Source organism: Dipteris shenzhenensis, chromosome 9, assembly GCF_047967505.1.
Source record: "Dipteris shenzhenensis isolate YYH24624 ecotype China chromosome 9, Dip_SZ_1.0, whole genome shotgun sequence".
NCBI lineage: Eukaryota > Viridiplantae > Streptophyta > Polypodiopsida > Gleicheniales > Dipteridaceae > Dipteris > Dipteris shenzhenensis.
The window spans coordinates 24,943,999-25,016,087 of NC_141604.1; the positions used below are offsets into that span (position 1 = coordinate 24,943,999).

The window sequence follows — 72,089 nt, forward strand, 5'->3', positions numbered from 1 at the left end:
CAATTTAGGCATGTCTGCATCCAACGTAAACATCCTGCCCTTCTTCTTTCCTTTTGCTATCAAGTGACCGTTATTTTTCATATCCTCAACAAAGCATCCATGAGGATTAAATCTCACCTGCAAGCCCTGCTCAACCATTTGACCAACAGAAACCAGGTTCTTGGTAATGTTCGGACATGAAATACATCAGACAGGTATTTCTTTTTCCCATCCTGCATAGACAAAGGAATTTTACCAATCTGCACAATAGGATGTGTAGTATCATCACCAATCTCCACAAATCTTGGTCTTTCCATTTTCCTTGCATCTTGCATCCATTCTGCATGACCTGTCATGTGGTTTGAGTCAACATACCACACATCATTTCTTTCTTTTGCACTTGTCATAGAATTGGTCATGTGCTGCACCATAAACAGATGCTCATTTCTGTCATCATCCTGTCTACTAGAAGATGCATAATTGCCTTGCCGCAATTTTCCATTCATAATGTCATTCTGCTTTTTGTAGGAGACTTTAGCCATATGACCCATTTTACCACAATAGTAGCATTCAACATTGCTGTTTGCATTTTGGCCTCTCTGCCATCCACCATGACCTCTTTGCCTCCCCCTGCCCCTAGAGTTACCACGTCCTCCTCCAAAGGAATGGTTTTCTTGAGTATGCTGCATATTCTGATTTCTACCACGGCCTCCGAATTGGCCTCCTCTACCTCTGCCTCTACCTCTTCCGATTTGAGTAGAAGATAATTTCTTTTGAAGTTCCTCCTGAAGAAGATGCACCACCATTTCTCTGCTCTTCAGAAATTAGAAGAAAACAACTCCTCAAAATCAGGAAATTTTTCACGGACGGCAATGGATGTCCAGAACTGTGCATAATCCTTTCCTAGACCATTCAAGGTCACAGAAACTAGATCATCATCTTCCACTGGAGAAGCAAGTGCATCTGCAATTTTCTTCACCTTCATGTGGTAGTCATTGATGCTCATATTTTCTCTCTGCACATTGTGCAACTCCTGCTTGAGTTGCATTTTCCTCGCTTGCGTATTTGTGATGCCTTTTGGGTTGACCAATGCACTAGCTACATTTCAAAGGTTCATGAGTCAAGTCCTAGAGCCTTACTTGGGAAAGTTCATAAGGGTGTTTTTGGATGATTTTTGCATTTATTCTCGGCGCATAGATCACATGGAGAAGTTAAAGATGGCCTTAGCTAGGATTGATCAAGCAAAAGGGTGTCTAAATCCTAGCAAGTGTTATTTGGCTCAAAAAAAAGTAGTCTGGTTGGGGCATATTGTGTCTGAAGAAGGCCTGCAAATGGATCCTAACAAGGTTCAAGCAATCATGGCATTGCCAAGTCCTAAGAGTGTCACTGGTGTTCCCATAATTCTAGGAAAGAGCAAGTATTATCAACGCTTTTGTGATGATTTCATAGAGATAGTGCATCCCATGAACTTGTTGACAAGAAAAGGAGTTTCTTTCTGATGGGGTGTGGAGCAACAAGAGTCTTTTCAGCAACTTAAGGAGACCATAAGGGCCCAAGATTGAAGCCCCCTGATTGGTCTCAAGACTTTTATGTAAATCCAAGTGTATCTTTGCATTTAGTTGGTGCTGTATTGCTACAAAAAGGAGAGGTAGGTAGAATGCAACCCATCTATTATGCCAGCCGATAGCTTATAGAGGTGGAAACAAGGTATGAAGAAATGGAGTAGCAAGCTCTCTCTTTGGTGTTTTTAGTTAGATAGTTTCACTCCTATTTATTAGCTCGACCATTTTTCTTCCTTACCTCTCGATCTATATTAGCATATCTAGTTTGCAAGCCTAATCCTGGGGGGAGATTTGCAAAATGGTTGTCAAAGTTTTAAGAGTTCTCTTTCTCTTTTATCACTGAAAATACCACTAGGTCCACTATGGTAGATTTGCTCACAGGATGGGAGGATCTAGGAGAAGAAAAGAAATGTAAGGAGAACATGAAAGATGAAAGAGATACACCACCAACAACTTTTGTTTTGTATTTTGATGGGGCTTTTAGTCCTTCACGCCAACAAGGAGCTGGGGGGATGGTCTTGATGAATTCTAAAGGTCAAGAAGTATGGGCAAGAGGACAAGAGCTTCCAGGTATCACAACTAACAATGCAGCTGAGTATAATTCTTTGATTCTTGGTCTGGAGGGTTGTCTTAAAAGTCAATTTAAAGAATTGGAAGTAAGAGGAGATTCTCAGCCTATTACATTAGGAAAAAAGGGAGCTCATTTTGGGGCCTTTTATGGTTTGGAAAAATAAGCTCTCAACCAATCAATAGAGGGCCAACATAACGTTGGAAATTCATGAAAATAAGAGAAAATAGAAAAAAGAAACAATACTTTATGTAGGTACAAGCGTACTACATTAATGTGGAGATTGGTTTTTTATTCTCACAAGATCTTTGGACATGGAGATAGAATCTAGTCTGACATTTTATCTGACAAGGGCCTTCCCACTTGCACCTTCCTTTGAACTTTGAAATGTTGTGCCACCTTTCCTTCGAAAGGTCTACCATTCTACACCACTGCCTCATTGTGCAGCAGCCTCTTCTTTTCCAAAACTGCTCCCTTGATCTTGTTTGGCATAGAGTAAGATGTTTCTCGTCAACTGTCTGTCTGCCCACTTTCTCTTTCTTGAAACTTCAATTTGTTATCTTGTTTACAGTATTTTGCTACAACAATACCAAGGTCGATGTGCAACAGAGCTAGCTCAATCAGGTATATTTTTTACTGATCATTTTTATCAGTTGCTGGACAATGCTAACACACATGGTGTGTTAAGGAAACAAGACCTTCTGGCATGGAATTTAGTGGATTGGCCTCACCCACATTCTAGTGTTATAGAGGCATATAGGGCCAAGCTTTTCAAAGAAGTACAGAAAGCTCTGAGGCCCAATATTGCCACAAGGATAATAAAAATTTCTTTATGCATGCCTCTCACAGTTTTTGGGGACTTGTTTAATACCTTTCCAGTGAAGGTTTCAAAAACAATGTTCACAGTTAAAGCAACAAGTTCGGCATGCATGCCACAATTTTTGGATAAAGGTTGGGATAAGAAGACATGTAGTTCAGTGTTTTGTGAGGTTGTCCAATCTTCTATGCAACTGAAGTACATGGTTGCATCAGAAATTTTATTTTTTCTTTTTATTATAAGTGTAGTCGAATGCTAGGCACAAAACTAGTCCCAATGGATCAAGATGAAGATTCTTTTGGTGCAGAAAATAAACTTCTTGATATTGATGTTATTGAGAATGGTGATGTGCTAGTCAATATCTCATTAAGAGAATGTTGCTCCCTAGCTCAATTGCGCAATGACATTCTATTTGAGACAGAAGGTTCTATTTCAAACGACTTTTTATTTATCTACAACAATAAAAAGGTACACCATCTGATTTATCCTAGTCTCATTAAGCATTGCTATTAGTTTACTTTACCCTATTGATTCATATTGCTTTTTTGTAGGTGCTCAAAAGAAGAGAGAGCACAATAAAATGCAAAGACATTGAAAAATTGAAAATTGAGATAACACAGACTCCATAAACAAAGGTTTTGTATTCAATCAAGTAAAATTTTATACAGAAGTGTTTAGTTGTACATGTAGAACATATTCTTGACAACCATCTTCTATTTATCTACAGCTTGATCCAGAGGCTACTCTACATGGTCCAAGCTCTCCCTATCATCATTTTTTGGAGAATCTATTTTCTGCTGCTCCATCCTATCCTGTACAGTATGTTGGTGATGCTCCATTGTCTCCTCTACTGCCCCAGGAGCATATGTTTACTGCTACTCCATCTTCTCCTCAACAACATCAGTAGCAGGTCCTTGTTCCTATGGCTTCTCCTCATCAGCACTAGGTTCTTGTTCCTGTGGCACCACATCAGCTTCATCTATGGCATCAAGGTGTATGACACCTTCTTGTACTTTAGAGCTCTCACCCAACTCAACAGTAGCTGGTACAATAAGTTTGGGGGAGGCATAGCTCAAAAACTTCCAAATTGTATGAGCTCTGAAATTATATACATAGTTTGAGTTGAAGCTATCTTCTTTCATCTGCAATGGCATATGATGATTTAGAACACTTTATATCACTATCAATTATCTTCAAGCTAAATGAAAATTATTTTTTCTTACAAGGTCTGGCTGTTCTTTCTCAAAATAGCTTGAAAGTAGATATTTGGCACTGATTAGCACTCTCCATCCGCAGCTACTTGAATCATCTTGTTGTGGTGTCTGTACAGTTGGAAAGATATGTTAGAAACTATTAACATCTAAACAAAACAAAATTATTCAATAAGTTCAAAGGCATAGCATGAAATAGACATCAGTAGAGGGAACGACTTTTTACCTCTAGATTTATTGGCTCTATTGAATCCAAAAGTGAGACATTAGGAGGACAGTGATCCAATGCATCTAGAAGCCTTCTAATACAACAACAATACATATAATTTAGTTAGTATGATATCAAAATAATGAAGTTTTAAGTTCAAAAAGCACACACACCACTTATAATTTCAGCTCTCTGTGTGTGTTTTTAAGAGAGTTGAATATAAAGCATTGCTTCTGCTGGATGTCAATAGAAACAAAACTCCAGTGGTCACTGCGTAAGGAAAAAAGCATTAAGAAATCAAAGGCTACAAGAGTTCTCAATCTTAAAGAAGAATCTCAAAAGAAGCAGTCACCCACATACCTGTTATGGTATGGAAGTAGCAAAACATTGATAACTTCAAAATTACAGTGTCTGAACCAGTTGAAAATACCGATGGGAGTTTCCTTTGCATCTCTTAACTTAGAAGAAATGGCAGGATCAATAATATGGACTATATGCTATACAGAGGGGTGAAGCCAGCTTCTCATCATGCTACATGGGACCAAAAAATAATTAGGGTAGGGTATAAAGGAGGTACAAGGAGGATTGTTTTGCAAAAAATGTAAAATAATGGGCACTTACTAGAGCATTGCAAGAATGATAGTATCTGAGCAATACTCATTCTTATGAGCCAATGCTGCCAAGCATGGTTTTGTCAAGTCAAAATCATTCACTGAAAATTCATCCTCAATATGGACAACTATATTAGGGCCCAGCTCCTGCAACCTTCTTTGTATCTGCAGCTCCCTCTTTCTAGTCTCCACATCTATAACAGATTTTGTTTCTTTTATTTGCTACTTTAGTGACTCCTTATAAGCAGCCTTCCCTCTTATATTCTTTGAGTGGGTTACTTCAATAACCTTAACCTCATCTACCTTCAACTTCCTTGTAGGTGGAATTAATAATATGTCTCTCATCTTTATGTCCTGCCATTCCACAGGATGAACAAGCTTGTCATACCTCCATCTCACTCTGGACAAAGTGTTGAAGTATTTGGCCATCACAGTCACCCTGTGAGCATGGACTGCTACCAGCATTGCATCTTCAAAATATTTTTCCAAGTAATCCTCTACCATTTCCTGTAAGGAAAGAATGGCAGTCCTGTTCCACCTGAACCCAAGGTGCCAACTATCACATATTTCTTTCACCAGTCTTTGAAAAGGTGCCTTGGGGATTGCAAAGCCTATAGCTTTCTATTGCTTCCTGATCTCCCTTAGCACACTTGCACCATGATTCAATCTCTTGGCCTTTTGCTGGAGCAGGCTCATTGGCTTACCCTTCCTGCCATGTGCAGCTCTTCCCTTTGGAGGCACACTAAATTTCTTGGTACCCGCCCCAGCTGCTATTGCTGCAAGCCCTGGCCCTTTGCCAGCTTTCCTTGCAATTGACTTGGTTCTTGCCATCACTCTGACAAACTGTATACAAAGCAATGGAAAGAGATTACAGCCATGGAGAACATGGTATGACACAAAAACACAATCACAGGGGTGGATGAAGCAACATTGAAAATTTTGCAATAAAATGCGATATAGAGAGTTTGAAATTCCTAACAGGTCGAAATCGCGTTTTCTTACAAATACCTGAAGTGACATGCTGGTGCATTCCTACAGTGATTGCTCTGTCTTTACAACTAAATACAATATGAATGGAGTTTATGCAAGAAGAGTACAGCCATGGACAACTATGGAAGTCACAAAACTAGAATGACAGGGGTGGATGAAGCAACATTTCAATATTCGCAACAAAACGCGATTTCGGCTGTTTGAAATTCCTAAGGCCTTCTCCTCATGTTTTCTTGCAAATCCATGAGGCAGCATGCTGGAATATGCCTTCAGTCATTTGAAGGTGTTTGCATGTCCATGCAGGATGTGCAATGCCTATTAACACATGCCTATTTGCACTTGGAATGCATGTTAGCACCTTCACTTCCTGTTAATGCACCTACTAACTATGTTGATTAGCACCTACAATGCATGTTAGCACTTGGAGTGCCCATTTGTACCTACAATATCTGTTAGTGCACAGAATACCTGTTTCACCTATGCTACCTGTTGGTACACCTACTAACTATGTTAATTATCACCTGCAATGCTATTTGGTCCATGCAATGCCTGTTAGTGAGCTTTTAGAATCAACATTCAACACCTACAACTGATTACAAGTAATTGCACATTCCTTTTGATGGCAGGTTGAGCTCTTTCACCAATTTAAATGGGCAAATCAAGAGTGCAAGATTTTGTTGCGGTCATTTGAATCATTGAAGCCCTTTCTTGTGCACAAGTTAAAGGACCACTACATATGTTGTTGTGAATGCCATGTGCAGATATCGTTGTTGAAAGATGCCTTCAACTTCATGCTCAGTCAAAATTTTGGACTCCATGTAAGTTGTCAATGTAAATACACAGTCTATAGCAGTGGTGACACAAGCAACATATTTTTGTCTACTCTACACACTTAGAAATGTGTCCCTCATTTGTGGGATTCATTGATCTACCCAAAACCTAAAGATGTAACCTTCCATCATGGAAGTGTTTACTTAATGAATGCAAGCATTGTGGCATAATTTACCCCTCAAAGACAACGAAGAAAGGGAAGACCATTACAATGAAAGTATTTGAATATGTGGAAGTTGTAGCCAAGCAAGGAAGTAAGAAGAAGAGGAACGATCTCTTGCACAAAGAGATGCAGTGTTGTGACTTTCTAGTGGTTTTGAAGAGTAAAATGAAGCACTTCATCAAACACAACTATTTATCCTGATGGCAGGGGTTTCAATTCAAGGAGTGTATTTTGAAATTCCTAGATGATGTGGTTGTCTCAGTTGTAGAATTCCCAAAAATATATTCTTTCCAAGAACAAAATAAGATCTAGACCATGCATTGGCATTTAGTGCAGGTTTCAATTTTTGTGCATATATCTTACTATTGCAAGGCAAGAAAACTTATTAATATACTTCATTTCTTCATTTCAAATTGGATAGGTAGTATGACTCATTATTTGTGTAGCATTATTTCTCATGTTACAGAGAAGTGGTTGAAGTGAAATTACATTGGGTTTTGTCTGATGGGATCTTGTAGGCCCTTCTATTTTGTTGTTGTTGCTAGGTGCAATGGAATGATAGGCATGGAGATGACATGGAACTTCTTTGAACATGGGCATGTGTTAGCACTCGAGTTAGGCTAATAGAGTGCCAACCTCAAGTGGAAGCAGTGGTCTCTCGGTGGTCTTAGCCAAGCACCAATTTTGTAGTGAAGGTGCAAAAGATTGCGACGTCACCACCTATTAGCAGAAGCGATATGGTGCATCAAGCACATATCTATTTAAAAGGAGGCTAGGTAGACTAATATGCTTTGTGATAGGCAAAGAAGAGAATGAGAGAGTAATGTGCTGAGTTATCTTCATCTGACCTGAGCTTGCCACTAGGATAGGGAGTGTTCACTGCAAGCCGAGGCAGCTTGGTTGTAATCAAGATAGCTTGATTCAATACAAGTTGTTGTGTTTTTCTATTTGACTATGCTATTGTTATGCACTCCATATTCTTCTAAGTATTTTCAAGTGCTTACGTGACTTAGTATTCTTCTATCATCATACAGTTCTCCTATGATAGCTAACCCTGACCTACGAGCATATATACAATGGCATCAATTTTGCACCCAAGCGCACCTACATATTCATCAAGCACTATACTAGGTTAGGTTAACACCGATCTTCTTTTTGAGTTAGACTAGGGTGAGGGAACTGAAGTGCCAACATTTTGGCGATCGCAATGGGATAGGGCCAATTAAATGGAGTTGACGAACTGATAATAGGCGATTCAAAGAACTGAGTTGGTAAGCTCAAAGTCAAGGTTAAGAGGATTCATGTTAACTAGTGATGAGGTTAAAATAGTTGTTGCTGGGAATCATGGGCTACTATAGGAAGTTCATCCAAGTGACTCCAGATGAGTGGCATTGACTGGTGGTGTGCATAAAGACTAGTGTGTGGAATATATAAAGCACTTGGAATGCTACTCGGATACTTTCTACCTTAATTAATGGCTGACACACGCTCGAGAAGAAGACCTAAACCAAAGGAATTGGTTACATGTGACGATAAGAAGTGGAACGATCTTGGAATTGGAGTTCAACACTCAAAGGAGGCTGGCAGAGGAAATTGTCCAGTAATAGGAGCTACGAGGATGAGGAGAGAGACTTGACTATGCTACCCCAACGGTGGTGGAAGTTGACTATTATGCAGAGTCAAAAGGACAAAACTATGGTGTTGGGCCAAGGCACCCTAGAAGAATGGCAGATAAAGGTCTATCATGGCAAGTGGAGTCCAATCACTCATCAACTAAGAGTTTGGATTTCAAGCGGATGGCCCTCTTGGTGACATAATGCTGAGTTTTCTTGGGCATTTCTATTGCTGGAGCTTTTCCAAAAGAGGTGCAATCCTTAGCCACTATACCTGTGATTGATACTCGGGCAGTTGATGAAGGATTGCTAGTGATCACCATCAAGGTTAAGAAACAAACCATACTAGGAGGAGATTGGGAGTATAGTGTATGGGGGTTTAGAAGTGAACATCATCTCTAAAGGGATTGCTCTCAGAGACTGAAGTTCAAGCCATATAAGCCATCACCTTTCTGAGTGTGCATAGCAGATCAACCACTAGTTGACCCTAAAGGGATGTTGCAAGATGTGGTCATTTCTATAGGTCGCATCTATTATACAGTTTGTTTCATTGTGATTGCTATGGAACAACATGCCTATCCAATCCTATTGGGAAGACCTTGGTTCAAGAGTGCAAAGGTCATCCATGACTAGGGATTAGAAGAGATGATCATGAAGACAGATAGTCAAGGTGTGTGTATATCGACCAACCCTCGAAAGGTCCTAAGTTGTTGTCGACCAAAGTATCTAGAGCTCACAGATCCATTTCGTCAAGATGTCGAGTCACAATCGATGGAGTTACAGATCCTACCTGTAGGTGAGATGGAAATTTTCCAAGTGGCCGTAGACATCAATAGTTGGAGGATGAGCAAATTGCCAAGCACAAAGATCTTTTCTCAAGTAACTTTATTGAGGATATTGAAGGAGAAAGAGAGATTGCTGAGGTAGCCATGACTTATGACTCGCCTTGGTATTGAACAATTGGTTCGAGAGCCAACACAAGAACTGAAGCTTGGTACACAAGATCACCTTACTATGGTAGTGGTGGTAAGTGCCAATCATCTTTGAGCAACTCAAAATGATAAGAGATTGATTTGTCGATACAAGGATGTCTGTGCATGGAGTTATACAAACTTACAGGGAATTCCTCCTGAGTTATGTCAACACAATGACAACTTTGGTGCCAGATGCTAAGCTGATTCAACAATAAAGGTATATAATAAATCCTAATTATGCCAAATAGGTAAAAGTTGAGTTGGACCAAGTCCTATGTGCTAGGTTCATTTATGCCATTGATCGTAGTGATTGGATGTTTCCTATTGTAATGAAAAACTCCAGGTCTGTGTGGACTATAGGAAGTTGAATTCCCAAACAGTTCCTGATCCATTTCCTATACCCTTTACTTATGGAATTTTGGATCAAGTTGCAGGACATGAGATGTACTCATTCATGGATGGTTATAGTTTACTATAACCAAATCACAGTGGCTCCAGAACATTAGTACAATACTACCCTTATCATAGAATGGGGTGCTTATGCAACTAAAGAGTTATGCCTTTTGGATTGAGGAATGCTCCGTCAACCTTCTAGAAGTTTATGATTGAAGCTTTCTAAGATTACCTCACCAAATTCATTGCCATTTAAATTAAAGCTATACAATAGATGCTTGAGCATCAAAATCTTACTCGATTGCATTCTTTTGTGGGGTTTATCAGCTTCTATCAAAATTTCATCAAAGACTTTGCCAGAATTGCAGTGCCTTTGTATGGGTTGACAAAGAAAGATGCTAAGTTTGAGTGGAATGCCGAGTTGATTGTGGTTTTCCATGAATTGAAGAACCAAGCAATGGCCACTCCTATTCTAAGGAAACCAACATGGGATGTGATATTTCATGTGCATGTTGATGCTTCCAAGTATGCCTACATTATAAGGCATATCTGGAAGCATCTACATGCACATGAAAGATCACATCCACATGTGCACGTAAAATTTTATAACACCTACTAGTATGCCTATCAAAACAAATTTTACATTGTGTTGCAATGGACCCTAATGGGGCTAGTGAAAGTCTTTGACAATGGGACATTTCAGCTAAAAGATTTACAGGGAAACATGTTCTCCAAGTTGTACAATGGAAGCAAAGTAATGCCATACCACATAGTGAGTTCTTCGAACAATCAAAACTCAAAAACAGACTACTCGATGGACAATGCCTTAGTGAATTTCACTGAGGATAACATGCCAGTTATTAATTGTTTGGTCATGGTGGAGGAAATGCATCATATGCCACCATGTGGCAATATTAATGTTGAAGGCAAACTACTACAAAATCATCATGTTAAATAAAGGGAGGCTCATGCAACCATTGATCTGATGGGATGCCTAGTTGCGCATTTGGTTCCACTACATTTGGTCAAGAACTCTAGTTATCATCCTCACTTGCATAATCAGTATACTACGGTCCTTACCTCTTCATCATCATCTTCATCATCCACAACAACTTTCTTTATTCTTGCTTACATTAGCCTACAGCTTTCTGTTGCCCTTTCGACTCCATCTGTTTCTATTCCGTCAATCTATCCCTCTCACTACCCAGACTTTTCATCAGATATACTCTCCTTCACCCTGTACTTATACTGTCATCATCATCATGGAAAGAGCAGAGTGCCCCCATCGCCAAAAGAGGAAGAGAAGCTCTCACATTTCACCTCCACACCTGATTGAAGACTTATCCAGTGATGTTCTTACATGGATCCTATAGGCAAATTGACTAATGAAGTTTGCCAACTTGTCGTGGAAGGAAGTATGGGACAATGAACTGGCAGAGGAGATCTTGGACTACTATGATGAGGAATATCACATCCTCATCATCAATGATATGCATGTTAGGATCATGCTCAAGAAAGATTTTAGGCTGAGGAAGTGCACCAACCCTGCCAAGTTCGTGGATGCAAAGAGGTGTGATGCCTAGTTCGAGGACAACAATTACTCCTCCTTGCAAGGTTACTTAATCAGCAAGGAAGGTGATGAAAATTTAAAGACAACTAGTAGGTCCCTATCCAAGTTTATCGGATTGAAAGAGACCGTATACATTCCTAGGCAATATGTGGCTTGAGTGGTCTCTGCGGTCGAGGATCCACTGTCGCCGATAGATTGGTTCAGCATTTTTGAGAAGGCATTTGAGACCCAGCCACTGGAAGTGAGCTGAGACTAGTCACACTATAAGCTCGATAGATGCACAAACCTAACAGATAGATAAATCATGATCAGTATCTCCAGTCTCCAAGCATGCCAACATCTTCGAGATACGTGAAATTGTCATTTTTAGCTCAATAGATTCTAGCTACAATGATCCCACTTCCCTCTTCACTTCATCCTTCTCAGTTATAAGCTATGTTGATAACTACAATTCTAGCTCCTCTTCATAACAAATTCATCTATAAGAGATGCATGTGCCTTCTTTAATTCCTTTGTTGCACTATTCATCTTAGAAGCCAAGTGATCAACTAGGCAAATTATTTTTTCGTCTGCATCTAGGCTACGAACATGGATGAAACCCCTCATTTCCTTGTTCCTTTTGCCTTGCCTTGCAGAAAATCTAATGGAAATTGGGGTTTCTTCAAGAGGGCCCTTCTCACCTGTTTTTGTAATATCATCTCTCAAAGATTCACTCTCATCCCTTACTACAGACATTATTGCATTGTTTTTATTCCAATTTGTGACGTGGCTATCAAAATAGCCACTCTTTTGCAACTCCTCAATGTGCTACTCAGCAAAAACCACCCAAGCAAACATGAGTGAACTGCCTTGCTCACTATGCTAAAGTCCTTTGCATATGCCTTGGCAAAGGCCACCATCATCTCCATGTTGGTAGGGTGCTATTTCTAGTATATCTAGTACACTTTGTGAAAGAGAATAAAACGTCTCTACATGTCAGTATGAACATTGCTACATTTTATTCATGGATGTGATTGAGCTAATTTTTTTAGTTTCACAATATTTGTAGAACATATTACAAATTTATATATTTTCTCTTGAATTTTAAAGAAAAAGTAAATCCTGATGAAACTTTAAATTTTTTCTCATAAAAGTTTCAAATCTTGGCAAATTTTTCAAACCTTTATTTTTATCAAGGCACACAAACTTTCGACACCAATATAAAAGTTTTGCTTCTTAATAGATTTAATAGGAAAAAATCATCCATGATTTTATTCTATATAGGGACGGATATTTGGATGTTTTAAAAAAACTCAGTGACTCCCTCTCTGATAGCTTTGTCTCCTTGAAGCTTTTGGGATCAGCTCCCACATAATTAAGACCATATTCCTCATGAAACTCCTCCCTCATGAGGCACAACTTTGATTGGTTTGGATACACAACCCTTAGAGCTTTCCATTGCCTAGAACGTAGATAGAAGGTAAGTGTATGTTAATACGCTACATTGTAAAAGAGAATAGCCACAAACTGGGCAACACCACAGAGAAGGAGACAACAGCCGAGCTACTCACAACAACCAACCAAATGAGAGAAAGTGAAAAAAAGTAAACATTTACAAATCGGAATGAATTGGCATTCGAAGAGGAAAAAATCGAGGACCTCCTATCCTTTTGCATGTCGACTCTCTTTTGGTTGTATGAACCAGCTATGTCGACTCTCCTCTTCTTTAGATGCCAGCTAAAGGCAAAACTACCTGCAGCTTTTCCCTTTGTTTCAGCTTTCTCTTTTTTGGTAGTGGCACTATTCTTTAACACCTAACTTGGAGCTGGAACATGTTTCCGTCCAAGGTGATCCCCCCCTCATTCAAGCCACTCCCCCTTGTGGAGATGTGGATCCCATTATTGCCACCCCTCCCCTTCCTCGCCATCATCAAGCTTGAAGCATATGCATTATAGTTTGCAACAAGTTGGCGAGATGGTCTATTATCTAAGCTTTTGAAGCAATAACTAGCATGCTTGCCTCTTAACTGTCAGTGCCCAACTGTTGCTCAACCTCATCCCATGAAATGCTATGCATTGTAACTATTATTCATGTACTTCCAACAAACATTATTCTATGAAATAAATAATTCCAATGAACATAATTTAATCTCACTTGTTTGTGCTTTCAACTCATGCCATCTTGTGAGTGCTAATAGGCACAAAAATCGTAGTGGGTTAATATGCTTCCACCCAGAAGAGATGAAGCTCTTCCAATGTGACGAAGTAGTGGATATATATTTTGACAATGAGAGATGCATTGTGATTTCATAGAACCAGAGTTAGGTTGTGATTGCGAAGAGCCTTGAATCCATGCTAGAATGAAGGATATGAAGGCTGATTATCACATAGAGTACCTAAAGAAGAAATAGAAAGTCAATTTATATAGGGTCGTAAACATAAGTGATAGGAGCATTCTTTAAAGAATGATCACCCCAAGTTTTCAATTCCTTAAAAAAAAGTTCCATGCCATATTTGTTCAATATGAGTTGCATACCTTTATTTGGAATCTTCTCAATTGTATTATGGTCACATACCTTTGTTTGGAATCTTCTCAATTCTATTACGGTCTATCACTTTTAGTGGCATCCTTTGCAGATGATTATATATTCAATAAAAAATTATCTAACCCTAGTTTTGTCCTATCAAATTGAGCAAATTGATAGAACTTACTCACACTTTTGGACCATGAGCATTACATACTACATAAAACTCATTAAAATCTCTCAAACACAACTGACTCCTCCATGATGCCTAATTTACTGCCACATTCAACGTCAAATTTGAAGGCATCTAGATTTAGCATAAGGAGTTTTTTAATTAAATGTTTTCCTAAGAAAATCCCCATTGTGGCCATATCAGACTTCATCGTCACAATAGAGTTTTCACATCTTCAATCTTCCCCTCATGATCCCAAATTATAATTAAATCATCAACATATAGAATCACAATAAATTTTTTGTCCCCCTCTAAATTGAGGTATAGGGCAACATCTAATGGACTCGAAATCAAACGAATTCTAACAAAGTAATTGTCGATCCTCTAGTACCATACTCATGGGGCCTATTTCAACCTATATAATGCCTTCTTGACTTTGCATACACATACCCCATAGATTTCAAAACCAAGACTTAGTGGTTGTTCTTGTAACCTCCTCCTTGAGGTCTTCATTCAAGAATGTGACTTGACATCCATCTAGGAGATGGACCACTGTGAATGGGCTGCCAATGTGATCACTATCCAAATCATCTCCATTTATGCTTTTCAAGAGAACATCACATTATAATTGACACCCTTTATCTATGCAAACCCTTTGTCCACTAGCTTGGACTTACATTTGTAAAGCATCCCATCAGACTTATACTCGACCTTGTATAGCCATTTGGTCCCCATGACCCTGTTGCTTAGCTGACTTGGAAACCACATCCCATGTCCAATTCTTCTCAATGGAATCCTTTTTTTTTTCCATTGTGGATTGCCAATCCAATTTATCCTTGTTTCCATTGTGGACAATTTATTCTTTCCTCTTCAAAGAATCTTGTCTTCTTGATCATCTTTGACCTCAGCCACCATGAGATTGTAGTTCACTATAGGTATGGTTCATTTTCTCGCCCCTTCAAACTAGTCTTTTGGCATTTCTAGAATCTTCTAGTGTCCACACAAACCTCATTGGTCTTCTCTTCTGTATTGCTAGATTTTCTCTCTTCCTTCGATCCAAATCCGGCTCTATATCCCCTAATCTTCGATCTAGGTCTAGTTTTGGAACCGGTTTCAAGTCTACAATGGGTGTGATCCCAAGGCTGTTCACTTTTTTGGGAGTTGGTATCTTGAAAGGCCACATTTCGACTGACTCACCACCTTCCTTCTCATGGAATAAAAAATCAATAGGGCTCACTATAGCCAATGAAGATGAACTTCCAACTCCTTAGATCTAGTTGGGTCCACATGCCACTATGTACGTGGACCCAAACGTCATACCCAAATGCCAAAAGATGCTTGATGCCAAGATTCTTTTTGGAATATGCCACTAGAGGTGTCTTCACTTTGAATATCTTTGTTGCAGTATGATTATTAGGATAAGTACAATTGGATTATCTATTTTTGCTCCGAACTACCATTGAAGATTCTTCTCTTTACACATGCTCATTCCCATACCCATGGTTTTCCCTTTTTGCCACCCCATTTTGACTTTGCCATAGTTAGTTTTCACTTCATCTCAATTTCCATCAATGTGAACTCCCCTCCTTTGTCAATTCAAAGTATATTCACCTTCTTCTTGGTCTCATGTTCCACATTCAACCTCCATTTCATAAACGTATCAACATCATGACTCATGAGGCTTCTTTGACGAAGTGTATATCCACATCATTTGGCTAAAGTTGTCGATGAATGTGAGGAAGTAAAATAGGTCTAGCCAGAGATCTCATGAACATTGGTAGATAGATGTCTGAGTGAGACACCTCAAGTGGTACTACGGTCTAGTTTGTGACCACTATTGGCAATGGATCCTGATGTTTCCACCTTGCATGCAAGCACGGTAGACTTCATGGCTAATGAAGGATGGGAGCCCACCATTGCATCTATGACTAAATATCCAACATAGTTGAATGTCTCATGCCTTAAGGCAACTTTGTCATCACAGAGAAGATCACACTCATTCCATTCCTTACAAGCCGAATGACGATAAATAGGTTCTTCGCTTAGATTTTAAAAAAAGTTTTTCTTCTAGTTTTTTCCCTCTCCGACGGTGGTTATGAAAAGCACATTTTTGCTTGAATAGCTCCGATTGTCATCCATATTGAATCTACATCCGAAACCCAATCCAACAAAGATTTGGAACCACTCTTTATCATGTGCATGGATGAACCACTATCCACGTACCACCACCAACTAGATGTATCACCAGCACAAAGCACCAATTATGTTTGTTGCTTCTACATTAGGTGGATAAAGTTTAACTTTTTTGCACTTACTCTATCATGAATACGCTCTCTTCCTGTGGTAGAAAGTGTCCAGTTCTATCATAGTTAAGCACTTGTTGAGCTCCTTGTCAGATATAGTATTTTCCATCCCTGAACCCTCATCTCACTTGCTCTTGTTTGGTTTTACTTTGTTGTTTCCTTTTACAAGGATAAACCGTTTGTATAGACTATTTCTCCCCAATAGGATAATGATACTTCTCTTCAAATATGATTGGTACTGATCTTTCTCTACCAACCATGGTCATACAGATCCGAGGAAGTACAACTAGCATAATCTGCAATTTAGGATGATTCCATTCTTTGACCCACCACTTGATCTTTATGGCAGACAGCCTAAGGGCAAGTTTTGGTTTTCTAAGCTCTCCTTGAGCCGCGTGTACCATCATTAACCCTTGATCTTAGATTGATCATAAGGGCTATATAGTTTCCTAAAAAAGGTCCTTCCAAAGCTCTGAAATTGCCATAATTCATGCTTTCGCTCCGTGTGTTTTGCTCACCACAAAAGTGATTGCTCCTCGAGGGCCTTCGTATTTTTCAGCTTTATGCACTTGACTTACAGTAGTTTATCGATTCTAGAGATGCAGCTATTCATGCGATCTTGGAAACAAGAAGCAAAGGACCAAGAGACCCAGAAATTCAATGAATTGGAAGGTAGCACAGAAGAATACGATGAAGATGACAAGGAATTGGATGCAACTTTGGAGAGCATTGATCAACGCCTCATCGAAAAGTACAGAGCAACGAACTCTAAGCATGAAGAGATGGTTTCCAGAGTAATAGAAAAAGCAGTCAGGTCCTTGCATTGGGACGACGTAGTTATAAACACGGAAGCATGCGTCAGAGAGCAGAAGAGCTAGCTGTGTGGCAACCTACCAGGCCATTATCCGAAGTCTGAACGACAATTGGGATCGGTACTATGGAGAAGGATTGAAAGAGAATGCGGGTCACAAGATGCAACGAATGCAAGAAGTGGCACTCCATTGAGGCGATTTATGCTCATGCCCTTTCAATTTTCATGGGCGAAAAGAGTGTCTGGCTAAAAGTTGCACAGCTTGACAAGAGTCATGGAACTAGAGAGACTCTTTATGCTCTGTTGGGAAGAGCTATTAAGTATTGTCCGCATGAAGAGGTGTTTTGGCTGATGCCAGCCAAAGAGACATGGTTGGCTGGAGATGTTCATGAGGCCGACGCTATCCTTGGCGTCACTTATTCTTACATTCCAAAATTTGGTTGGCTGCAGTTAACCTGGAACTTTGATAACCATAAGCCAGAGAACACAAGGCATCTTTTAGCCAAAGCAAGGAAAAAAGTAGGCACACAACATGTTTGGATCAAATCCGCTATTGTGGAACGAGGATTGAGAACGAAATATACTTGTGCAAGAAGGCCTGGAATGATTCCCACAATTTTGCAACTTATGGTTGATGATTGGCCAGAAGAGGATTATTTAGGCCGCCCGTGAAGTATATGAAAAAGGACTGAAGAATTGCCCTCACAGCATTCCTCTCTGGCTTTGTTCAGCTCGTCTTGAGGAAGAGAGGAGTGGATTGAGTAAGGCAAGATAAGTGTTGACAAAAGCAACGTTGAAGAATCCTCAAAGCCTAGATTCGTAGATGTTTCGAGGCTAGGTGTGGAAACAAGAAAAAATCAGGGGTCCTAATGGCAAAGGCATTGCAAGCATGCCCGACAAGTGGAAAGCTCTCAACTGCATCGATTGAAAAGAGCATGTTTATAGTAGCGTTGGGCAGATTAAATCGCGAGTGCAATTATCATGGTTTTTGTGTATATTTATCACATACCATTATCAATGTCTTCTGACCCTCCCCTCAATGGTTCATATAGTGCCTGTGAATCTACCGGCACCTCCACCATGCAATTCCTCATTCCAGCCACGACGACTTGCAAAATCCGAGTGAAAGGGTTCTCTTTTAGCTTATACCACACTCTCGACATCCCAAGAGGCATACGACCTTGATACCCACTGCTCCCATGCACATCCAATAACCTACTGCCCATCGTCCCATGTTCTCGAGGCAAGTCACCACCACTGTAAGAGCAAAGATTTCTCCGATAATCTCGACCACAAAGAGATGATTGTAGAAGGAATTTCTTTTGTGGGGGATATCGAATTTGAACTCTAGTACCCTTATGTGCTTTGCTCGTTTTCTATTTGTGGGCATAGGGTAACATGGGAGCTGCTAGAGAGATGCGGGCTTTACGGTGGCCAATATGCAAAAATACGATTACGACTATTGACATCTAGGTAATATGCGAGTATCTTATCCATTCGCGGGACTTATTATTGACGTTATATTCTCAGTGCTTATATTCGACGTTATATTCTCGACACCCAAGCAAGGACCCGTTTCCTTGGATTATAACTCTTTGGGGAAGGAAGCATGTCGCCTCCCTACCCACACAATGTGGTTATAATAATTATATATTATATATTATCATTCAAATATTTTCAATTGCTCGCCCATTCAAAATTGCTTGTTTTCAATCTAAATTCTTACAATATTCCTCTTTTAATGCATGTTCTTGATGCAAGGGAGCAAGAAAGTCAAGCTGGATGCCATATCAAAAGGAATCGACACCTTTATTCATATGATTGTAGTCCATGTAACAATATTGTATAGACTGCAATGTAGATCGGTTGTGAGATCTTGTGAGCATAATCTTATTCATCTATTTGTTGGGCTTCAGCTCCTAGAACTCACAAATAATATGGACATCACCAAGTCCATTATAAATCACCACCCCTGACATTTGCAAGGAGGATCGGGTCCTAATGGACATTGTGTCGTGTCTCATGTCCACATTTTTCCTCATTTACTTTTTTCCTTTAAAATTTTCATAAGATGCTAGGATTCAGGTTCAATTTCGAGTTTGTAGTTACATGCTCTACGACGGAAAGGCTAGTTGACTACTTTTACCTTCACGATGTAGTCCTACACCAAATCTCTCTCCATCTTCATGTTGTATATATCGAATGCGGGTTTCATTGTTTACTTGAATATTTCCTTAATCACCCTCCACGTCTCCACTAATGTCCCAAATAGCTGGACGTGTGGAAGAATAGTGTCTGCAAACCGCAATAGTCTCGATGATGATGGTCAAGGCCTCTACATCCCATAGTACCCAATGCCAAACTGCATCCTAATATGCTACAATGGTCATCCCTAGACAATGTTTTCAATTTCTACAAGTCACAATGTTGTTCCCGTAGTGATTTTCCACTCTTCTAACAACACATTTGACAATAAGGCGACTCCGTCCCTTCATAATGAATAGTTGGGATCATCGAGCTTTTTGGTCCCCCCAAAGTTGGGGATGGACAACCATCTAGCCATCTTGAGGTAAATGGCGTAGTTAATTTAGTATGAACTTTCCTTAGTCCATAAGTAACTCCATCCATTCAACATCAATGTAGGCTACAAAAGATTTCAAAACCATGCATTAGTACCATACTAGAAAATTGATCCTAGGACATGTAGCAAGAACCTTGTCATTTGACATACATATTTTTTAATGATTTCTCTAATATATTTGTAAGTGGTTATTTTATTCCTCTCTATGATTATCTATGTCAATCATAAACTTGCCTTTAATATTATGACATATATAGCTATATGTTAGTATGTCCCCCCTCCTCAACAGAAATTGGTGGTCAATCATTCACCATTCATTAAAGGGGGAGAGGGTGAGGGCGAGGGGTGGAAATCTCGGGGCGGGGGGGGTAGGGGGGAGGCAGCAACGGATAGGTACCCCCAGATTGATTTTGGGGCCTATTAATTAAAATTGTTTCGGGACACAGGGGAGGGGGGTGGGGGTAATCAAGCTGCGATGGATTAATCGAGCTGCGAGGCGTGTCGATTAATGAAGCTGCAAGAAGCATCGGTGGGCCCCCTTGATTCGAGAAGCTTCGTAAACACCCTCAGCCCGGGTATATGAGGGGGAAGGGGGAGGGGAGTGAGACAGAGAGAGGGAGAGAGGGGGAGGGAGAGGGAGAGGGGAAGGCTTAGCAGAGAGGGGGATGGAGAGGGGAGGGCTGAGGGGGAAGGACAGGAGAAGGGAGGGTGGAGAGGAAGGAAGAGAGCAGGGACAGGGGAGAGGAAGCCGGAGAGGAGGGACAGGAGAAGAGGGAGCGGAGGACAGGGTTGAAGGGGGGAAAAGGGGGGGGGGGGAGCAAGATAGATTAATTAATTGAAATGGGAAAGGAGGTGAATAGAGCCATGAGTATACAGATTAACCTACACTAAAAAAAGATTAAGCTATGCAAAAAAGAAGTGGCCATCATGATACAAAACAAATCATTGGATTAAATATGAGCCATTGTTGAGTACATGGCATCAACTATGTCCGCCTATTTGACAAAACAAGGTTATGATATGTGCAACTATGTTATCAGATTTAATATGACCTATGTTTAAACGATACAGTTGTGTTATTAGTCTCTACAAAACGTCCTTCTATATCCATCCTCGATAGATAATCTAAGATTTCTAAACTATAATTCCATCATACCCTAGACCCTCAATAAGAATTGTACATCATACCTTCATTGCAAGTATTATGTATATGTATGCTACTGTAGTCCATATACCATACTTTTTGTAAAGAGAATTACAAAGCACATTAATAAGACATTAGTTAAAGACATGACCAGAAAACATACACACAAGAAATGCTTTCATTCAATTTCTCACAGGCCTAAACTCGCCTTTGTTTTAGATATGCCTAACCTCACTCAAAGATGGATATTTTACCACTCAAAGATGGATATTTTACAATTGGTCACAAAATTCTCACGCATATGCCTAGCACTAGGCAGAACTTCTATTGTGGCCTAACAATTGCGCGTGATTGAATTCCAAGCCAAAAACCCATGGTCCACTTTAGAATAACGCATAGACCTAGATTCATCTTGGCATCTGCACTGTGCAAACCAACATACTAGACAAGGCCTTCAATCTGCAGTTGGCATGAGTAAATTTACCTCCACAATTTACATGCAAGCATTGGTGGAGTGAAAGACGATCACTTGAGGTTCACATTACTTGAGTGTCCTAGTCGAGGAGCTGAAAAATTCATGACAAGATGCCAATTTTGTACATTAGGTACTCAAAGAACGCCCCAGAATAAACCAAGTTGTCGTCAACAAGGCTCCAACACTTGTATGCACAAAAAATCTGTCTAGAACAAAGCCATATACAGAAATGCCAACAGAACTGCTTGAGAGGAAGTTCACTGCAAGTATAAGCATAAAACCTATGGTCAGAACCTAGAGATTCTTAAAAATAAAAGCTGAAGAAAAATCTCGAAGACTCAGATTAAAAATCACTTGAAATATGAGAGCACGGAGGAAAAAGGAAACTTTTCAATGTCATGATGCTACTTACCCAAAGCTGCACGCCGGGACCAAGCATCCTGAATCTGATAAAATTTATCAAACCGTTCAAGGAGTGTATCTTTTCCATCTGTGCCAATGATAGCGGAATCAGCTGCTTCAAATGTTCCTGTTGCATGCATCGCAGCTGCAGCCTTTACAATCCGTCGATGGAAGTGTGAAAGCTTGGAAGCTGACCTTAGGCAAAGCCCTACTCCAGTCAAGTTGACTAGATTCAAAACCTGACACAGTGCAGATGACATGCAGGTTAATCTTATTGTCTACTCGCAGGAATCACATCTCCACAGAGCGCACCATATTCAACACACGTTTTATAAACAAAATGGTAAACATCCAACAGATTGCACACTTCCTTTTCTGCCAGTCCCCCTGGCCCTCTCCACCTTCCCTCTCTTCCACAGAGCACAAAACATTCAACACACATTTTATAAACACAATTATAAACATCTAACACATATTCTTTTCTGCCACTCCCCCTGGCCCTCTCCACCCTCCTTCCCTTCTCGCACGATGATTCAATTTGAAAAATTTGTTTGCTGTCTTCCTGGTGCACTGATTTACAGGTTCCATGCTGTGTCAACTAATTGGTTGGTCACTAGTTCGCTGATTGGTTGCTTGCTATTTTGAGAGTGGTTTTATCTCACAGGTGGGCGCTTTGTTTGCTGCTGGCTTCAAAGAGAATTGCAGTTAGTCACGGCCATGAACGAAGTCACGAAACCCAGTGGCCATGTGGGTCATGCCGCACACAACCTAGTTGTGATCTTGAGGTCAAGACACTCACATTTTTAGCTAGTCACAACGTCTAGGTTACCAGGTACCAATGAGATGTGAAACACAGTTACATCACACAACAGCCGTTTACCAAGATGAAGGTCAACAAAACTTGTAAGCCAGACTTTCAACTCTACATGCATCCTACACAAACAATGGCCTGCCATAAGTCACACTAGAGAAGGGAGTGTGATATCATGCATTTGATAGTCAAGAGGAAACGATTGGTCAGTTTGCAACATCCAATTGGTGGGCTGACTCAAGAGCATTAAGCCCCCAGAGGTCTCCTCTATAGAACGTGGCATCTATATTTGACAAACAAAAGGAGAATATTACATGGATTTCTTCTGGTAGAGACATCTTCAAGGAAAACTAAAGCACTAGAAAGGCAAAGATACTGACAGAAAATACAATTTGAAAGCAAAATCAAAATAATGCAGGAGACCATGCAAAAACCAATTCAACCTCCAGATACATGATAATCAAAACAACCATGTTTCAAAAATGGAGCTGCAGCTCCCTCCCCGTCATGCTCCTATCCCACGGCTGCCTCCCTCACCCCTGCAGCTGTTTCTAGCCTCCTCCTCCCCCCAGCTGTTCTTCAGGCCCTGCAGCTGCTCTCACCTCCCAGCCCCCTCCCACATCCACTCCTCACCTCCCAGCCCCTTCCCACAGCTGTCCACCCCGTGCAGCTGTTCCTCTCGAGAGCGCGAGAGGGAGCTGTCACACTTTGCACAGGAGCAGGCATGTCCCATACAGGAGCAGTCTCAGGCTATCCGAGTCCAAGCTGATCTTATTCAAGGGCTCAGACAGGAGATCTCACAGCTCCGACAAGAGGTCACTGCTATACATAGAGTCCCAGGGAGCACCCCAGTTGTGGAGGCACAGATTGCGAGCATGCAATCTGCCATCGAGGAGACATCCAAATGGGTCGACGTAGCCAAACGGGAACCTACAAGGGTAACCATTTCGGCTACCCTCCTGGAGCAGCAGTAGAGAGCCAGCAAGGCTCTCAACATCAGAGTACGTGGGATTCCCTGCACTGAGGCTACACCGATGGCAGATGCGCAGGCCTTCGTGACCACTAACCTAGGGGCGACTGAGCACAAGATTGAGAGAGCATGGCGGGTTGGGAGGGACCCCAACCGAGAGCAGCCCCTTATCATACGGTTCCATGACGCCCAGGCACGACTTTCGGCTTTACGTCGTAGGTCAGTCTTACGAGACCAGCCAACGATCTCCATGGATGAGGACCTCACTCCACTACACGTTGAGGAGAGGCGTTTTCTATTGCAGCAGCGAGATCAGGCCCGCAAGGAGGCGAGGGGAAGTGGGCACTATTACGAGATGGACGACTCCTTACAGGCCCCCGTAGAGCACCCACCTCTCCTCCTGCATAGGGAGGTGGGGTCTATGAGACCCTGACATCCGAGACCCTATCCTGTACCATCTGAACTGCAATGGTACCTTAACCAGGGAACTTCTCGGAATCCTATACAGGTCACGACATTGTCTTTTACACATAGACACATCAGAGTCCAGAGCGCCCACTACCAGTACTACATGGGAGTCTACCTACAGAGATTAGACCAGGGATACAAGAGGGGTTTGAGGGTCAGGAGGAGTCGCAGTCCTTTATAGATCCACACTTTTGGGGGCCATCTCAATCCAACAGAGAGATCCACACTCCAGGTTTCTCTGGATCCGGATTTAACACATGGATAGCCAAGATCTGTTTATTGCAGTTTGCTACTTCCTCCCCGAGACCTTCCGCTTTGCCAGAGATATTTGAGAGGAGAATGAGACATCCCCATTTGTTGCTCTTTATCAGTCCATTGTTGACTTCTCTAGCCGCGGGGAAGTTCTCCTAGTTGGGGACTTCAACACGAGGATAGGCGCTCATCAGGCACCACTCCTCGACTTCAAGGATGATTCCACTCTACTACCAGACATTGACCTTGAGGAGACAGGTATGCTACGAGTTTCGGCTGCACTCACATCTTATGGGCAGGCCCTATTAGACCTCGACAAGATGCATGATCTCATTATCTATAATGGTCTTGACAGATGGCCCGCATCAGGTGGCTTCACTTGCTTTCCACATGGGGGAGGCTTCAGTGTTGTGGACTACATCATGGGATCCCCTGCCTTCACATCTCGCATTACTGACTTTACCGTAGCACCTCTCCCTCCAAGGGCTGATCATACCTACCTTTTCTTTAGCATTTCTACCCCCCGCCGCACAGCACTTTCTACCCCGTTGAGTTCTTACTCCACCTACCATGATATACGCTTTCATCGCGATCACTCACCTACTTACTCTGGCCGTCTGTACATACTTCTCGCATACATTTACTTTACACCCCTATTAGAGGACCGTGCTGCCCTAGTCACTTGCTCACTACACGAGGCTTCTCTTCACACCATCCACTCCACCCGCCCACCACCACCTGGGACCATACCTTGTAATAGCTGGTACGATGATGAGTGTAAGGCTTTACGTCTCAGCTCAGATTCGAAACAAAAAACAGCCTTCCGAGCGAACGAGAGACGCTACGTGAGTACCGTCGTCTGGTATGCAGGAAGAAACTTGACTTCGTGCGCCGGAACGAGGAGGAGCTACTGAACATTCAGTTCAGTAACAACTCTAAGGACTTCTGGCGGAGATTTCAAGAGGGACGGTCCCCCCCACCACTCACTGACACTCAGGTGTGGTCTGATTATGCACGCACGAATTATGATATCCCAAATCAGCTAATCCCTAACCTATCACATATGCCACGTCCCCCATCCTGCACCCTCTTCACTAGGGGGGGGGTAAAGGATGCCGTAATGAAACTTCATAATGGCCGAGCGAAGGATCATGAGGGACTATGCACTGAGTTTATTGCATATGGGATTAACCTCCTAGCCTCGATCTTAGCCAAGCTATTTAATGAAGCTGTTTGCTTGGGGTTTCCACACACCTGGACCATCAACACTATCTCACCCATCCACAAGGCAGGGGATCCCATGAACCCGGAGAGCTACAGGACCATTATGATTGGGCATGTCATGTCTAAGATTTATGCATCAGTACTTGATTCTGAGGTCAGCAGATTTGCGGAGTATCGAGGACTCAGAGCGTGGAACAGGCCGGTTTTAGGTGGGATCATGGGACCATGGACCATATTCTCACGCTCAGATGTATAATCGAGGAGGCGAGGGCACGTAAGCAGAGGGTTTACTGTTGCTTTGTGGATTTCCACAAGGCTTTTGACACCATTCCGAGAGCCTACCTCATACGACGCCTACAGGATTTCGGTTACGACCAAGAGATCATTTGGGTTGTCATGGCACTTTATGAGCGAGTTTCAAGCAGAGTCCGGACAGGATCTGGATGGACAGACGAGATCATGAGCACTATCGGGATCAAACAAGGGTACCCATTATCACCTACCTTGTTTGGCCTCTACATCGACGAGCTCGAGACAGTGATGCAGGCACAAGGTGGGGTACGTTGCTCTCTCGCGGGCACGCTGATTCGGATATTACTTTACGCAAATGATGTGGCTATCTTGTCTTCCTCAGCAAAGGGGCTCCAGAGACACCTTGACGCACTACAGTCCTTTTGCGAGTCTCATGATTTGAAGGTTTCGGTAAAACCAAGGTTATGATCTTCAATACATCTCGAGCCGTCATGCGCGATGCGCATTTCGCATTTGATGGGTCTCCTGTTGAGGTAGTTTCATCATACACTTATCTTGGAGTCGTCTTTTCCGGACCCATCTTCACTATGAGACCCGCGATGCATGCACGCCTGAGCAGAGGATATGCTTCATTGGCTAGACTAGAGAGGCAGTGCTTCCGCTCTCACTTTCAGGATCCACAGACCAAAGGGTTGCTTTTTGACTCCTTGGTCCGCCCAGTAGCGATGTATGGTAGTCCATGGTGGGGGCCAGACTTGTTGGATACAGAGTGGGCCAGGGTGAAGCAGCTACAGGTTCTCATGTTATCACGGATGATCCGTGGTAAGCCATCCATCCCTTACCAAATCATTCAGGCGGAGTCACATCCGGACGTAGCAGGATACCATGGCTAGCACTGTCCTCTTCTATGGCACTTGCAGCAAGGGGGGACCAGAGGTGCTGGTATGCACGCACAGAGAGATGGTTCGCACGACTAGGGCTCCACATGGACAAACTACCTCCTTTCTAGTACAGCATGGATGCTCCTTTCTCTCCCCTCCTATCACACGAGGTCAACCAAGTTATCCGTGAGGATCTACTGCAGCTACACACATTTCGAACTTGGTTGGGCCCGAGTGATCTTCCAGTGAAGCTAGGCTTCTACAGAGATCACTTCTTACATATCATAGTGGAGGGTTTCATTGATCCACCACGATACACACAGATTCACCCAGCCCACTTGCTAAGGATCTCTCTTGGGCAGTTCTGGGTCTCTTCACACAGACTTCATATCGAGAGCAGCAAAGCAGAGCGGTTACCCAAGGAGAGGTGCATATGCACACTGTGTGACATGCAGGAGGTTGAGACAGAGGAGCATTTCATCTTCAGGTGTCCTGTTTACTATGAGATCCGAGGGCATTTCTACTGCCTCTTCAGAGATAGTTATGGGGTTTTGGTCCGTTTCCTCTCCTACCCAGACCAGCGATGTTTGGTTGGTTTCATTCATGAGGTGCTCAGACACCGCGATAGGATACTTCGAGCACGAAGACAAGAGCAGACCTCTTCCTCGACTGATACCTCTCAGAGCTCTATCACAGAGTTCTTTCAGCTAGATCACATAGACTCCCACGAGGCAAGACCTCGACATGACTGTGACCCGGAGCTTGTGACCCGACAGCTCAAACAGAGGGTTGACTCACAGATCATACTTGGGGACATCCCCTCTGTTGGAATATGAAGCCAAAGTGAGTGTACTAGGTGTCTAGGGGGTGTTTCATAGTCTAGTGAGTCCTAGACATGCCACGTGTCATATTGGGAGTTATCCCATATACACTATTGCTGTCTAGAGTCTAGTGTTACACTATATAGTGTTGTATTTGTCTTGAGTCTTTTGATATCAGTCAACATCAAGCTATCTACATGTGAGTATTTTGGTTATCATTGCCCAGCACTTGTTCTTTTATTTTTCTTTCCATTTTGCTTTATTATGCTTTGCACATTTCCATTCCGTTCCTAGCTAGCTACTAGATCCCTTCATATGGTATCAGAACCATGTTCCTAGCCCTGCTCTCTCTTTCCCTTTCCCTTCCAAGAGGTTGAGGTGAGGGAGGCCAATGAAGCTACTCTAACTCCTCCTCCTTGGAAGGCTACCCTCTTCTCTCCTTCCTTGAGCTCTCTTCTCCACGCCATGATCTGCCACCTCTCTTCTCCTTCCTTCAGCTACATCTTTCTATGACCTGCAGATGATGTGACGCTTCTATCCGGAGCTAGAAGCAAAATCACGCCTTTGTGTCTTCAGCAAAGTTGTAGAGGACTTTGAGGACTACAAATTTCGTTTTGCAATCCGAGTTTTCTGTGAAAAGTTACAGCCCTTGCAAGAAGTGATGAAATTTGTTTCTGCATGCGAATTTTGTTCTGAAGCTCACCTTCTTTTTCTTTGGTTTCCAAGAAAGCTTCAAGAGTCGATGGGGCCAATGATTTGACAGCCCAAGCATGATGCAACCAGCTCAACGTGGAGCTGTCCATCCTCTTCATCGTTGACCTCTGCTCCATCCCGCCATTTGCTCCTTCTTCCCGACATTCTCTTGGAGCTGCTGTCCGCAAGTTCATGCTTGCATTATGCCCGTCACTCTCTTAGAGCTGCTGTCCATGCTGCCTCTATCTTCTCTGCCCGTCACTTGATGTGAGCTCTTGACATTACATTGCGGTGACTCCTTCATGTGACTACTCCAAACTTTGGTGAAGACTTCCCGAGCTAAATGTGAGTTCTTCGATACTACTCCGACACACTCCACTACAGTGATCTCTCTTATTAGTTTATTACATCGAGCTTGATGTAAACCACTCTATATCAAGAAGTGACTTCTTCAACATTGCTTATTCGATCGGTGCCTGAGGTACTTCACATTGACTGACTTTCCGATTGGTCGTGGTACCTGAGGCTTCTACTTCGACATTGGTGACTCTCCTTCCTGCATTTTGAGAGTCATCATGTAATTGCTCCATGTAGCTACCCATGGACTTCACCGACACATTTTTGGGACATTCCTACCTAGCGCTCCATTGACATCATCATCGACTCGTAGAGATGTGCACACATGTGCATTAGCTACTTGGAGGACATCTCTTTCACAAAGAGATATTTTTATTTATTACTACACGCTTGAGGTATTTTGGGGTCCTCTGCCCTGGGTAGAGTCCCATGATATGTATTGAGTGTTTGGTTTTCATTGAGTCTAAAGGTCCTCTGCCTTGGATAGTCCTCCTAAAAACATGTATTGGTTTTCCTATTTTTTTGGTCTGTGGCTTCTTAACATGTCCTATTATGAAGCCAAGGGGGGATGTACTATGGGAGCCATATGTATTGGCTTTGATAGGTCTATTTGTTTATCAGGCCTGGCTTGAGAGTTCCAGGATGTTGGTGCTTGGTCTCCTAGACCTCTGAGTTGGTCATGCATCCATGCATGATGAGCCTCTGAGCCATGCTAGATGAGATTTCTATGTTATGCTCACTAGCCTCTAAGCTATGCTCACTTGCCTCTGAGATTGTGTGGGAACCATGTCTAGTTCTAGGCACAGTTCTGATGACCATCATTGTCATGTTCTGTTCTTGGTCCCATTCCAGTAGTCTCTCACCTTGCCTTCATGGGGGGGTGTTAGAGGAATATGAAGCCAAAGTGAGTCAAAAATGAGTGTACTAGGTGTCTAGGGGGTGTTTTATAGTCTAGTGAGTCCTAGACATGCCACGTGTCATATTGGGAGTTATCCCATATACACTATGGCTTTCTAGACTCTAGTGTCACACTATATAGTGTTGTATTTGTCTTGAGTCTTTTGATATTAGTCAACATCAAGCTATCTACATGTGAGTATTTTGACTATCATTGCCTAGCACTTGTTCTTTCATTCTTCTTTCCATTTTGCTTTTCATTATGCTTTCCACATTTCCATTCCGTTCCTAGCTAGCTACTAGATTGAAGCCCCCGACCGACGGGGGTCACAGTGGCCCTGGTTAGACGCAGAGCTACGACCACGAGACGTACCAGGACTGCACCCTTGAGGAGGCGACAGCGCTCTATTGCTGACCTCATGCCTCCACTTCCATAGTCTCATCCATCCTGATGTCTGCTGATGATGATGATGATGATGATGATGATGTCGACGATGATGCTGAGATTGATATATATAGTCGAGATATGACTATGTTGTACTTAGGAATTAGTACTACCATTTTGCATTTTGCATTGGTGTGGATGCTCGTTTAGTAGCTCCATTACCACAGCTCATTGTATCAGGTTTTTCATAGTCTCATAGACCCATCGGTCTTCCGAAGACTTTAATAAACTTTCTTTCTTTCTCTCTCTCTCTCCCCCTACTTCTTCTCTCCCCCCGTATCTTTTCTTAGCTTCCCGCAGCTGCTCCTCACCTCCCAGCCCCCTTTGATAGCTGTCCCTGCAGCTGTTCCTCTCCACTTAGCCCTCCTCTCTCCCCTGCAACTGTTCCTAGCTCCCCACAGCTTCTCCTCAGCCCCAGCCCTGCCCTCTTATCTCTTCTCAGCTCCCTCTCAGCCCTCTTTCTCAGCCCCTCCCTCTCTCTTCAACCTCTTCCCTCTCGTTTCCTCTCCTAATGATGGATGGATCTTCCAAGTGTTTTAGTCAGCCTTCCATCTTTGATTGATGAATGAATTCCCATTCAGCCAATCCTCGATCATTTCCACTGACCACAAGAATGTGTATATTTTCAAAGGATGAGTTGCTACAGCTGCAAAAGGATATGCAAAAGGATATGGAGTTTGAGATCTCCACTACCCTTTTTGCACGCATCCATGGGTCCCACCTCCTGTTTGAGCAAACCCCCTTCCATCTCAGTTCTACAAATGCCATGCATTGATCATGGAAAGGATGTGGCTCCAGCCTCGTAGATAGGGATTTTACGGACACCGGCGCGGTACTTAGTTTAGAGAAACTCTCTCTCCTTTGGCTGATTTTCGTGAGATAAAGCTAGTGCCCTCCACCTTTAGTGACGTGGTTCTTGGTTTGGTCATCAATATAGTGTCTTCTTCCACATGTGTGGGGATACTTTCCCCCGTGGATGTACCTCCTCTTCACTACTCCAAGAGATATTCTATACAGGAGGGAGGTGTTTCGGCCACTAGGCTGGGTAAGGGTTTCCTCTAGCCGATGAGGATTATTAGCCGGATTATTCAGAGCCTCGGTGATGGGCGCCTCATTGCCACTAAAGGCAACTGACTCATAATCAGCTTCATCCTAGGTGTCACCGGTGGCCCTATTGATATTCTCTTCATTCGTGGAACACAAATTGGATGCTAAAGATTGTGCAAAGTTAGGTAAACTGCTTACTAGTCATACCATTGGTCTCCTGCTTGGGGCACTAAGAAAGGTATATTCATTTCAGCTTTAGGTTCTCTTCCCCTTACAATTGGACATGGTATCATTACACCCTCCAAGTCACAATGGAGGATCATATTGATGATTGTAGGATAGAAGGTTGGTCTTCTCAATCTTTACGCCCGAGAGAATCATGTCCCTTACTAGAAGGAACTTCTCTCTTGTGCCCCAATTGTAGACCCATGGATTAATGGAGGTGACATCAATATGGGGGAGTTGCCTTCAGACAAGAAGAAGGAATAGAAGGTGGCATTCACTTACTTGAGAGGGCAGCTTGGGATGCCTTTCTTTTTTAGTTAAGTAGGAGAGATACTTGGACATCAAGTGTCCATCTACGCATGGATTGACAGTTTTTTATGTCAATGATTGGGCATCGGAGAGAGGTGGCTCGATGTGAATTTCATCAAGAATTTCCATCTCGGATCATTTTTGGGAGTTTATATGTTCTCTGAGCCTCACATTAGATTCCGTATGCTTCCCGTGTAGAGGAGGACCTCACAGAGGTAGTATTACAAATCTGGGTTTCTCATATGCAGGCTAGAGTGCCTTCTCCTTCACACGTGATAGCAACCCTCGCTCATATTAGTGGTTTCTATTAATCTACCACTATTACCAGGAGACATGATATTCTCAGATAGGAGGTCGACCTTCACCAGCAGTTGGCAGCCCTATAGAGGAAAGAGCAAAAACGGCCTACAGATGCTTGGATTTAGGAGCGCCTTGTTGCAGCAAGAGCTCATCAGCAGATTTTGTTAGATCACATCGCGGAGTATGCCTTTCATGCACGGAAGTCATTTTGGACTTAGACAAGAGGAAGAGTCCAAAACACTTTTTCTCTACTCTTGGCCCGAGACATGGTAGAGAAAGTATATCTCAGCTTATTGACTCTGATAGGGTTTTGCAGAATGATCCTAATGTCGTGTTGCGTATAGCGATTGATTTTTATGCCTCCCTTTTAGCAGATCTTGCCACAGCTGCCGGAGATGGTGCCCGACATATGGCAGCTGGAATTCACGACTGCACTTCTCACCCTTGACAAGGGCAAGTTTCTAGGCTGAGATGGGTTAACACCCTTCTTTTTTATTACTTTTTGGGACACGATTGGAGACCATGTCACCTCGGGCCTACAAGGCATTTGGGACGTTGGTACCGTACTTGATTCACTTACAAAGGGTCTCGTTCATCTTATTCAAGGGGGGTTACAGAAATTTGGTTTCTCAATGGAGGGAAATCACTCTTTTGGCCACCTTTTATAAGATTTTGGCCAAAGTTGTTAGTTTTTCTTTTGGAGCCCATTCTTCTAGAAGCATCTTCAACAATATTTTCTCATTTTGGGAGACTTCAAATTGGGCTATGCAGAGTGGCTAGACATTATCCTTTTTACTCTTGGATTTCAAGAAAATGACAAAGTAGATTGGAATTTCTTAGAAGGTACCCTTCTACGCTTTGGATCTTCAGATGCATAAATTAGAGGGCTCTCTTCTTTGTACAGATCAACCCATACCCAGGTGCTATTAGAGGGGACAAGGGAGAGATTTTAGATATCTAGATCACCCCTTTAGGGTTGCCCTCTAGCCCCTTTCCTATTTTTGTTCATGGATGAAGCAATGAGTATCTTTCTTAGATCTCAAGAAGACATTATTGAGCTCAGTTATGGTAGGTGGAAACAATAATTCTAATAGTAACCTTTTACTGAATATCAACTGCTGCACCTGCCAATTCTGCCAGTCTATGCATGCAGACATATTACTTCCTCAAAAAGAAAGAAAGCAGAGACAATGTGGTGACATCTGACAATCTCAGGCAAGCACATACAGCTACAACAAACCTGTTAGGAGTGATAACAGCCCAAAGGATCATAGAGTCTACGCCAATCGAGTTGTCCGTCCACAAAAATATGTGTAGAGGAATCCATAAAGATACTCATCTTTTAACAATGCAACACATAGTGCACTTGACATCATCAACGCCCAACGGTGAGACTTTCCCTAAGGCGAGATCTTGGACAGTGAGCCAACTGATGACAGTGCTACTTTTGTGGATGCCACTCCATAGACCTCATTTCTTTCAGGGTAGGCTTGAATGTGTTTGTACTACAACAAGTGCATCCAATGGCTTTTGGGTTAGTGATGAGGACACTCCAGATTGGGGTCTGATTTTGGTTTCACTTGGATTCAGAGGGGTGTCCCTGTCAGATATTGGGATGCTTGGTCGGTGTGAGCAATATTAACCATATTGGGAAGTCCCAAACTATTTGAAAATTACCTGATCCCCTAATATAGTGTTTATGTCACATTCGAGTGTGATAGGTTTGTGGTCAAAGAGGGAGAGAGTAGGGTGAGTCTAATCAAATAGAAAGGAAACCTTGCTTAAGAAGCCTGGGAAAGATAGATATTATTTATTCTGGCCTCTCTTCTATTAAGTCATGTTTGAATGTTGCACCAAGTGAAGAGACCCTCTTTACCCGTGCCAACCAAATGCAACTGCTCCTTAAAATTCTCCCAGGCATCCATTTCTAAACCTTTGACAACTGAACCTTTTTGAAGCCACATGTCCTTGCCGAATTCAACCATATTAAAATCACCCAAGAGAAAACAACTTTCACTAATTGCATCTAGTGAATCCCAAGTTTTTTTCCTTTCCCTATAGCTATTTGGGGCATAGATAGAGGTAGTAGTGAAGCCAAATTTTTCTTTTCTTCATTGCACTTGCAATCCTCCTTAAAAGCATGCCTGAAGAGTACATTGCATTAACAACCACTTTGAAGAATCTCCCAAATCGCATCCATGGTGGTGGTTGTTAAAGAAGTGATGCTAGCCACAGCATGGTTTGTTTGCTCTTGGTGGCGCCGATCTAGGGAATGCATCACTCAGCTTAAAATCCTACAAGGAAATTTTTTGCTGAGTGGGCTACATGGTTGTGGTCAGAGCATTTATGCATGGAAAGGAGCCATAAAAAGATTTATTCATTAATTGCATACTGCCTTACTCTCCTTCCATGAGTTTAGATTGGATGGATAGTACTAGGTGTATTTGTACTTCCACTCATCCCAAGGCTCCTTCCTCTTCCCTTATGGCTGCTATCCTGAAAGCTTGGGACAGCTTCAAGAGTACTCTTCGGAGAGTTCCCTCTCCCTCTTTGAAAGAGGTTTAAAGGCAGCCTACCATATGGAATGACAGTATACTTGATGATCACGGCAACCACTTGGTACTTCCCATTATATGCAATGCTATAGATGGGAGAGAGGCCCCACTTCCTCTGCAGGCTTTTAGAAGAATTTCAAAAATCATCTAGATGATCATAAACTCCAACAAGTCAGTGCAAAGGAAGTGCAAGGAGAATTGGCTATATTGATGCAACCATATTCTTGGACTGGTTTGACACAGATGGCAAGTCTCACCATAGCTCTACGTGGCTTGGGGCTTTTACGAGGATGGGTATCCCTCTACAGGTTTAGGACTACAATGAGATTTAGACGGGGATGCCTTGGTCTTTGATGTTCATGCTGAGGGAAGGTTGTGCTAGGTTTGTAGATGTAGATATCCTTAAGGATGTTATTTTGCAGCCTGTCGGGGTTTTAGGTCATGTGGAACAGTGTTTCTTGGCTCATGATGGTATTTAGACCCTAATCTGAATCATTCATTCGGCTGGAGAATCGGCTCTATGGAGGTGTCTCCATAAACTATTTGCCATGGGACCCTAGGGAATTGATACATGGCACCTAGAGGAGAGCCTCCTCTTCTTTTGTTACATGGTCAATAATGCCAGGAGATTTCAACTCAACCTGAGCGGTTGGAAGCCAACCAGAGCTCCCCATTGGGAGAATTTTCAGATTTCTGCTGATTTGATGAAATCCTTTTGGAAGCGACTCTAGAAATTCCTCACAAATGAACTTTTCTTTAGGCTTTCTATTCATGGAGGGATTGATCCCAATTTGGTTATGGGTCCTAATGTGCACACACACACACACACACAAAGTAGGTGAGTATTAATTTTTTTGTTTTACTTTTAGTTTAAAAAGTTTGGTAAGCTTGATTTTGCATCTAAGGTTGTGGAGGATTGAAGAAATGGAATCCATGCTGGCCTTTAAAAGAAGGCCCTCCCTCCCTCATCCACCACAAAAAATCCAATGAAAAGGGAGGATAGGGACGCCATGGGCAGGATGAAAGTGCTCTTCAGGGTCTTTACGCACACTTGAGTCTTCAGACCACCCACCCGAGTGAACCAGTGAAGGTCCAAGTTCGGGGCAAACTCTATTTGTCCTCGTAAGTTGCCCTAATTGGCCACATAACTTTTGCTGCTGGTCCACAAGCTGCTGCATCAGTTTGCGATTGTCCATCATTTGCTCTTGCTGCTCCAACATGATTGTCATGAAACCTTCAAAATCCAGGTTGTCCTTGTGGTGAGGGGACTTGGTTGGTGAGTGGTCATGGGAACTTGGGAAAGGACTCTTAAATTTTCCCATAGGCTAATGATCACTGTCCAAGCCATCATCCTTAAGAGCCAACTCTTCAGCCTGGCTCATCAGCTGGGCCTCCTCATATTCCCGTTCATGTCTGTAGTCCCTTGTAGACTTGTCCTTCCTAGAGTTAGAGCCAGCACTCCTTGGGGCCATAAGAATTTAGGAACAGATTACCTCAATTTCCAGGCCTCAAATCCACTGAAAATATAAACTATCTGGAGCTGTTTAGAGCACCGTTTAGAACACTCTTTAGGGCTTGTTGAGTGCACTGTTTTGAAGAGAAACTCACTGTTTGAAGCACTGTTTGGACCCCTTTTTGAATACTGAGCAGGGAGACTGTCTAGCAGCACCAAATGCTCTGTCTGAACAGGGAATACTCTGCCATGGCACTGTATAGGAGATGATCAGTAATTAACACTGGCCAAGGTTATAAAAAAATGACAGATGCACAGTAGTTAGCCCTAATTCCGACTTTGAGGACTCAGAAACCAATGTTTGCTGCAATTCAGGTATAGGCAGGGTAGAATAGAGCAGAATAGCATGTAGAAGTGAAAATCCCCAAATTATATGAGCTCTAGGTTGAGAAAGCCTCAATTCTGTGCCACCTGGCAGCAATTTCGAGGCAGAAACAGCGTCAAACGTAGTCAGCTGGATCTGAAACTTGGTACAGGGCTAGCGCCTCCCTGTATGCAGTCAAATTATCATTTGCAACAGGCAATATGCAAATCGCAGCAGATTAAGATTCCTGGCAGCGCACTATTTTAGACAATTTCCAGCTTGAAACTTGGAATTTCCCTGTGATACTTAGGGCTTTTGATGAGGGGACCATCCGATACAAGAATTGCCAAAATCTGAGAACTTTGGCAATAAGGGTTGTTCCCAAGCGGACACGTGGCAGAATAGAATCCAGAGCACTTCCCGCACTGCAATTTTGCAGAGGTATCCCTTGGGCTCAAGATAAGATGCTCCAATTTTCAGGACGAGATAATGAATATTCACCCACAAATTCCCAAAAAAGGGATTTGATACCAACTGAAACAGGATCTACACTATAATTGCTACCTACCACTAGATTTTATTTTATTTTTTCGATGAAAACTACCACTAGATTTAGGGTCTATTTTAGCACAGTAATAGCAGTAAAATCAGAAATTGTAGCAAAGGTTAGGGTTAGATCTCTCTTATGGGAAGAGGACATGAGATCCAACAGCTCTCATGTGGCTAGCAAGCTGAAAACTTGAAGTTGTCCTTCTTGGCATCAGCAGCTAGTAGCCTGATGCTTAGTAACAATGAGAGGAATGAGTGTACTTTTCATTAGTGTAGAATGATAATGAAGTACAGCTGAAAGAATCCATGACTTGGAATTACTTGACAAGATGATCACACACAATTACTAACATGTCGAGAGGTAGAATTCTCTTCTTGAGGCTGCGAGGTCTTTTGAATGCCTTTGGAATTCTGACAAGCTCAAACCTAGGAGACTTTCTACGTAATCTCACATGACTTCGGTTCCTCAAGTGCATATTGACCACAAGCCTTATAGACCTCTTCTGTGATACCACTTGTTGGTAAACTTAGATACAAATGCATACAAGTAGTTTCACGTGAACAGAACCGAAAAGAGACAACCAGAGAATTCTTATAGAAGATGGCAACCTTTATTGCTTAAGCTATCAAGCTCTCAAGCCCTCACGCACACAGCAAACACAACACATGCAATTCATGCGATATATACACTCCACGAACCGCCTGTAAGAGCGATGATCAAGACGTCCACCACCGTGGTCTTCATATCCTCCTACCAAATCATGTCGCCAACACTGTGGCTAGCCAACCGAGATGCAGAGAGTCAACTTCTGGCTGTAGCCAGGAGATGCTGGCCCCGAATCTCATGGAGGCGATCCTTGAGGATAGGGAAGAAAGGAGAAGTTGCTCCAAATAACCGCCTGAAGAGGAATACGTAGAGGTAGCCATGCATTGAGGCCACATGTCAATTGTCCTCCTAGAACCCCACGAGGTTTACAACTAACCTTTTTCTAATAGAGATCCCATGACCCCAAAAAACTATAGGCCCATTATTATTGGACATCTCATATCCAAGGTCTATGCATCAATACTCGACAAAGAGGCTAGCTAGTTCACAAAGCTTCAAGGACTCAGAGCAGTGAGATAGGCGGTCTTTTGAAGAGATCACGGGACCATGGATCACATACTCACACTTAGAGGGGTCATTGAGGAGGCTAGGGCACGGAGATGAGGGTTTATGGCTGCTTTGTGGATTTCTGCAAGGCTTTTGATATAGTGCCAAAGCCCCGACTCATCAGACGGCTGCAAGAGTTTGGTTATGATCAGGAGATCACTTGAGCAGTCATGTCACTTATGAGAGAGTTTCAAGTAGGGTTTGAACGTGGACAGAGGAGATTTTGAGTACTACTGGTGTCAAACAAGGTTGTCCATCATCACCAGCTTGAGACTTTGTTGGGACCCTAGGAGGGAATGGCTGATCTTTCATTCTCCTATACGCCATGATGTGATCTTAATCTCTTCATCAATAGAGGGGCTCCGGCAACACTAGGACATGGTTTATACTTTCTGCAAGACACATGATTTGAAGGTCAACCTTGGTATAACCAGGTCATTATCTTCAATACATCCCGGGCAGCCATGCAAAGAGAGCACTTCACCTTGGACGGGTTACCAGTGCAGGTGGTTGCATCCTACACATACTTGGGGGTTCTCTTCTTTGGTCCGGTCTTCACAATGCGATCAACACCATAGGCCCCACTGAGTAGCAGGGAATATGTTGCACTGGCTAGACTCAAGTGGCAGTTCTTTCACTTTCACTTTCAAGATCCCCAGACCAAGACTCTTCTCTTTGAATCTTTGATCTGCCTAGCAGGTATGTATGGCAGCCCTTGTGTTGGAAACCAAACCTGTCAAAGACTGATTGGGCCCAAGAGGCTTCAAGTCCTTATGCTTCCACACATGATCCGTAGCAAGCCTTCAGTCCCACATCAGATAGTCCTAGCTGAGTTCCGAGCATCTCCATACAACTTGATAAAGCGTTCGACCTTATCGCATTAGGGACTATGGCTCCTCCAGTAGAGGACGGCGCAGGCTACCATGGTTGGCCCTATCTTCATCCATAGCACTCGCAAACTAAGGGTGACTAGAAGTACTAGACATGCAAGTGGTTTGAGAGCTTGGGGCTCCACATAGACAGGTTACCCCCCTCCTGTAGAGCACTAAAGCCCCCTCCCTCTTGCTCACATATCAGCAAGTGAACCAGGTCATCCGAGAGGATCTCTTATAGTTACACACATTCAAGGCCTTGTTAGCACACCCTGAGCTACCCATGAAGCTCAATCTTTATGCAAACCATTGATTGCAATTTTCAGCAGCAGAGGGCTTTATTGATCCACCAAGATACACACGGATCCACCTACCCCACTCCTTGAGGATAACTATCGGGCAGTTCTGTGTCCCATCACACCGATTTCGTATTGAGAGCGGAACGACAGAGGGCATCAGAGGGCATTCCTAGAGAGGGTCGCATCTACATGAGTTGCATGTGGACTCAATCAAAATGCCCATGCAAATGGACAAACAACCAAGTACTAGTAAACACCTTGAGGAGTAGCTACAGATGGCATTTCTCATGTTTCCCTAAAAGCAAATGACTACTATAGGGAGATACATCTAAAATGGATATAAGCTTGGACTGCAGCTCATAAAGTTAACACCGGAGATGAGGGAATCACAGTGGAGTCTCGTGAGATAATTCTAGAATATGCTTTGGCTGAAGGGAATACAATAGAATCTCTCTGGAGTCTTATCTCCTAGTATTATCAAGAGGTTCTTGTCAATCAAAGGCCATCAATAACCTGGGTGGAAATCACAGGTAAAAGGATACCAAAACTAAAACTTTGGTCGTCTCAAGCGGATCTGGTTCCAAGAAGTAGGCTACCAAAACACAGAATCACAAACTTGGGTTGCCTTGAGTGAATCTGGTTCCAAGAAATAAGCTACCGAATTATTAAGACTGTTGTTTTTGTGAAATTATATCAACTAAACCCAACAATGATAGGTATATAATGAGCATGCGGACCTCTCAAAACCAGAAGAATCAAAACTTGTCACATAACTTACACTGAATTTAAAATCACACTGGGATTGACGCTTGGAGAGCATTCATATAGAAAAATCCCCAATGATTATGCTGCATTGCATTGAAAATATGGCTAATAAAAGTCATTATGCCAACAATGGAGGAGATATTCAAAATTATCAAAAGCACTTACAACTATCTCTCCTGCCATTAGCATGTCCATACCAGCACGATCAGCTGCAACTACCTTATACATTGAAGCGAGGAATCCAATAATGGTGATAGTCATGATGAGTGCCAAGAAAAGTCTGAACCGTCGGCTAGTTGCTTGAAGTCCCTTTATAATTTTGGCGTATTTGTAATAGTAAAATTCTGGATCAAGTCCCTTCCCAAGGAGATCTTTAAATTTATTCATCTTAAGCTCCTGAAATGCAAAATCCACATTAATTTTTTCCCTGTTTGCCTTGAGAAGCATTTGGCCCAGCAGGGGATTGATGGGGGAGGGGGGGAGTTTTATATGCAATGGAAAATCATAAGGTGATTAATAGGACAGCCATATGACCATGACCATTAAATGAACATTTCAAGAGGAACTGTAAGCTTATAAAGACATGATTCCATGCAATGCAAACACAATCTCTATTATCTACAATGAAATCAAGAATTAAATAGTGGAGGTAGATGACACCAACATTTAGTGCTCTTGAACTCTCATTCTGTAAGCAGTAAATTCTTTTATTGCATGTTCTTTTTCTTTGTGCTTGTCAAAACAAAAGATGGGGATGCAAATATGTGAGACATGTAGAAAAGAAATTAGCATGAGAGTGCGGAAACTTTGGCATCTCCATGTCCTCAAATTAAGGGTCATAACCAGGATTTAAGACAACTACCTTGCCTCAGATTTCCCTTTTGCCTATGTAATATGAGACTATATACACCGAAAAATGCTACAATTGAAGCCACAAGTCTCTCTGACAATGCGCAGATGAGGGCAATCAAAGACACGTACATGGACAAACCCACCATGCATAACTCAAATCCATGCTACAGATATAACAAATGCCATTAGCCAACCAAAAGCTACATAGTCTTCATGACTCATTATTGATAAATAAAATTAAGGTAATTCAGAGAGCCTTTAGTATGCAGATATAAATGCATACCCATAAGGGCTTCTAATTTTCCACAGTGCGATCAGTATGTAGTAGATGCAAATTAAATTGATGTGAAGTGTTGCACTCAAATTAAATACACCCTAGATCATGGCTGCTAGTCAACTCCTATATGGCTTTGATCATAGATACCTCTATGTTCACAAAATGAGAACTTGGTCTGGCTTTCTCATTTTTGTTCTAGATGACTCTTTTACTTGGAGCATTCAAATCTACAATGGTGTTATCCATCTAGAAGAACCTGGACAGGTTTGTTTAGTGCGTGCACAACATAAGGGGAACTACAACTAGCATTGCTATGCTTTCCATACCTTGTTAAGACAACTTAAGAATCTGTTCTTCATACATGGTTCAAAACACCTATGCAAGTACTGGTATGTGGGATGATGCATATAGAAGAGGTGAGGGAAAACAAAGAAGCAACAAGAAAGCCGTCACGTGTTTTAGTAGGAGGGATAAGAAGGTAAACAAGTTTGTAGGGGAAAATGTTCAAACCACACGGCTTGACGATGCTTGCATACTATGAGGCCTAGAGGGTTTGGGTCTAGGGTTACACCTAGGCCGACACATTAATGAAGAGGTGCAAATGGGCTCTATGAGAGGGCTAGAATGGTAAGGTCCCTTATGGGACACATGGCACCAAGGCATGAGGCCACTTGGCAAGCATTGAGCTAGGCGGAGGCTTCTAGAGAGAGATCTCCAAGATGAAGAAAAAAGAAAGAGTATTCACGAGGAGGAGATCACTGGAAACTGTGGCTGGGAGGAAAGCAGTGGAAGAGCCCTCTATGTTGGAAGGATTATAACATTGGTATCAGAGCCGCTAATGAGGATGCATGCAGTAATTGGAGTCTCAAGTGCACAACAATTGGGGTCGCACGTGCAGAGCTTTTTACCGTGCACGAGCTTGATCTCCTCGAGGGCCGAGAATGCAGGGTTTCTAGAATACTTTGTTTAAAGCTTCTGATGACAGCCGCGTGACATCAAGTTTCTTATCTGATGCTCTTGCCTTCTTTTCACCGGATAAATCAACAACCCGTGACTTCGCGCGGCGCTTGTCCTCCCTAACAGATTCAAAGTCATATCGCTCAGCTTCCCTGATAGCCGCATGAGTGATGAAGACACTTAGTCTCCCTGACAGCCGAACTCTGTGATCACTTCCTTGAAGTTCTGACGTGACCAAACCGGAAATTGGTTGTGCAACCTCATATAGTGGTGGTTGAGGAGAAGTAGCTTGATGTGTAGAGAGAAGAAGTCGCTTTGTTCGTTTCATTCGGACAAGGTCATAGTTGATAGACCAACAGCCTGTTGTGGACAATAGGTGTGAATGCAAGCTTTGGAAAGGCAAAGCATATGCAGCGAAGAGAAAGAAGCCGCGGTCGTCGTCTAGCATCGTCATCTGTGCACAGAGCAAGGAAACAATTACGACGGTTGCCACGTCCTTCAAAGGTCTCTTAATCTTTGAAAAAAAGCCACGCCATTTTTGTCCTTTATACCCCTCTTCCCCAAGGTCCAAAAAAATCCTTTTTCACCCCCTCTTTCTCCCAAGCTTCTAAGATCCTCTTCACCCCTTTTTTCCAATCTCTTTAACCTTGCCATAATTAAAAGAAGAGCGTCGGACTTTGAGATAGAAGAAAGCGGGATTTCGGAGTTCGAGATCGGGGAAGCGGAAGAAGCAGGATCGAAAGGATCGTGAATCAAAAGAAAGCGAGAAGTCGAGGGTCGAAGAAAGCATGAAGACAAATCCAAGACCATTGAACAAATACCAGGGAAGTGGGCATTGCATTTTTCTCTCTAGTATAAAGCTTCTTGCTTTATAATTTCTGAAAAAATACGCATTTTAAAAATGACAACTCTAGAAAGAGATGAAATGGTTAGGGAGAGCGAGGAAAGGACTAGAAAGGGAAAAGCTATAGCTAGAGAGAAAATACATAAGGAAGTACAAAATGAAACTCGGGAGGATAACGTGGAAATGGAAGACATAGACTACGGTAATTATGGAATTCCATATACGGAATTCATTAAACTTGAAACTCGAACACAAAATATGGAGACACAGTTAGAAACTATTAGTGATACATTAAAAATCCTAGCTGAAGTCATAACCAAGTTATCCGATTCTCAATCAGTAACTCCAATGGAAAAATCACCGTCTCCTCCTAATGAAGTTGAGAGGTCCACCTCTCGACTTAGAGAAACCTCTAACATTCTTAAGGACTTGAAACTGCCAATTTTCAATGGGGAAGAAAAGGAGCGTAATAAAGATGCGATTAATAGGTTCTTCCAAAAGTGGCAAGACTTCCATCAACCCAGGAATACCCCTCCTGAAAATAAGTCGTGGAAGCAAGTCTTTCCCTTGGAAACAAGGCCTATAAATGGTGGATGAGCCTCAGAGAAAATAATAGAATTCCTAGGTATTGAGCTGAGTTTGAACAAGCCTTCTTAAAAAAGTTTTTACCTGAAAATGAATTAGAAAGAGCGTGGAAGCTTGGGACAATTGCACGATGGGTAAAAACACTCTAGTCCAGTATATAGTGAACTATAGAGAGGCAGTCCTTAAGCTGAAAGGAATTGATAAATTCCAAAAGATAAGGGGTTTCGTGAGAGGTCTCAAAGACACTTATAAGATTGAGGTGAGAAGAAATTCTCCCAAAACCTTTAAAGAAGCAATCAAATACGCCCAAATATACGATGATACGACAGGGAAATCTAAAGTTGGAACTTCGGAGCAAACAGGTTTTGTTCCTATGTTCAATAAATTTCCTAATTTGAAAAGGAAGGAGCACTTTAGGAAGGAGATTCCTCAGGTATCACCTAAGAAACTTCGAACACAAAGTTATCCTCTCTTGAAGAAAGAGCATTATGAAAGGGCCACGCATAAAAATCTTTGCTTCAAATTTTTTGGCAATGACCATGCTGTTTGGAACTACCCTAAAAATAAACAAGCAGAAGCATTAAATCTTTGCTTCAAATTTTTTGGCAAAGACCATGCTGCTTGGAACTACCCTAAAAATAAACAAGCGGGAGATAATGCCCCAAATAGACCTCCACAAAAACAAATACATGTGGTGTAGGTATTGGCGCTTAATGGTACTGAAAAGTACACTCAGGTAGAGTTCTATCATGAGGATAGCACCCACATGTACTGTCTATCATCGGCAATGTGACAGTGCACCTTTGGTCCTCATGATTTAATGAGGATGCATGGAAAAATAAAGGGACAAAGGGTAAGAGTGATGGTCGATGATAGTGCAACACATAATTTCTTGAACTACTCGTTAGTTAAGAAATTAAAATTGCCTCAGAGTCCAAGTGTCCATAAATGTGTGATCTTTTTGGAGCAGTGATAAAAAGGTTTGGGACACCATGATACATGGTGTAGAGGTGGATATTCAAGGCTATCAGAATGCCTTGGATTTTCGAATTATGCATCTCAATCAAACCGATGTTGTGCTTGGTCGAGAGTGGTTGTATAATCTTGGGCATAGCTTACAGCAGAGTTATCTTAATAACTCCATTATGTTTGAAAAAGAGGGTAGAGTCTTCCAAATTCAAGGAGAACATGATAACTCTCCTCTTATTTGTTCGATGGAATTGGAACAAATACTACACCAAGAAGAATGTGAGGTATATCGCTGTGAACTTACTTTTATTGGTGATTTTATGTCTTCTCCATCGGAAAGAAGTAATATCTTTTTTTATAATGTTAAAAAGTATGAATCTTCTTTCAATTATTTAATGTTTGAATTTAAAGATGTTTTTCCATCTGATTTGCCTGATGGTTTACCCCTTGAGAGAGAAGTAGATCATAAAATAGCTCTGATTCTTAGATCTACCCCTGTTTGTAAACCCCCATATAGGCTTAGTCAAACGGAGGAACGTGAGGTCGAAAGACAATTAACTAAATACCTTAGGAAGGGCCAAATTCAACCAAGTAGCTCACCTTGGTCTACACTAGTTTTACTGGTAAAGAAAAAGGATGGTACTATGCATTTATGCATAGATTACCGAGCACTAAATAAAATCACCAATAAAAAATAAGTATCATATGTCTCGCATTGATGAGCTCTTTGATCAATTTCAAGGGGCAAAATATTTTACCAAAATTGATTTAAGATCAAGATGTCACCAAGTACGAATTCGAAAAGAGGATGTCCCTAAGACATCATTTCGTACTAGGTATGAGCATTATCAATTTAAAGTAATGCCATTTGGTTTAACAAATGCTCCAGCAACTTTCATGACACTTATGAATAGTGTCTTAAGGCCATATTTAGGATTTTGCAATAGTATTTTTAGATGATATCTTTATATATAGTAAAACCAAAAAATAGCATTTGGAACATTTGCAAAAAGTATTCCAAATGCTTGGAGATAATTCACTCTTTGCTAAAGAACCCAAATGTGAATTCTTTGCAAAATAAGTGAAATACTTGGTACACATAATATCCCAAGAAGGGATTCGTATGGACCCTGAAAAAGTAAGGGCCATATTGGAATGGCCACATCCTACAAACCTAGAAGAATTACAAATATTCTTAGGTTTATCTAAATTCTATAGGAGATTCATCCAAGATTACGCTAAGATTGCTGTTCCGACGGACCGGCTTGAGAAGGGAAGCACCTTCATATGGGATGAACCTCAAAAGAGAAGTTTTGAAAAATTAAAGTAGCTATAGTAGCAGCTCCTGTCTTAAAGGTAGTAGATCCCAATGAACCATTTGTGGTTGAGACAGATGCCCCAGTGATTTTGCTGTTGGGGCGGTACTTTTACAAAAAGGTAGACCAGTGGCTTTTGAAAGCAAAAAGTTAGATCGTGCCCAACGGAATTACACGGCATATGAGAAGGAATTGTATGCTATAGTTTATGCTTTGAAGAAGTGGAGGCACTATTTATATGGTGCCAAGTTTGAGATCAGCTTTGATCAAGAGAGCATTAAGTGGATTTGCAATCAACCAGAGCTTAAAGGTAAAAAAGCTAGATGGACTGAATTCATGCAAGAGTTTGATGTACAATTGACATATCGGAAATTGAAGTTTAATGTGGTAGCAGACTCCCTTCGCCGAATGCCGATTGTTAATTAATTGAGTTTTACTCAATTTCAAAAATGATTTCCTAGAGTCCTTAAAGGGAAAATGTGAGTTTGATCCTCACTTTTCTGAAATATGGAAAGCAATTAGAAATAGGGATCCAGCTAATCGAGAGGCTTTCACTGAGGAGTCACATGGAAATGGTGACACACCACAAGTTGGTGATAAAGGACTCAAGTGGAAAAATATACTGTTGAGGATGGTTACCTGCTCTACAAGGGTAGAGTATGTGCCCCAGATAAGGAAAAGGCAATTCTTTTAGCGTAGAATAGATAAGGATGTCCAAGATTATGTATTGAAGTGCCAAAAATGCCAAGTCAATAAGGCTGAACACCTTAAGGTAGGAGGTCTCCTACACCCATTGGAGATTCCATCTGGCAAATGGGAGAGTATCTCCATGGATTTTATTGTGGGATTACCTAGGACACATAGGGGGCACAACTCTATGTGGGTAATTGTTGATCGGTTGACCAAGATGGCTTATTTTATTCCCGTCAATGAAGATGTTAAAACTCTAGAATTAGCTAGGATGCTTGTGGAGCATATTTATAAATTGTATGGGCTACCAACCAATATTGTTAGTGACCGGGATAGCAAATTTAACAGCCATTTTTGGAGGGCTTTGTTTATGACGTTAGAAACTTCATTGAATATGAGCACCACGGATCATCCACAGAGTGATGGTCAAACTGAAAGGGTCAATCAGATCATTGAAGATATGCTTCGAGAATATGTAAGTAAATGGCAAACTAATTCGGAACAATATTTGTCCATATTAGAATTTGCATATAACAGTGCCAAACATTTAGCTATAGGTTTTAGTCCATTGTATGGATTTCAACCAAGAAACCCAACGGCAGTGGGACTCGAAAAAGAGAAGGTTCAAGCGACCAAAGATTTTCTTGAAGATATGAATCAAATGCTTGAGTTAGCTAAAGATAGCATAAGAAGAGCTCAGGATAGAGCACAAAGTTATCCAAACCCTCACCGTAGAAGGTTGGAGTTTGAAGTAAATAAGAAAGTCTACCTTAAGATACATGAATCTTCAGAATCCCTAAAGACGGGTAAATGTCCAAAGTTGTCTCCTAGGTATTGTGGACCATTCATAATACTTAAGAGAATTGGAGAACTTGCTTACAAATTAGCCTTACCTAAGGGATGTAGAGTACATCCACTTTTTCATGTGAGTAGGCTAAAAAGGAAATTAGGAGATGATGGCAATCTCATTTGTAATGAAGTCCTAGTTGAACTCATTGAACCTGCATCTTTACCACACGAACCAAAAAGAATTTTAGATAGACAAGAAAAAAGAACACGACATACAATATCGCAAGAATGTCTAGTTAAGTGGAAAGATAGACTTGAAGAGACTTCAATGTGGGAAAGGGTAAGCAATCTCCAAAGGAGATTTCCCAATTTTGTTTTCGAGGACGTAAATCATTCTTAAGAGGAAGGGAATGTTACGTCAGCCATAATCTTGGAACCGTGTGGTGTGATTATGATCAGGCAGGAAACCAGAGGGCTCGACGATGCTTGCATACTATGAGGCCTAGAGGGTTTGGGTCTAGGGTTACGCCTAGGCCTAGACATTAATGAAGAGGTGCAAATGAGCTCTATGAGAGGGCTAGAATGGTAAGGTCCCTTGTGGGACACATGGCACCCAAGCATGAGGCCACTTGGCACTTCTAGAGAGAGATCTCCAGGATGAAGGAAAAAGAAAGAGTATTCACGAGGAGGAGATCACTGAAAACCGTGGCTCGGAGGAAAGCATTGGAAGAGCCCTCTATGTTGGAAGGATCATAACAACCACTGAGAACTAAAACCTTTCTTGAACCAAAACATAGCTTCAATATTCAATTCGCAGCAAATTTGAGCACTTAGCACTTCAAAAACAATTTTGAATACTTGTTGGGAACTTAGTTCAACAAGAAAAACTTAATGATGAAGATGGAACTTGAATCGCAATTGAGGGAGAGACAAAACAAGAGAACAAGGTGCCATACTAGGGGCCATAAATAAGGGCTGCCCCCGCCCCCCCCCCCCCCCCCCCCGAAGGTCTTTATTGCAATAGAAATCAGTACAAAGCTTGCTCACAAGGGAGTCTGATTCTAATACAACTTGGATTCTCATCCATACAAAGAGCAAGGTTGCTCTCTAATGATTAGCTTTGCACGCAGCCAAAAAGCTTGGCTTTCCCCAAAAAGCTAGGGCCTGCTTTTAGCCAAAATAGGCCAACTTTTCCTAGAAAGCAATAGCTTTCTTATCCAAATTGACGATTTCTTTGCTTTTAGCCCTATGGGTTCTCTTTTATGCTGCTCCCCCCTTGCCGTGTTGATTCACAAATATCCTTTTGAAAGTAGAGCTATGGAAGGCCTTGCACCATGTTCATTTTCTTGAGTGAAACCAAGCTTTTGAAATTAAGGTGTGCAAACCTCTTGCACCATAACGTGCTTAAACAAGCATCTTAGAACCTATGAGAAGATGTCAAATCTCTCTAACAAAGAGGAATTGAAATTTAATAAAAAGGCTTTACAACTATGGATATGATGTCCTCAAGGTGTCAATCAAGACTCCACTGAAATCCGATACCAAATGACTAAGATATGGCCATATATGTTGAAAAAGAAGTGTCAACATATGCACTAATAGCCACTCTAAAATCATTTGAACTGATTGCTCTGGAATTAACTGAAGAGACAAATCTTTTGCACTTAATAGAACCACGGACCATAGAAGGGCCAACTATGTATTTCTCAATATCCACGAACGATATCCATATTTCTTTGCCATGGCAAAAATGCAAAGTCCATAATCTTGACAAAATAGAAGAAATTGGTTCCATAATAGAAACGATATAACCGAGATATTATTACTGAAATCCTTCAAAGCTTGAGATACTAGAACTTGGAACAAAATAGTTGTGAGAAAAACTAATTTCACCCCCTCTTAGCTGAAGTCTTGGCCTCGAAATAAACTTTTCAAACCATGCTTGAACTATAAATACTCTCTGTTCCTGAAACAATCAGGAAAACAACACACTACTCTCCTTGTATTGAGATATAAGGGTTAGGATCAAAAAGAGATTCATCAAAATATGTATACCTAGCCGCAAATTGCTTCTTCAATTCTTTCGATAGAGTGATTGGTTCTTGAAAAATAACTCACCTGTACGCATCCCCAAAGCATTGAAGGATCTCCATATAATTGAGCCCAAATTCTTGACACATACATTTGGTTTCTTGAACTTGACGATAAGTTGGCCTCAAGACAATTTTATCGGGTATATGATCATTCTCATACTCTTCATTCTTAGATAAAAGCCTTTATGTCAGGTTCTAAGCATTGGGGAGCTCTTTTCACTTCATGGGAAACCTCATGTCAAACTCAACTCCTCGTCGAGATCATTTGGGATTTCAGTTCTCTTTTTGGTGAGTCTTCTAGTGGTTGAACTTTCAAGATCTGTAGAATCAGCCATCTTTGGTCCAAAGAATCTCGATCTAGTTGCTGGTCCAAAAGTAGTTCTAACAGAGTAATTCTTGGACAGGATTGCTGGATCAGGCTGTCCTTAATCGATGTTTTGAGCTAACTTTGTGCCAATCTGTACTTGGCACAAGCCGCTGTCCAGCCTTCTAAAATAATCCCTATTGTAAGCCAAATGTGGTCTCTACTGCTGTCAGCTCTAAGTATAAGAGAAGAAAAACATTAATCATTGACTATAGATGGTGGATCTATCAAGCCGAGAAGGAACTAATCAGAATTCGAGTAAGATGAAAGAGAAATCTCACCCTCGAATTGATGGTCCTAATATGGAAGAGAAATCTCACCCTCAAATCGATGACCCTCTCCAGGAATTCGCCAGGGAATTTGAACTAGCTGCTACTTGGGCTGGATGGAATGTGCCAAGAGTTTGGAAATGAATTGTTCGTCGAGGGTGGGTGCCTTTCTTCGAATTGCTTTCAAGATCTGACCAGATTGTTTGGACTGGGAAAGATTCGGTCAAGGATGTGTTCTACAGCAAGCCTCAACTGGATCGTTTCACCAGCTCAAAGGCTGGTTGTTTCATGGAAATCAAGGAATGTTACTCCCAATCGATCATCAATTCATTTGCTGATCTCAAGTTGCCTGGTATGCGCTTGGAATAAACCCATCAAACTTGGATTGTCACCAACATAGAAGATAATGAAGCCATGCTCTAATGCCATTGAAATCTTAATCGAGCCAGAATACAGCTTCAATATTCAATTCGCAGAAAATCTAGGTACTTAGCACTTCAAAAATGACTTTGAAACCAGTTTGGAATCTTAGTTCAACAAGGAAAACTTAACATTGAAGCTGGAACTTGAATCGCAATAGAGGGGGGGAGAGAGACACAGAGAGAGAGAGAGAGAGAGAGAGAGACACACACACACACACACACACAGAGGGGCAGGGCTGCCCCACCCCGAAGGTCTTTATTGCAATAGAAAACAGTTATAAAGCTTGCTCATAGGGGAGCCTGATTCTAATACAACTTGGATACTCATCCATAAAAAAGAGCAAGGTTGCTCTCTAATTTATAAGCTTGGCACACAGCCAAAAAACTTGGCTTTCCCCAAAAAGATGGGGCTGCTTTCAGCCAAAAAATAGGCCAACTCTTCCTAGAAAGCAACAGCTGTCTTATCCAAATTGGTGATTTCCTTGCTTTTAGCCCTGTGGGCTCTCTTTTAGGCTACCTGCCCCCTTGCCATGTGCTTTCTCCCAAAATTGAGTGCTCCATATTTGCTTTTCTCTTGTGGGACCTGCTTTTTGTGCTTCTCCCCTTAAAATGAGAGCCTTTTTGCACTGTCCAAGATCCTGCCACAATATCGATGCACTTTAACCCATTAAAAGTTAGCTAATGCATGCATTCTAGTTCTTGGACTAATCCTAGTCCCTGGTGGGTGGGCATCCCACAGTGCTTACTAACCAATGTAAACAAAGGAAAGTAAACTTGCTCTAGTTAACCAACGTCAGCTTTGTTTTACCCGGAGTCAATAATAAAAAGTATTCTCTTTATTTCTTGAGAGAAGTACAATTTTGTGACAAAACCGCTACTATACATTTTCTATATTGTTGTGGATCCTTGTGAGGGGTGGTCTCCAAGTTCAATAATGGATTTGATAGCAAGGTCCATGGTCAATTGCATTTGCGTAACAGGAGAGTTTCAGATACCCCATAGCATTGTATTTACAGCCTTGGTTGATTTAATGAAGGGCCATCTTAGCTTGTCTAATCAAGGGGGCACTGCCTATCAACAAGTGGGCTGAATGGTCTATCTATGCCTAAATGGTGCACAAGAGGGTTTTAATGAAATTCCGGTAGCCTCAACTCATGTGATGCAACAGAACCACATCGTAAGAGGTGCAACGACACACACTGGGATGCATTAGCTTGGATGCACCAAATGTGAGACATTCACATACAAGGCACCTACTATAATGATGGACTAAATAAGCAGAGTTTCCAATACTGGTAACTGCACCCAAGAGGTCTTTGTCACCATTGAAGAATGCTACTTCTTGATGGTAGAGCTTGCCAAATTTTGAATCAAAATTCTTATAACTCCATCCAATGATACTAGGATCAAAATGGCCATGGTAGAACAAATGTTAGGAAAGGGGCTTCTAGATTTGCAGGCATCATCTTCGAGGTACTGCCAACTGATACAAAATAGAAATCATGAAATGGATTTCATTTTACATCAGCATAACTTAATTCTGATCCTCTATCATCCTCCTAGTCCCCTGGCTGGATTAGGTGGAAAGGGAAAAGAGAAAATAGGAAAACAATTGCAACTGAAAATGTGATTGCTAGCCTGCAGTAGCATTACCAAAAAAAATTGTTTCTATCTAGCCCACACTAGCATTACATCAACAAGCTATAAATTAGGTCCCAGCTAACAGAACACTTGGAATAACTTTAAGAGAGTGACTACACCAAGATGAGAGAGAGAGAGAGAGAGAGAGAGATGTTGCTGTGTGATGGGTGAGAGAGCCTCATGTGGAGAAAAGTGGCAGTGTGTCATTCCTGTTTTTATTGAAAGAATAACTCAGAACATGGACTTGTAATGGCCAAAAGAAGAATCTAGTACACATTAGAATATAACATATAAATCATAACCCCCTAACCCACTTCATACACACACCGAAGTTACCTGTAATGCACATACTGTTGAGAAAAGGATGCAGGTATACAGGTATGTCGTCGTCTGAAATATCCAAGATATCGTGACACACAATATAATTATTGCAAGGCTTGCTGTACTACTGATTGTCCCAAAAGGCAATGGCTGCAGCTCAATCTGAGTATAGAACCAAGCTCTGAAGATGATATAAACTAATAGTGCTGGAACAAAAAGCTTCGCAAGATGGATCCTGCCTTGCTACACCAAGGTGAGAGCTCAGTTAGTAGACTGTACAGAAGGAGATCATAAAACCATCCAGTGTTAGAGCAGAAATTTTCCAATGTTAGATCTAAGTTTAAATAAAATTTTGTGTATTTTTATTGAATTCTATACATCCTTATGCCTAGACTCAGTAAAGCTAATATAAGAAAATGGGTAATGCTTGACTCCATCAGATTGCCCTAAAAATCTTTAAACCACATATTTTTATGTCTTGTTATGAGTTATCGGTAGTAATATAGCTATTTCTGTCAGCAAGGCCAAAAGGAAGGTGAAGTTCGCATGCACAGCTATGTTCTTACTATGCATCCATGCACAAATCAACATTCTGATCAAACCTATGATACAGCACCAATTCAACCATAAAGCAGCAGCATCTGAATTTACCTCAATAATAGTGTCATATTCATTCCGTACTTCCATTACTTCCTCTTCTGCAGCATCCAGAAAGAGAACACCCCGAATTCCATGCCTTCTTATAGCTTGACTCAAAAATAAAAAAGAGACTACTGATAATGCAATTCCAACTGAGACAACCAAGGATTGAAATACCAACTGCAAAACAATAAGACATTTCAAAATTATAATGCTTCAGAAACAGATTTCTGGAGCACTTGAACAAAAAATCTTCAACAATCCACAACAAAGACCAAACTGTAGTGCAGCATCCCAATATCAGAACAAATGTTTGTAAGTCTTTTATTGTTGTCTAATAAAGTAGATCATAGATTTCTGAACGATTGAAACTGCCAATTTGCAAGGGATAGCATGCATGCATGCACCCTCAACTCCAAAAGGATCGACACCACAAAAGAGAAGAATGTACAGGAATCAATTGGCAATTACAACTGAAGCGATGAACTAGAAGAGCTACGAAAGGAATACATTGTAGCTGTGACCTAACGCTATACAAACAAACGAGGGCCTGGGCTATGGGCATTTAACCAATTAGACTTTACTACCTTGATTGTGGATCTTAGCCATAGGTATTGCTAGTGAATTTGCTAGTGCGTCACTTGTGGGAGGCTCTGATACCTATGAAGGTACATGGTGGAGAGGGGGAGAGAGAGAGGGTAGGCTAGGGAGAGAGATAATGATACTCGAAGAGAGATATAATGAAATGGAAATGAAATAGCAAGAGCAATGAACAAAATGAAAGTACTCACATATAGACCAAAGAGCTTGTAGGCTTGATACTTGATCTATGGGACAAGTGACAAGTATAGCTCTTATATAGAGCGCACACACACATATGAGTACAAATGCATATGGGATAACTCCCAATGTGACACGTGGCATCCTAGGACACACTAGACTAAATCTCACACTAGGACTCACTAGAACAAACCAAAACCGACTCAACTTGACTCCATTTCCTAACAATGAGAACCCAATATAATAAAAACTGTAGAAAACCATAAATTTCTGGTTAGGAAGGGAGTCAATATTTTCAACCCAACATGTCCAGGACCCCCAAAAGTCAAAGAGGGTAGGTTAGAAACAAGTAAATTCACTTTTAAAAGTGGCCATAGATGAAAACATCCTGTACATGAATCACAATTTCAGATAGTGGCTGAATTGGCAACGTCTCATTGCTTGTCCCAGGGATGGAAATTGTAGAAACGGTAGTATGAAGTAAAACTTTCAGCAAATCGTCAAGCTAGGAGATGAAAGAGAAGATTTAGGAATTGATGGATGTAGAGGTGATCAAACAACGTCAGAATTGTGCCATAGGAGGCAGAAAAGTCCATCTCTTGCTGCTGTGAACTGAATTCCACCACTCCTCCTTGCTGTAGAGCCTCTGTTGCAGGTCTGGCGAAGTTCCAAACAGCTCCTAGCTGAATTGCAATTGAGGTAGGGGCATCCTGGATGTGAGTGTGAGTCTAGGAAGCGAGGAAACAATAAGAGTGTAGCAAGAGGAGAGGAGAGAGCAAGGGAGCAGCAAGAGAGTGACGCAAACTGGCAAGAGAGCCCAGCCCAGCCCCTCCAAAACTGATCCCACTTTCTGAGAGCCCCTAAGGTATAAAGCTTCAAAAATCTGTGTTAATTTAATCTTTTAATTAGGTCTTTTAAAAATCTGCACCATGATCACTCTAGCAATACACACAATTAAACAAGCAGGCCAAGACCAAATGCCATTCTAGGTTACTAGGCTCATACCTTGACCTAGGCAACTCAAAGTTTACCCAAATTGAAGCCATCCTTTAGACCTCGATCTGCTCTAGCTAAGGCGCATGTAAATGATCAAGGCACTAATCCTACCAAACAAATATTATGCGTTCCAGAGATCACAAACATACGCCTCATGATTAATGCTACCCTCATTAAGCCAAGCATCATTGCCCAACATACCAAGGCTCACCCCCAAAGTCTGAAGGTGTCACGAATAAACCACGATTCTAGAGACCCAATGGATGTTTGAAAAAACCCTTAAGGACACATTCTTGTATGGCATGTTGATAATTTAATATCAAGTGGAGGGAGATCTGGTAGGAAATAGTGTACAAAGCCATGTCAGTCTAAGTTTTGCCCAAAATCTTACCACAGCAATGTATAATCTGCCCATTACCGGTATTCCAACGCTGTACAATCTAACAATTTAGTATAGCTAACAATTTTAACGCATGTCGTTTCCTATGCAATTTTTACATAATATGCAACATAGATGCTAACTTCAGAATCAAATGTCTCACTGCTGTGAGTCTGTCCCCGATTTTCCACACTAAATTTTTTTTTGAAGTGCCACTTGATGTTGACTACATGGCTCCCACAGTACATCCCCCCTTGGCTTCATAACAAGACATGTTAGGAAGCCACACACCAAAATAGGAAAACCAATACATCTTTTTAGGAGGACTATCCAAGGAAGAGGACCTTTAGACTCAATGACAACCAAACACGTTACATATCATTTTGGGGGGACTACCCAGAGCAGAGGACCCCAAAATACATCAAGCTGTAGGAATAATAAAAATAGATCTCTTAGGAGTAAGAGATGTCCTCCAAGTAGCCACAACATATGTGTGCACATCCCTGCGAGTCGATGACGATGTCGATGAAGCGCTAGCCCAAAAATATGTCGGTGAAGTCCATGGGGTAGCTACATGGAGCGGCATGACTCTCAAAATAGAAGATGGAGAGTCACCAAAAAGTCGATGTAGAGGCTAGAGATGCCACAAGGACTAGTAGAGTCACTCTATGCAAGCCTAGCACCACGGGCAATCAGAGGAGTAATCGGAGAAGCCAAGAAGTAACCATACCTCACATCAAGATCATTTTTCTTTATCTTCTTGCTGCAAATTAGTGTGGAGTCTACACACCGTTATAGAAGGCGGATGAGGTGTGCAATGTAGCGGCTCAAAGGGTGAGAAGATAGAGCTTCATGGGCAACAGGAGAAGCGTGAGCAGCAGGAGCACCAGCATGGGCAGCTAGAACCAGCGTGTGCAGCTAGATGGTGGGCAGAGAGGATAGCTACGTGGGCAGCAACTGAAGCTGCGTGGACAGCTATAGCTTAGCTTCGTGGGCACCAATTGGAGTAGCAAAAGATGGAGGTGGAGATGAAGATAGTGACAATAGGTTGGAAACTCTCATCCCGTGAACTCAAGAACAAAATCCGCGCGCAGGAATAATTTTCGTCACTTTTTGCAGGAGCTATATCTTTTCATAGAAAACTCGGATTGCAATGACGTAAAAATGAAAATTGTGGTACTCAAGGTCCTCTACAACTTTTCAAAAGACACAAAGTTGTGATTCTTCTTTCAAGTGACATCGTCCGCAGGTCACAGAGAGAGCAACAGAAACATCACCACTCCACGACGTCTTTGTAGCTGAAGGAAGGAGAAGAGCTCACCAAGGAAAGGGAAGAGAGGTGGCAGAAGCTTAAGTTGGAGAAGACAACCTTGGAGGAGAATCCCAATGTTGATAAAGCCTTCAATGGAGAGTAGTAGGGAAGGAGAGCTCCTCCAAGAGAAGAGAGGGCAGCTTCTCTTTCCAGCCACCCTCTACCTCATGGAGAAGCAAGGAGGAAGGGAAGGGCTAGGAAGGAAGGCTCTGATACCATATGAAGAGACATGGAAGCTAGCTAGGAACGGAATGGAAATATGGAAAGCATAATGAAAGGCATAATGGAAAGGAAAGAAAGTACAAGTGCAAGGCAATAACCAAAATACTCACAATGTATTGATAGCTTGATGTTGACTGTTGTAATAAACAATAGACAAGTACAATACTATATAGTGTGACACTAGACTCTAGAAAGTCACAATATCTATGGGATATCTCCCATTTTGACACGTGGCACGTCTAGGACTCACTAGACTATAAAACACCACCTAGAACACACATTTTTGACTCACTTTGGCTTCATATTCCAAGAGAAACTACAACTTTGGCTGTAGAGCAGTTAGGAAGTCTCTGGAAAGTAGCAGTAAAGTTTTGCAAACTCGAGGCACCTACACTGCTCACCAAATGCAATCAAATATAGTTGGATGCACGATCTAGTTCAGAATCTTTCGGTGGATTGAGACCATTTTTGTATGCTCAATACAGACCATTTTCGCTAAACAAGCGCTGCATGGGTCTTTGCTAAACTTTGCTAAAATCGCCGTTTACATACAGTAAAGCAGCATTACAAATCATAACACGTACCTCATGCTCGGTATTTGTAGAAACGGCTTTCACGAAACATAATCTTAACACAGGGACTACGACCAACAGCAGTAGCCCGACAATCCATGATAAGAGACTCCAATTGGTGTGCGAATGATCCAGCTGTAAAGCCCTTGCAGTCGCGCGAAAGCTCTGTACTCGCAAGTTTGAGCATTGGGGAGCTCGCCTACAACCATTAGAAAACTATATAAACCAAAATTGCACGTCTCGTCCTAAACCTGTCGATCCAAGATCGACAGTTAAGGGAGGGAGTGAACTTAAGATGTGCTTGCTACAATCAATCTGGAGCTTGCCAACGTACCTCGCATTCGAGGCGAGACAAAACGAATCGACCCTGATGGAAATCGCCCTCTTGTTCCCTGTTGTTTGGCGATTGTGTTGACGGCCATTGGCACTGCTGGAACGGGGTTCGCGTGGCTGATCGAGAAAGGGGGTGCTCAAGTTGTGCGATTCCATGAGTTACCGAAAAGCTGTTACAAGTTCAAAAAGGTGCGAGGGATGGCAGTGGAGTGGGACTCTCTCTCTCTCTCTGTCTCTCGCCCTCCTCGCTCGCTCACTTTTTCGCGAGTGCGCGCGCGATCAAGGAATCAGTACAGTTTCACTCCTCCAGAATAGGTGATTTATGTCGTTGCGCTCTTCAATGTTGGAGATTTGTCGATGAAGCTTTAAGTGTTTGTAACATTCTGTTGTTTTTGTACATGCGAGTCATGCAACGGGAGGGCAAAATTCTCGGCTCTCTCTTTGTGCTAACGTGTTCCCTCCACTGTTTCCGATCCACAATCCAAGCCGCTGATATCGGGAGCTCTTTGAAGGTTTCAAACGTGCATCCACCGAACGCCTGGAATTGATGGGTTCGCTTAGTTTGCGATTCTTTTCACGTTCCAAAGAGCGCTTTTTGCAGATGCTCATCACTGACAGCGAGGTGGGTCAATAAAATCCAGCGACAGGAAGCAAATGCGAGCAAATCTACGAATTTTGCAATTTCGACGTTTTCATTGTTCGTCGAATCTCATCACTCAACAAAAGCATGACGAACGCGACAATCGATCGCGCAAGTTTGCTCTCTCAGGTCTCCAAATTCGGTGCATATGCACGTCAGATGCGTGTGCCCAATCAGATGCGGCGCTGTTTCGCTCCAATTCTCGCAGGAAAAACCACCAATCTGGCAGAGTTGCAGCAGGCAGCGATTCTTTCAAATTTCTGTTCCGCAATCTGCAAATTTCTGCAGATTTCTTCAAATGTGCAGAGCACGGTCAATCGGATGCGCTGTTGTTTCGTTCCAATTCGCTCCCAATCCGGCATTGCAGGCAGCGATTCTTCAGATTTCTGATCCGCAAATCGCAACTGGTGACAACAATATTACTCACATTTCGCAAATCCCCAGGATTGCCGGATTTGCAAACAGGTGTCCTTGCAATGATGTTTCTAAGTCGGGCTTCAAATGATCAGACGCACAAAATCCAAGCTTTCTGTTTTTTCAAAACTATATATATTTTTCAAAACTATATATATTGGGATGGGATGTATGCCAAGATGCTTTTTGCTTCTCAGAAAAGTGGCCCCTTCATCACGAGAAAGCCACCACACTTTTAAAACAAGTGGCACCTTCATCAAGGAGAAAGCCACGAGCGACCACACTATCAGAACAATTGGCACCTTCATCACGAAAAAGCCGAAACAAGTTATAGATTGCCACACTCTTAGAACAATTGGCACCTTCATCACGAGAAAGGAAACCTTCGAGTTTTACTTTTGCAAATAGATTCATAGATTTAGACAGATTGATAGAGAAACCTTCAACTTTCCTCCGAGGAAGTTTTACTCTGTGCTGATAGATATGTAGATAGATAGATTGATAGAGAAACCTTCAACTTTCCACCTCGGAGGGGTTTTTCGTCCAAGTTTTCAGTTTTCAGGCAAAACTACAACTAAAATATGAAAAAGAATTGCGCAATTTAAAAGTTGCAAAGATAAATCATAAATTAGAAAACTTAAAGTTTCATGAACATTGATCCCTATTCTATAACTCAAGGTGGTTGTTGACGATGACACTCAAGCTGAGAGAGAGAGAGAGAGAGAGAGAGAGAGAGAGAGGGGACCAAGCGCCCAAGTATGGGCTAACTTGGCCACCACTGGGCATCATAACAACAGTTGTACACATGGGCCACCTAAGCCCCATGCCCACGCCCCGCACATCACTAGCATTGCCCTGCATCGCCAATGGGAAGGCCCCTCGTTCTTTTGTTACGCTCTTATTTTGAATGTTTTAACCCCGCTGGGTTCCCCTGAATGTGAATGTCTCTTTTATCCTTAGTCTTCGGAACAATTGGGAACTATGTGTGTAACCACACTACCCAAGCCTTCTCTTTTGTAGGGCCATCTAAGTTGCATGTGCATTGCTTTACTTAGATGTGACCGGTGTTTCTTATGCTCCCTCTTCAAAATCAAAACCTATTTCTCTCCATCGCAATGGTTGGCCTCTCCCCTACCATCAAAATTTGATAGTTTAGAAATTTGAGCAAACATCATTGGTGTTAAGGTTGTGCTTGTCGGGAGGTTATTATTACCATTCAGCGTGGATTGGCCTTTTATCTCATATGACAACCCTTTTCGAGGTAAAGGACTCATGCACATAGCCACTCTAGAAGTGACTACATCTATTTGAGGAGCAAGGTACCATCAACAAAACTATAACTTGCAATGAACGAAGGACACAAAGGTATGTATTTTAAGTGTTGCCATGATTAGGGAGCAAAGATCAAACCCAACCAAAGATGTGCAAAATAAGAGAGTAAATGCAAGATAATTCGCGTAATTTGTATGTGACTTTATAGAATGAGTGAATATTGATGCTTCTCTTAATTTTGGTTTGATGCAAAATTTGTAGCATTAATTGAGTCCCTAAAATAAGAAAACATAGAGCAAGGGATTTTAAATCCCAAAGAAAGTGGTCCTTAACTTTTAGCAACATATAGCATTGTTTTGCACTTTTTGCATTGGTCAAGCTTTCAAGACTTCCCTTTTTTTTAATAGTATCTTACACTTGTACTTCATACTCCTAGAAGTACTAATTTTTACATCACCACTTAATTATTCATGCTAGATTTCCTTTGCTTCTCAAACTCTCTATCAACAAATCGTCATCAAACAAATGTGTTGCTAGGAACCCTTTGTTATTAAATGGCACCTTTTTTAAAGGATTGTCGAGGAATTAAATATATGAGTATTAGTATGGAATTTTCTTTTTGAATTAAATTCCCTATAAATTTAAAAACAATTTTAATGATTTTTTCGAATGACCAGGCACTATGGATGGTACCTTGGGGCTTTGAGTTTTACAAGGTACTTCAAAAGGTATAATAGAGTACTTTGAGTTACATTAGACATCTATGAGCATCACACTTTGATTGACACATGACTAACATGTTGTATAGTGTGTTGTGCCAGGCTTCTATAAGGTGTGAAGGCATATGTTATTATGGTGCCAAAATTGACTGTCTCCTATGGTGGAAAGAATGATTGTGGGTTGGTGTATTGAATTGAATACACCTAAGATAATGGATAAAATCATTCATGGTAGAGAAAACTACATAGGTTGATGGGGGGCCTCTTTGTCATTTAAATTATAGTAGATGACTAATTGATTTTGTAAGGAAAAAAAAGAAAGGACGTACATACCTTTGTTTGCAAAATAAGACAACATAGAGTAGGGGCTTATAGATCAAGTGGTCCTTAACTTTTAGCAACATATAGCATTGTTTTGCACTTTTTGCATTGGTCAAGCTTTCAAGAGTTTCCTTTTTTTCTTAGTATCTTAGACTTGTACTTCATACTCCTAGTAGTACTACACTATGCACCACCACTCAAATATTCATGCTAGATTTTCTTAGCTTCTCAGACTATCCTCTCAATCTATCTCTTGACCTATAATTCATAACAAATCGTCATAGGACAAATGTGTTGCTTGGAACCCCTTGTTATTAAATGGACCATTTTTCTAGAATTGGCCGAGAAATTAAACCTTTGGGATTAATCATGGAATTAAAAATAGTTAACGTCTTTTTTAAAATAAAATTCCCTACAAAATTTGGCATTTTAATTTAAATGACGGGCCGTTGGATGGTACCTTGGGGATTTGAGTTGTACAAGGTAATTCAAATGGTACAATAGGGTACTTTGAGGTTAACAAGGGACATTGGATGGTACCTTGGGGTAGCTTGACTTCTATAGGGTGCTTTGGATGCTATATTAGGCTACTTTGATTCTATAAGGTACTTTAGAAGGTACAATAGGATACCTTGAACAGGAACCAAGGGCAATTCGGAGGTTCAAGTGAGTTTTTGGGGCTAGCATAAGGGACCTTTTGGGGTACCATCAGGAAATTTGTAGGGTACCACAAGGGAATTTTAGGGGTACCATAACAATTTTTTACATTACCACATGGGATTTAATGGTGGTAACATAAGGTACTTCAAAGTTTTTTGGAAGGTGATCTACTTGAAAACAAACCTCAACCATGAGATTTCATTTCTAGATATCTCATATGCAAGTAAATAATATATATTGGCCTTTCCAAATTTTAGCAATATTTGATTGAGTGTGCATGTAAATAGAATTTGTATTAGATTATGGCACTGTGTGATAGGAATCTGAGAGCTTGCCATGCAAGGTTTTAGGAATCTCTCTAGATCTTTCTCAAGAAAAGGTAGAGGAACGAAGCACTTGTTTGCAAATACCATAGATTTATGAGGCTGCATTGGGCCTCTCATGGAGGAGAGTGCCCATGTGTGTGGGACACATATACTTTGCTATAGACTCCTCTACATGCAATAGAAAATTCAAGAATTTGGAGAGAAATTGTGAGGCCCTAGCTCACTGCACTCTATTTTGGTTCCATATTTTATGTTCACATTTTTAAATTTCTTGTCGTCTGAATATAACAATTTTGTAAGGAAAATATGTATGGAAGTTGAATTTTTTGGGGAAAGTTTGTATGAGAGAGTTGTAGACTTTCTATCATGCATCAATTTTGATACTTTGTAATTTTTGTGATTCAATCGTTTGGATGAGGAAATAGTGGCCCGAAGATCAAGAGAAAACATTTTGGAGTGCCTTTTTTGCTTTGATTTATGTCCAAGATTCTAAAGTGCAGATTTGAGGCCCAAGGAGGTGGATTTTGGCAGCATAAAGTGATGACCGAAGTGGTAGGAAATCAAACATGGTTCAAAGTCATACCATTGATTATTTCAAAATTCTACACTGCTTGGGAAATACGGTCTCTAAATAAGGCTGTTCCTAGTGTTTTTATTTATTTTTATTTTTAAAAAAGAGAATGTGCTAAATCGCAATAGTGGTCTATTTCTAAAAGTGGGGGGTTGTTTTTGGGACAAGATCAAGTTCACACTTCAAAGCGATAGATTTTGGGAGGATCGGGAATCATTTTGGATACAACAATTTTCAAAATAGATTCGTCTTTTAAGGAAGATAACGATTTCAAAAGTTGACTTTTCTCCAATTCAGAAAGGTAAATTTTGGAAAGATGGAAGGGCAAGAGACTTTGAGTAACCCCCCCTTCCTTGACCCTCTCCATTGCCTCTAACTCCAAGCCCCTAGCAGGGGTAGCATGCAGCACCTGTGACCTTCAGCAAAGGGGGGCATTGTTGCACGGCCACCCTTCTGCCCCTACTGCCTCACAAACCCCCTCCCGACCCTATTCAGCCCTATGCCTCCAACCCGTACTGCTTGTGACCACTCCCTTGCCCTAGGCTTTTGTCCACCATATGGGAAGGTTGATCTTCAATGACGACAACAAGGTGAAGAGGCACGGCTAGGCAACCTCCCTTTTTCTCTCATTTGGCCCTCCTCCAGTAGAAGGGCGACCTTCTCTTGCACCTCCTGCTTTGAATCAAGGTGTCTAGGTGGCTCATTGGGCATCAAGGCAACTTCACGCAACCAACTCTCGGTCTTTTGGGTTGGAATTGAGTGACCCGCCATCCTAGACATCTCCTTTGGTGGTCTTACAAGCAGCTACAAGTTCCCCTCAAGGGCTGGCAAAATTTGGAAGTACTTTAGGGCTACTCCTTCACTTCAACATATTCTTTCCACCCTAAATCACATATAATCCATCATTTCTTATGAAGATTTAGCAACTTCTTCCCCTTCAGCATTTGCAGGCGGGCTTCTGGTGGTTCTCTCTCTCTTGCTTTTACTGGGAACGTACACCAGTGGTTCCTATCCAGAGCCCTTCTTTTCTTTCCTTCCTTTTCTAGTCTCTTGCTTATTCCCCCAATGGATGGTGCAGCCTTTTTCCCCTTTTCTTTGGTGATTGGACTTTTGGTGGCGACCTTCGGTGTGGCTAGAGGGGTTCCATGGTAGCACCCTTGACTCCCCAGCCGTCAAAGTTCTCCTATTTTCGGTTGATAAGCAATAGCTACAGCAAGCCATGAACCTACTATAGGACAGGGCAGTTGTTGGCAGGATTGTAGGCCTTACTCCCTTGAGGAGACAAATCATGGACTGTATCCAAGCCATCTTGGAATTAGATGATGACCACTTCCAGGAGGTCACCATCTACGAATGAGGCATGTTTCTTCTCCATCTTGACTCTCCAGGTACTACTATGGCTCTTGTGGACAGGAGCCCTATTCTCCTAGGCCCACATTTGGTGTATCCAATCTCAATATCATGGATTTACGGTGGACATGTACTCAACTCACCATGTTCCTAGCTTTCCAATGATGCTCCACTTTTCGAGGCTTCCAAGAGGAAGTATAGGGCCATCTTTCCTCCTGTTGGGCGAGCATTCGACACACTTCTAGAGTACCCTTCGCCCTTCGGAGACGACAGTGCTTGTAGTGGTAGATGACGGGGTTACTCATCTTTGGTTGGTTGTAGAGAGTTGAATGCCCTCTAAAGGTGATTCTCTTAGAGACTCTTAAGGGAGGTACACTTCATCAGAGACTGGAGGTCTCCGGACTACCAGGTCAATTTATGAGGTGTAAATAGAAGGGGCACCTAGCTAGGGATTGTACGAGAGGCTTGAGTAGGCCCCCTCACTCCCAACAAGAGACATATGGACATCATAGTGACGCTTGAGAGGATGGGACCTAGCTACAAAATGTACAAAAGAATTAATTTTGAAGAGCTTCTAGTTTTGCAAGCTACTAGTAACTACTCAAGATTGATGGCAGGATAAGTTTATCTTGGATTTGGTAGAAGTTTGGTTGAGGATTGAAAAATGAAAACTTATTAATATTCAGTCTGAATATCTCATCATTCATGCCATTATAGGAGATACTACAAAACAAATTTGAACTATCACTGTACAAGAAATTGGAGAAAGATAAAAATTGTACAATAAAACAAATGGTCGCATATTAATAATATCAGTTTGTATTAGAGCATGTTCTAAATAAATTTATCTTTTAGGGGTGTTTTGGATGGTGTTTCATGTTGCCGTGCATTGGGATGTTTCACTCATGAAACAATCATTTAAGAAAGAGAATATTATTCATGTTATTGTCTTCTAGCGTGTAAAATAAAAATGAATCTCTTAAATAATAATGACTTTATGGGTTTTTAATTTATCTGACTTTATGTAGAAGTAATATTAATTGATCAACTATGGGGTATGTCTTTCTTGATGAGTAATAGGTCTCTGCCTATAAATGTTGGAGGTGTGTCACCCACTCACTTCAACATAATCATCCAAGAAAGGACATGATATCCCAGAATTTTAGAATCTGCCACTCAAACACAGTTGCTCGATGTTTTGACTTACCCAACCACCTATAAAGTTCAACATTGCAATTATGACTGGCTACAAACTAGGACCATATCTTACATCTCACACATTAAGCATTTTCTCATTCACGGGGGGAGAGGGGGGGAGGACGTGACAACCAAAGCTAGTGACAAGGTAGATTCACATGTGATTGATCACGAAGTGCACATCCACCATGGTGTAAATAGTTTCGGCTCATTTCTTGATGTAACCTGTCGGACTATTGTTCATGTACCTATCTGGGCTTGCTGATTAAATGAATGGACTCTGACATTGAAGGCAGTCCGATGTTACCATAAGTAGCATGACTTATCTACTCCTTATCTAACGAGACCTATAATCTTAGTCAGGTCTCAAGGTTGGGGTACCTTTAATTTCAAGGAATATAAAATAAAGGTTTGATCATAATAACCCATTTGACAATCATATATTACAATTGAATCTTTGCAAAAACATATCCTTTTATTATCACCTAGGGACCATGCTCTACCCCAGCCTAGAACGAATCTCCTACCATCCGAGCTTTGGGTCATTTGCTAGATCTTTCCATAAATTCATCATAAATGCAGTCTTAAACGTAGATTTTGGATCCTACAATGCAAAATTGATGTAGAGAGCTTTGAATATAAAGGGAAATCAAGTTGTACTGCGTTAAAACTTTACAAATCACCTAATATATGCACATGATGTTTAAGGCACACAATGACAAATAGTATTTCTGAATCCTCCAATCTCAATAGCCATGTTAAGGTATGCATCATAAAAAATTATTAATGGTGACCTGCTACCAAGCTCCAGTGTACATGCTTCAAATTGCTTTTGGAAGATGCTCTCGCAACCACACTTTATCTACGTTCTACCTCCACTCACCCAAATTCAAAAAAAGGTTATCATAACCTCCCAATACAAACCACTTCTATTAAAGTGAATTAAATTATTAGATATATTGGACTTGCCTCTCATCCTTGCTTGCATGGACTCTTCCCCCCTTTTTGTATCCACATTTCCCTCGATTTTTTTCACCTACCTACCTGCCTTTTTTCTTCTTCTTCAGTCACAACTTCTAAGACGTTACTAAGATTCTTTTGAGGGCCAAACCTTCTATGATCAATCCATGAAAGCTCAAGCTTAAGATTCCATGGCTGTCAAGAAGACTTATGCAATGCTCACACCACATTCGAGCAATGAGTAGTCACTATAAAATCCTTTTTTGTTAGTTTTGGCAACAACTCAATTGAGCAATCACTTGTGCATTTTTCTTTATACTCAAGGTTCTGTTTTCCTTCTTTTATGCTCGAGTCCTAGACACTACATGATATTTCTAAGCGCAAAGAAAGTATAGGGGTCATTGTTCGCTTGGGTGTAGCAATTTTTGGTGAGGTTCAGGGACTTTTCTATATATGGGTTGTACATCACACACAATGTGCTATATATCATTCATGGTGTGCAACAACTATATATACTAAAACTATGTGTTGTATAGTTGATTTCATGCTTGGAATACTGTTGCATGACTCATGCATTGCTCAACGGAATTCGGCAAACTTTGTCTTCAAATTGTATGACACATTCCAAACTTGAACATGAGAGCAAAAATTTATGGAATAAGGATTTGGAATGAGATCGTTAAAGCATTACAAGTGCTATGTTGCACATGAAGCATACATCCTAAAGACTATAGGATATAGCAATTTATTCAAAAACATCAAAATTTTGTTCTATATATACATGCAACCAAGTAATCATTCTAAAGTACACTATGTGAGCTTCTCCTCAACCCAAGGACACACCTAGATGAGATCATTATACATGGGTTAATGGCCCTCCAATGTTTTGCTAAAGTGATGCATACCCATTTGAGGGCACGCTCCATAACTTTCTTTTGATTTGTTGAAAACCAAAACGGATTGAAAATTTGGAATCCAAACTATTGAGACTAGTGCATGGTGGTATTAAAACATTGATAGTTGTTTTTATTGGTATCTAGATTCACCCTAAAATGGAAGAAGCTAGAAAAGTACAATTTGTGCATGTGCAAAGATATTTTAATAAACCAATACTATTTACAGTTTTGAATTGTTTCTTTTCCCATGCACTTGCTTGCTATATGGCTCATAAGCATGCCAAAGGTCATTGCATTTAATCATCCATAGCATTAAACCTAATAGCATGCCCTTTGGCCTATTTGTTTTTTGAAGCATTTTAGGCCACATTGCACTTGTTTGGGATATCCAATTTTGCTAACGTGTATCGTCGGAGGGAAAAAAATTGACAGTTAGAAATTCGCTACTCCCGCCAATTTTGAATTTTCACACCTCCCGCACATAAGATCTTGGAAAATTAAGTACTTGCAACCTACCCCCGCCCTGCAAATACCTTGCAACCCACACGCACCTCGACCTGACCTTGCGCAGACTTTGGTTTGCCATTGTCTTCTTTTGGGTAAGTTGTCTTCTATTCTTTGCTTGCCTCACCAACTAGCTTCTCTAGGTCTATTCTGGACTGATCGTGGCCATGGCATCAATGGAAACATGCAGCTCGTCATGGCTTGCGAAAGAAGCAGACAGAGGCTGCGAGATAGGAAAGCCAAAAAGCCAAGTCAAGGCACAAGGAATAGAATATGGGTCGAGGAAAGCGCTGGCACGATATCGAATCAGCAATGGAAGACACTTTTGCAACATTTGCAAAGGGAGAAACAATGAGAACAAAGAAGACTCCTTGCAGAGCAGCATCAAAAAGCGGTTATAGATGCACATATTCGATCATTTCCATCGTCGCAAAGAACACGAGCTATGGTGTCACGATTGATGGGAGCATTCAAGGCAACAACATCAAGCCATTTAGGTGATTACCAATCTCGAGTCTTCACAAGCTTTAGCCTACACCCTAAAGTTCGTAGAGTAACAATGCTACTAACACCTTGAGAGATGCATGCCCAAGTTTCAATGCTCTCTAACCTGAGAAATGGCCTACAAAAAGTGAAAGGGGTGCATAGTTTAGATCAACTAGCTGCAAAGAGGGCGAAATTAGCTATGTTGGTGCCCCTTGAAACAAAGGAGAAACAGCTTGGGCGCACAATGTCAAAGATATTGTCAATCAGAAGGACCAACGTGGCTCCAGCGGTTGAACATAGAGCAAAAGCAATGCATGATCATCCCGATCCGAGAAGTTTATGGGCTTCAACAGAACACATGAAAAGGAGAGACAGCCTAAGTGCGGAAGTCATTGCTACAGTGACGACGTTTTGGCACAAAAATACAAGAGTTTTTCTAAATAAAAAGGACATCAGTAAGAAGCGGACGGGATGCAAGGTGTTTGAGGAGCACATCATACACATGCTAGAAACAACGCAGGTCAGTGGTGCCTAAACCAGCCCGGTGGTTGTTTGTGATTGAGCTTTGGGTTAGTTTACTTGAGCTTTGGGTTAGTTTACTTGTTTCATTTCTTAAACTAGGCTTGGACTAAATGTAGGCTAGTTCAACTCAATCGCCAGTGATGTGATTGTCCTGAACCAGCGTGGTTGAACAGACATTAGTTGTTGTCCAGCCCGATGGCATGGTTGAGCAAAAATTAACAGCAATATATTTTGCAATATATTGTTAGTTTACTAAACCATCCCGGTGGTTCCAACATCATGCAATCGTGGCTGCTTCATCTCAATCACGAGTTATGTGATTGTCTAAACCAGTGTGGTTGAACAAACATTAGTTATTGACCAGCCCAATGGTTGAAATTATTGTGTTTCTTAGTACTTAAATTCGTTAAATTTAATTTCCTTCTATTTGGGTCATATACCACTATTAAATTGTGGAATTCAGAAATGAAAGCTATATATTGTTATTTTCTAATGGTGAAATTCAGAAATGAAAAGCAATATACTTGTTATTGTCTAATCTATGAAGTTGAGACTGTCAACCTAAACAATCCTGGTGGTTGAAAGTGTGACAGTGTCCGATGGTTGAAATTGTGACAGTGTCCTAAGCCAGCCCGGTGGTTGACTGTCCTAAACTAGCCCGATGATTGAAATTGTGACTGTTCTAAACCAGCATGGTGGTTGAAAATTATTTTGCTTCATTATATACTTTAATTAGACTGTGTTTTGTATTCTTTTAGTAGTACCAAAAAGGGGGCTCATTATTCTATTGTTCCCTCATGTTGGGTCAGCAGACGGATTTGTATCTCAAGTTTGTGGATCAGAATCTGGACATTTAAATTGGGCAGAGGAGCTTTGAGCATTGTAAGCCCTGGTACATCAGGAAACTCAAAGACATGAATGTTTGTTGTTGCAAAACACACATAGACTTTGACCTGGCTCAACAAGCTATGAATGACTTGAGATTTGGTCGTGTGTCTGTAGGCCACCTGGATCCTCATCATGTGTTGCAAGGGAGGGCGTGTTTTGTAGCCTGAGGACTCTGTGGGAGCCAATGGTTTGTCCAAAGGGAGACCGTGAGCGGCACAGGATTGAATGCATTTGGGCACATGCAAGCATTGTAGTTTGAAGCTGAAGAAAAAGACATTTGATGTCTATCCAAATGAAATGAGGGAAGACAACCACGTTGCTCTAAAATGGAGGAGATTTGAAAATGTCAATGTTGAAGGATCTGATAAAAAGAGATGGCTATTGTCATATAAGAGCACCCACCCAAGGGAGCTTGTAGGTCACGTGGTTCAATCTATCCCAAAATATGTGCTTCACAATTTCAAGGCTAGTTGGCAGGATAAGTAGTTCACGACATGCCTTGCCAATTTTCCCGATGACACTATTGTATTTGTCATAGATTTTCCAGAAAATTATTTTTTTCAAGAATAAGATGAGATACAAAGTGCTCACTGGTACAACAAGCAGATAACAATTCTTGTGCATATCACGTACAGTCATTTGCTTGATTCTTCCATGCCTGGTGCTAATCTGCTTACTGACTCACAGGAGTCCAAGTCAATGCAACGCACTTACCATTTCTACATTTTAGATGATAGGGAACATGACACCCTATTTGTGCAGCATGCTTTTCTACTGCATTGGGAATGGCTAAAAAAGGAAAATCCCCATGCAAAAAATATAAAACAACATTGGGTGTGGTCAAATGGTGCTGCCTCTCAATTTAAATCGGCACGTGGATTCTACTTCGTCTCAAGGTTCAAATCCTTGACCAGTCTAGACATGATGTGGAATTTCTTTGGGTCTAGCCATGGCAAGGGTGAACATGATGGATGCGGTGTTGTTATTAAGCAAGCTCTGTTTGAACACCAATTAGCATGCCCTCAAGAAAAACTCAATGATGCCCATGATGCTGTAACATGGCTTACAGCCAACCTCTCCACAGGCGTGCATTCAAGATACAGTAAATAAAGCCTTAAGAATACTGTAGTATGTAGAGTGTTCCATGAAGTGAAAGTGGATGAAGTGCAAAGGAGAAGCCGGCATGATTGCGAGAAAATTAGAGGAGTTCATGGTCTGCACAACATATGGGGATTTTCAAACAACCAACTGATTAAAACGAGAAAACTTTCTCGTTTCTACAGTCCGTGCATCATAGGGGATCATGATGACTATGAGAACATTGCAACTACGAAGACATGGGAGCGAGTTCAAGTTTTCTCTACGTTCAGATGGAGTGACAAACAATGGAGCGAGTTCAAGTTTTCCCTCTACGTTCAGATGGAGTGACAAACAATGGAGAGACAAATGACTCACCACAGTTTGGGGAGAGTTTCAATGACCTCATTGCTATCTGGAAGAGGGGGATAACTTTGCAGTTGTCGCAACTTCTTGGAGAACGAGAAAGATGACCCATATTTCTATTGTAGTGTATAAAACCTAAGTACAAGGTTGAGGAAACATTTAAGGATAATTGGGGAACGATCTATGAGAAGTGGGATGTAGTAGTTGGAGATTTTTGGTACAAAAAAACATCCAAGAGAGACTACAATTACGAACTGCTACATAAGAGTCCACAAACATGTGTGTACTCTCATCTAGTAAGAGCTATTAAGTTACAGATGCAACCTGTGCCACAACGAAAGAAGGACAAGAGTGTCTTCAAATTGAATTTAGACACGCATGAGCACATCTTGGGGTGTCTTGGAGCAATGGACGAGGACGACTGAGATAGTACTAAGAAAATGTATGTAGTCTCATTACAGGGAAACAATATGTCCACTTGTCCTACAAAATGGAATTTGTATTAAGACTGCTTCTTTTTAGCTCAAACAACCACCGATGATGGTTTTATTAAATTGTTTTTGTAAATCCCAAATGGTAAAACCCATGCTTGTTTTTAGTATATCCTGAGAAAACATGCGTGCCTCAGGATTTATGGAGCGCTCCAAGGTGGATGGAACCTATGTGTAAACATGATGAAGAGAGTGCTCATGACATGTACCTCAAGTCAATTAGGTTCCAAGATAGATTAACTTGAACTCATAAGTAGAATCTTGAGTGAATGTGCATTTCTCCTTGTACTCAACAATACATGATAGGCCTCTTATATAGAGAGTGCCATTTGAATAGTCAACACATGTGTGATCCTCTCATCCACATCTCTCCCTGTGGATATCCTCAATCCACATCTCCACATCATGTAGTCCACATCTTAGGGTGGCTACTTTAATACATTCCTTATCACATACCTTTGCCCTTTAATCTATGTGCTCATGGCACCATATCTCTCAACACCTCCCCTTAGTGCCATAATTCTTTGGCTACTGCAAGGTGGTCAGATGTGAGTTACATTCCATCCCCTCCCCTTAGTGCTTGCATTGCTACTTAAGGTGGTAAAGTGTGGTTTACATGTCAATACCTCCCCTGGGTGCTTTCATAGCTACTCTCAGGTGGTCAGGTTTGATTACAAACATATGGGCTGTAGGTGGAAAGGATGTTGCTTCTCAATGTAGGTTGTCGATGTCGTTCTCTTCTCTGCTTGATGTAGCTTGATGCATGATGCTTTGTTCTTCCATGTGCCTTGATGCTTTGTGTGTAGATGCCATGCTTTCTGCTATGGTCATCTCATGCACTTGTGCTTTTGGCATGCTTTTTGCATTCATGCGTCGCTTTTCCATTTGTTGCAAAGGTCTTACCACGAGCTTCGTTTTGCTTCGATGGCAGTGTCTAATTGCAGACAATGATATCGACTTGACA

General features: G+C 41.6%; 1 protein-coding gene across 1 annotated transcript; it reads right to left on the reverse strand.

The window, feature by feature from the left end:
- Window positions 1–21,264: 21,264 nt before the first annotated feature.
- Window positions 21,265–58,267, reverse strand: LOC147898413 (uncharacterized). The gene is made up of 7 exons (XM_087379649.1): window positions 57,467–58,267; window positions 57,145–57,331; window positions 52,884–53,051; window positions 52,248–52,475; window positions 40,009–40,239; window positions 21,892–22,120; window positions 21,265–21,739 (listed from the first exon to the last, which is right to left on the reverse strand). Exons 1-7 carry the CDS (start codon window positions 57,619–57,621, stop codon window positions 21,606–21,608), a joined length of 1,332 nt encoding a protein of 443 aa, XP_087235775.1. The 5' UTR covers window positions 57,622–58,267; the 3' UTR covers window positions 21,265–21,605.
- Between the last annotated feature and the right edge of the window lie 13,822 nt (window positions 58,268–72,089).

Coding starts and splice junctions, on each gene's coding strand:
- LOC147898413 (XM_087379649.1), bottom strand. CDS start 57,621: ATGGAATCGCACAACTTGAGCACCCCCTTTCTCGATCAGCCACGCGAA. Junction 52,476..52,883: donor AATATGACACTATTATTGAG/GTAAATTCAGAT, acceptor ACCTTGGTGTAG/CAAGGCAGGATCCATCTTGC. Junction 22,121..40,008: donor TAATGGCAGGAGAGATAGTT/GTAAGTGCTTTT, acceptor GCACTGTGTCAG/GTTTTGAATCTAGTCAACTT.